We start from the raw sequence: 60,408 nt of genomic DNA, 5'->3' as shown, positions 1-60,408 counted from the left end.
CAAGATGGCCTGGGTGAATATATATATATATGAAGAGAGAGAGCGAGAGGACGCCAAGCAAAAAAAACCCTCCCTCCCTCCCCCTCTCTCCCTCCGCTGGAAAAAAAAAAAGGAAAAATAAAAGATCAGGAGGGAGGAGAACGAAGACCGGGAGAAGAAAAAGTTGCGTGATCATTCGGAGAGTGCCGATGAGTACAAAATAATAGAAGAGACGAATCTAAAAGATCTCTCGTCTTTTTTCTTTTCCTCAAATTTGGTTTTTTATATATAAAAAGCAATGATGATGATGAATCTCCGGTGAAAATCTTATGCGTTTTGGCGGTGAAAGGCCATCATTGGATCAAAAACCTTCGTGGCTTTTGCCGCGAAGATTGTAGCCTTTCCCTCCCCCACCCTTCTCATTTCTATTCTCATGCCTCTTTCTTCTGGCAACCTTCACTCGCGGTTAGTCTGCGTTAACGTCTGCCACTTACCCTCTTCCAAAGATTGTTGTCCGTAGATATAAGGCCATTGACATGGATTTCTGCTCCATTCTTAGCTGCATGTGCATGAGAGAGTGAGAGATTTGTTTCCTTTGATGAAGCGAATGAAGAGCAAGCACTTAGGACTTCGGAGCTTAGTTTGCCTTGAATTTGTACGTTGCATGTTAGCTCATGATCCTATACCATTTGGCTAAGAGAAATGTCTATTCATCCTCGATTATATCAATCATCACCTCATATCTCGGTTATATCGATCATGAAGTCTGTTAAGCCTTCTTTACAATTTCTTCCATTGAGTAAACAGATATTTGATATGAACTTTAATTTTAAATGCTTAGATTGTCAAATGGGCAATCAGTCAAATGGTGAGTTCACAATCTAACACTTTTCTTTTCTTTCATAATGAATCCATACGAAACAAATGCAATTCAATTTTACACACGAAAACAGGACCTGGTTCAGGACCATAAAAACAAGTGGAAAAAACCTGCTTTAGGTTATGCAAGGATGGAACAACCCATTCTTAGCGATATGGGACATCAACTCTACTCAACCCCGAAGTTGACCAAAGTTATCTAGTGCACTTCAACAAAAAATTTTTGGCTCGGCCACTTGTGGGTGCACATGAAGTTCGAACTAGTGACTGACTGTCTAATAGCCCTGGCTCTGCCCCACTGTGCCACAGCCACTCGAGACCTAAGCAGATACAGGTGATGCCCCCCAAGCTAACCTATCAACTAGAAACATCATGTTGTTTGGTGCAAGTGACCATCGGTTAAAATAAACCAGTTGGTACTGTGTGGACAACGTTTAGAAAGGGTTCCTTCTTCTCCGTAGGCTTTTTTTTGCACATGATTGATTCTGCTCGTTAGTTCATATTGAAAATGATAGAAAGCGATGGCGAATTTCAGAATCTCCTTTTCATCATGGAAAACATCGTAGGAAAATGTTCATATATAGAGAAAGAGATGTGTACCCAACAATACCATTCCCACTTCTTGGAAGCATGCGCCCTTCCTCTATGTGTGTGTGTGTGAACATGGAGAAACCCTAGGAACATGTAGGCTCCCTCTCTCACTCTCTCTCTCTCCCCTTCTGATCCAACGAAACTTTTCTGTTTGGTACATGAGAGAAAGAGATTTTCAACACCAATCAACATCTCTTTAAGTCAATACTCAATGGTCTCCGCGACCTGAATATGTGTGTGAATCCAACCAACCTTGGGTTCTCTTTACCGGACACACATGTAAGAGACAACTTTTCCCATCGAAAACCAATGTTGAGGCCTTTGACTGAGAAGATGCCGCTACATATATAACTTATAACTAGAGAATATGCTTCAGTTTTGGAAAATTATGTGGTAAGTAAAATCCAAACTATCACTATGGAGGCATTTGATAGCCTCCGATTTGAGATCGGAGGTGATTCGATATTATTGGGAATCATAAATACCTAGATTTTCGTTCAGACCCCCTCTCGTCTCATCTCAAATACGAGGTTTTGACCATAAATGAAGATCTCAAATCCCCTTTTTCACATAATCATAAAAATTCATTAATGTTTATTTACTCAGAAGGCCTCACATAAAATGTACCTTAGATTAGTGTGTGATTTGAGATCTGAAGCTATCAACACACCTTATACTTGGTGATATCTATATTCACTGTACCTTGTACCTCAAGCATGAAATAAGCTGAGTTCAATGCAACAGTTGGAGGAATGGTGACAGATGACTGCTTCAAAAGACAAATCTAAATCAGAAATTAAATGATAGCACTGGCACTGGAATACTTTGTTAGTATGAATCTGTTTTAATTTTTGAGGTATATTCATGAAACAAGCACCAAGTATCCCAACCACCAAACGACCCTTAGGTGCCAACAACAATGTAATTTGAATTAGTAATTTCATTGACGGCAGAAACTCGATGATGGTTGGTTAATGCATAGTTACTTCTCAATGGAAAGTTATGAGGAACTGAAAACTTGTACAAAATTAATTAAAGACGCCTAATTTTTGGTGGTATAACAAAAACATGCATGCTCAGGTTCAAATTGCTTTAAAACTTCTTAGTTATGTATAACAGAATGGAATTGAAGCATGTTTTTGGGAGTTCCTCAAAACTTGAGCATCTTTTTACAATTTTTTTACGGAAAAGAGTACATGAAGCTGTTATGAATTGAAGAAGGAAGAGATTTCAAAAATATTAAAACTGTATGGTCAATGAGATTTGGGCAGTGCTATCGACGCCAGCACGTACCGGTCTGTGTAGGCCAATTTGCTTCATACCGTTAAGTTGTACAGGAAGGGGCTAAAAATGGCCCTTCCAAATGTTAGCTCGTATCGGTCTCGTATTCACTAAATCCTTCTGTATTGCTCGTGCGGGTTTGTACTGATCGATATATTAATAAAGTAATACCTAAAAATAAATTTTATTAATTTGCTAGTTAATTTTATGGCTTGAGAGTTGATTTGGACTGGATATCCAACCTATCCATTCCGAAAAAGTCGGATATAAAAAAGCATATCAAGTGATATGCATAAATATCTAATCTGATTCAGATTATGATCAGATTTAGTTTTTAAATAAATATCTTATCTTATATCTGATACTCTTACACTTCAAAATTTGATCAAATTCGGTTCAACATCCGAATTTGAACTCAGATATGAATGTAAAAATCAGATTCATATTCGATTTGGATTGTAAAATCAGACTTCATATTCAAATTCAGATTTGACCAAATATGTAAATATCTGAAAAAACAGGTTATCCTATCCAAATCCATTCGGTTGACATCTCTAGATAGAAGGGGCCTATGTGCATGTCTTTTCCAAGACTGCAAGGGGGGAATAAAATGGTTTTCCTAAGTATAAACTATGTCTTCATAATTGCATGTCTAAGTGAAATTATGAATAAATTCATCATCTTAATTGATTATCAAGGTGTTTAATTCTGGAACCAACTAAAGTGTGAAAAAGAAAGAAGGATGAAGATGATGAACAAAGAAATTAACGTGGTTCGAAAGAAAAATTCCTATTCCATGACTCAGTCATCAATTTCATGATGATCTTACTCCCTTAACACAATATTTATACATTGCTATGTCTGATTCAAATTTGAATCAATTTATATGGGCATACAATCTGTTTCTTTGAATTTCTCATTTGGTTTTAAATAGGTGAAACCGACATTCTCCGAAAATCTTTCAGCATTGTGAAGAGGCATTTTTGTTGCTCGTCCAATTGGCTTTGTTTCTATATTTGTTGCTCTTAATTGGCTGGAATTCTAATTCATTGTTGGAGCCTTATCAAGATGTGTTTTAGTCTTTTGGCTCTCGTGGTTGAATTGATTTCCTGCCATATTAGTTACACCTGATTTTCTGGAGTTATGATCCACGCCTGATTTCCTGGAGTTATGGTCTGTTGAAGCTGCACCTGATTTTCTGGACTGAGCTGGTGCGTTATCATCCCCCCTCAACCGAAGGGAAGGTAGCATACGCAAGCCAAGATGCTGAATGAGAAAGGTGAGTCGTTGTTGAGACAATGGTTTGGTAAAAAGATATGCAAGCTGACCTTCAGTTGTGATGAATTGAGTATTCATATTTCCTAGTGTGACTTGTTCACGAACAAAGTGATAATCGAGTTCCAAATGTTTCATACATGAATGAAAGATTGGCTTGATAGAGCTATGTAGTACTGAAATGTTGTCATTCAATAGAATAGGAGCTTTGGAGAGGTAGATGCCGAGATCTTGTAAAATAAAGGTAAACCATTCAATTTCAGTAGCAGCTCCAGCGAGGGTTCTGTATTCAACTTCATAGGACGAGCGAGCAACAGTCAGTTGTTTCTTAGATTTCCATGATATACAATTTGGACCAAGAAATGTGCAGTATTCTGAAGTCGATCAACATGTATTTGGACAGCCCACCCAGTCTGCATCAGAGTACGCTCAGAGAGTCAAATCTTGGGCTTTATAGAACTGGATACCATATTGAGATGTGCCTCGAACATATCATATAATGCGTTTTAAGATTTGAAAATGCTTCATCGCTGAGGCATGCATGAATTGACATGTAAAATTTACTGCATATGAGAGATCTAGTCGCGTAAGGGTCAAGTATTGAAGTGCCCCTGCAAGACTTCGATATGGGGTAGCATTGGAATAAGGTGGATCAATTTCCTCAAGAGATTTGGAACCAGCAGTAATAGGTGTGCTCACGGTTTTACATTGCTGCATTTGTGGTCTAGAGATAGAATCTTAGCATATTTATACTGATCCATAAACAAGCCATTGGAAGTCCTTGCAACTTGAATTCTCAAGAAATAATTTAGATCACCTAGATCATTCATAGTAAATTGTTGTCTAACGGTGACGAGGAAGGACATTATAAATGAATGTGAATTTCCTGTAAAAATGATATCATCAACATACAGTAATAGAATAGCATAAGATTTTTCTTGTCTGCGAATAAAGAGAGATGGATCGGTGACACTGGAAACAAAGTCCATAGAGAATATGAATTGAGTAAATCTGTTATACCATGCTCGAGGTGCTTGTTTCAATCCATAAAGAGCTCGATTTAACCTACAAACATGATTAGGCTTGGACAGATCTTTAAATTCAGGAGGTTGCTCAATATAAACTAGCTCACGAAGATGCCAATTAAGAAATGCATTTTGACATAAAATTACTTTAGAGGCCAATTAAATGCGAGGGCAAGACTAAAAACAATTCTCATAGTAGCAAATTTTACCACGAGTGAGAAAGCTTCCAAGAAGTCCAGACCTTGAACTTGATTATATCCTTGTGCGCACTTTGAGCCTTTCAAGCTGCCCATATCCTTTGAGTTTAGTTTTGAAGACTCAATGGCTCCCGATCACATGCATGTTTGGTGTACGAGGCACGAGATCCCAAGTATGATTTTCCTGTATTTCTTCATTCATAGCTCTGATACCATGAAAAAAAAGAAGGATGAAGATGATGAACAAAGAAATTAACGTGGTTCGGAAGAAAAATTCCTACTTCACGACTCAGTCATCAATTTCATGATGATCTGGTTCCCTTAGCACAGTATTTATACATTTCTATGTTTGATTCAAATTTGAATCAGTTTCTATGGGTGTACAATCTGTTTTCTTGAATTTCTCCTTTGGTTTTGAATAGGAGAAACTGACATTCTCCTGAAATCTTTCACCATTGCTTAGAAGCGTTTTTGTTGCTCGTTGGATTGGCTTTGTTTTCATGTTTGTTGCTCTTAATTTACTGGCATTCTGTTGGAACCTTATCAAGATGAGTTTTAGTCTTTTGTCTTTGGTGGATGATTTGATTTCCTGCCACATTAGTTATGCCTGATTTCATGAAGTTATGATCCATGCCTGATTTTTTTGGAGTGAGCTGGTGCATTATCAAAATGATGGATCAATTATGGTAATGTATACATTCTCAAGATTGTCGGCGTTCCTTTGCCCGAGAAAAACTTGATTTTAACACGCTATTAATTTTTGTCATTTCTTCAAATGGTCGACTGATTTTGTACGTGCACTTTTTCTACTTTAGAGTTCCAAATTCATTTACTCATGCAGCTTCTAGATTTGATGAAAGCCAGTTTCTGTAATTAGTCTATGGAATTTGGTTCGTTTGTCGCCTCCAAATCTGCCAACCTTGCCGTATAGCCACATTGGTACACGAGAGAGAGAGAGAGAGAGAGAGAGATTCCGATCTTCAAAGACGGAAACCAGGAGAAAAAGATGGCTATTCAAAATTATGCAAGGGCCCAGAGGGGCCCCCTTTGTCCGCCTCCGAAATTGCCTTCCTGTGGACGGCCAGAATCTTGGTGCTTCGCCGGCAAATGTTGTTCACCGATCGCCTGCGTCATCCATACGCGAGAATGATGCCAACATGGTAATGAATATACAATGGGGAATAACTGCGTGGACTCAACCGCACTTACCTTCACCGTCTTTGGATCAGTCGTTGTTCGGGTCGCAGCGGCTCTTATCTTGATCTGCCCTAGCTAAGAGTCGGGGACCATTAATATTTCTTCTTTCTGGAACAAATGATTATAAAATGTGTCGATCCTTGAAGGTGATAATGGGTCTTCATATTCGTATTTGGGTCGTAGATTTTGATACTTTGCCATTGATCGATGACCTTGGCTTGGCGACTCTGGTTGCTGAGGAGAATATCACAAAGAGGAAATGTAGTACAAATTAATAGTGCATTCATAAGAACGCCAAAATGAGGGGTCGATAGGCGCCGTGAGATGGTCTGGATCTTGGGTGTGATACTGAAACACCATCTTGATCCATACATTGTTAGGGGCGTCCAGTCTGATTCATAAATCATGTCAAACGCTTCGGCCTCTTCGGAGTATCTTCCATTTACAAGGGACCTGCTGCCTGTAGCCATGCAGTGGCCCGAGCATCTGCGCCAAACCCCTCCGGGCTGAAAAACAGCTGGGTCATGGGCTGTTGTGCCTTGTTACTATCAGCCCTAGGCTATATTGTTTGTGAGACTTGTTCATATTGATTCTTTAACTACTTTGGTAACTTGGGCAGTAAATGTAGTACTCATTTAAGAATGATACATTATATCAGATCCATATATATCACGTCCCTTACCATAGGGTATATGAGTTTGGTGCCCACATAACAACCTCTACTTTTTCAATTTTAAATGAAGAATACTATTTATCACATTTAACTTGAAAGAGATGTAAAGAGAGAGAGAGAGAGAGAGAAAGGGAGTGGGCAATGGCATCATTTCTTTTTTGTCGCAATCTAAAAGGAGGGAGGGCACTGCCCCTCCCACAGTTAAATTCGTGCCACCATCTTTTGCTCGGCCCTACATTCACCATGCTTTTGAATATAAAAAGAAAGCTGTTGGTCGAGGCCTTCCCTTTCTCTCACTCAGATCGGGGTGGGAATTCTCCAGGTTTCATGTTAAAGTTGCATTCATACGGTCAACTCAAACTGTCAAGTTGGAGAAAAACTCAAACTGTCAAGTTGGAGAAAAAGAAAACCTCAACAAACAAGCTTTTAAAGTTTCAAAGGGCATAGCATAGCTGGACAAGAAATTACACCAAACTAAAAGTGCACTATTCGAAAGCATGACGGGACATTAAACCATGAAGGTAAGGAAAAAAGGAGTGCCCTTTATTACTAACAAAGCCTCTCTGCTCAATTGTAGTTTCTCTTATGATGCATAAAAAGTAAAGTTATTAGGCCTTTCAATAACGTTTTGACAGCTTTTCTTGTAAATAAGAAACTTATGGAAATGAGAATCCCCACGCAGAGATTATTCGGTTGACTTGCAATGGAGGGATATGCGGAGATACTCTGCGAAGTTCTCCTCATGGCGCAGTTATTCGTCCATCACTTTGTACATCGGGTTGCCTTTTTCCTGGGCGAGATTTTCATTAATTTATGGAGGCTTGCAGTTGTGGGGGCACATGGAGTCACAGAAGAAACAAGCAGAAGCAATTGAGAGGGAGGGGTAGCTTCTGCAGAAGCATTATCAGTCACCTCTATTATTCCCTTGGAATGATGACGATCCATCAGCACCTTTCCTCTCACCTTTTCATTGCCTAAGAATCTCTCAAGAATGTTTCCTCCATAGCCATGATATGACACCTCCCCCCCTCTCTCTCTTTCTTTTATATATACATATATATGAAAGCCGATGAAATCAGCCTTCTGCTTGTCCACAGGATTTATGAATGCATTAGTGTTTAATATAGAGTCTTTTATCAAGTATGCTGCTATAAAAGCAGTCAAATGCGATTCAAATGAGTTACTGACTGCCTACCAACTACTGCCCGAGTGGCGTGCAACCAACACCCCACCCCGAACTCTATCGTAAAGAGAGCAATAGTAGGATGTCTCCAATTCTACAGGTCTTATTTGGCCGCAAAAGTTGACTCAATACTCTAGCTTGAAGAACGTAATAGAAGTTCTTTACGTGTGAACTTTTTGATCCAGCGACAAAATGAATAATGAATCAGGATCAAGTTACACCCGTACAGACGTTACTTAGCAATTTAGGTCATTCACCAATATTAATAATGCCGTTGTACTCGTGATTGGTGAATGTATTGGCACCTCAGCCTATTGCTTGTGGAACCCAATTAATTGCTGGGTAACTCTCCAGTCCAAGAAAAAAAAAATGAAAGGAATCTGAATTATAATTTAGTGGATCTTGAGCTAATTGGATGCCAGGTGCTATTGTTATATAATTCAAACTGGCGTGCAGCATGCAACATAATATATCCAACCTGCCTGTTTGAGCTATGCCCGCGGAGCATGTCATTTATTATGTTTTAATTTGTCCCCTCAAGAAGAAAATTCTGGCTTTGCTCGTTGGAACATGTACATCAAAATGCCTAACTCTACGCATGTTTTGCTGCATGATTCAGTTGTGTGATGTGTCTATGTATGTAGGGGAAGGGTGAAGGTTTCAGCTCTCAACCGAAAGATAGAATGAAATACGCTTTCTACTCACTACCCAAATGACAGGGAGGGGCCTGCGGGGATGCAGGGGGCTCACGGACCGATAAGCTAAGCCCAGCCAATGGAAATGGACCGTGAACTATTAATTTATATCTTAGTAGTATCTCCCCTCACTTCAAGTATTGTCTTCGCCTTTTAACCAAAGCACTTCATCATCAATTGCAGTTCATGAACTACTTTTCAGACCAAGAGAACAACTTGAAAAGTTTTGACCAAATTTGCAGACTAAGCCCAAAGACGTTGCGTTTGGTTGGTCTTGCTAAAGCTTGAAGCCCGAGTTCAAGCAATGGCTTTCAGAACATTCCTTGCCAGACACTACAGGATCTGGCACTCGAACATAATGCTGCAGTGCCTTGTTTGTTCTACGTAAAATCTTGGTTGTCTTTACATTTTCCATGTTTAGGATGTGAGTGTTCTTCTCCGTCGAATATCTAACTGATCCAAACCCATACTTTGTTTTTTCTTTTCAAAATCTGAATTCAATTAAAACCAAGGTTGGATTTGATATTAGATAGCGAACATAATCACTATAAAAGGATCCAACCCGGTTCGTCTATAAAATGGATTTGGATAGCATTCGTTACTGGTTGGTTGTTTTAATATACTTTAATCGAACTGGGATCCAACCCTTTTACCTCCAATCCGGAGGTGGTAAATATGGTTTTAGATATGGATAGACGAAGTTCATTACTACATCTGACCAACCATATATGAGCTAATCGATTTCAGATTGATAAAGAAAAACAGCTACCAAACCCAAACTAATTACTTTATGGTTGGATTCGGATATCCATCAAAATTATCTATTCTTCGGATCCAGACGGAAAATCTAAAACTGAATATATCCGGCTAATCCGGTTGGCCTTCATCGTCCAGCTTGGACTAATCAAGCTGATCAAGAAATTGATCTTCAAGAGAATCACTATCAAGAACTCCACATCTCTACTCTCAATGATTCACATAGTTTCATGAAACAATTTGATTCTTTGGGTCTTGGGTACTAAATGTATATGCACAAGCCTGTCATTCGACTTATCAAATTTAGGATCTCTGATTTTACATGCGCCATAGATCATTTGTTCAAGTAAGCTAACTCCTTGGCACATTCAGGAAAACCTCATAAACGAATACTAAGGACAATATACTAGAATAATTGAATCCCATAAGTCAACAAATATCGTAACATTATTGGATCCGATACAAATAAGATGAACAGGTTAATCTAGATCTGAATCCAACTCAAATATGGATCTAAATAGTAGTCATATCCAAAAGTTAAATGGATAATGACACTCAAAATATGGATCCAAAATATAACTAACCATAAGAATTCAAAACGGCATCAATTTCCTTTTTGTTTTTTCCCCTTCTCTCTCTTTGTTGGATCTCTGGAAAATTTGTTGTGGGCTGATTTGACCCGAATGGAGCCAATGTTGAAAGACGAAAGGGTCTTTACAAAATGGTTTCGGGTGAAAGGATGGACCCGAATCCACTTCGACCTAAATATCTTAACCCATAAAACATCCCTCTCCCTCTCCCTCTCCCTCTCTGCTGTGACCCATCCACCTGAACGCATTTAAACTTCAGCTAAAAGGAGACTCGGAAAGAGGGGGAAGGGAGAGAGGTCCATCGTCTCTTCTGCCCTTAGGCTGCTCTCTTTCGCCTCCTGTTCTCGCATACAGCGTGAGTCGTTCTCTCCCTTCCAACAACCAACTCCTGAAAGTGATTTGTTTTTGTAAGCAACGACCTCAATTTCATGTTGGTCATGTCATACTTCCTTTCATGAAGTTCATGTCTTTCATTAGTGAACTACGGGGTACAACGAAGAGTGTGTGCAAATGTAGCTGAACTGCAAGTGAATTCACTATTCTGAATCAATTTAGATCTCTTAGGAGGCTGTTTTGGATGTACCCAGTTATCCAGAAAGTTGAGGCATGCGAAGATTTACATTTTTCTCCATATTGAAGTCCATAGCTTGCCCCATTTCCCTGTAAAGTGAAAGTTCTCGGCTTACCTCGTCTTCTTTTCCATCCGACGATGCATCCAAAAAGGCCTTCGGGACACTGAAACTTTTATCGTATTCCGCGCGGGAATTCTAGATTTCCTGCGTTTGTTATGCTGTCAAACCGCGACAAATGTTTGAATGCATGCGTTGTTTGAGAATATGTGTTGGAGCTATTCGACTGAAGCATGCACGCGAATGCCCATTGCTTAACCCCAGAAAACAATTGGTTTCAATTTTTTTTCCGAGATATTTGCCTAAAAGCATATGGGACTTTTTCGGTGTAATGAGGTGCTTATCATTTATACTTTTACATAATTTTCAACTGCTATTACCCTAGGACATTAGAGAAAAGGGGACTAGTCAAGAAGTCCTCGGTTGGTGTTTGCGGACAATGATTATGTTTGTTTCTACTGCTGATTACTGTACGCAGCATTATTGTTGTGTACGCTAATTTGAATAAAGAGGCAGAAAAGAGGGTTCCAAAGGTCCTAGAATGGTGCTTGTCTATGATAGACATATGCTTTTGTATTCTTGGATTTCTTATGGCGCATTGTCCAAATAGTAATTCTTTCTTACAGTTACTTGAATATATATAATTTTTTCAAACATCTTTCTTCTTGTTAATCCTGAACCTTTGATACCGTAGCAGCTTATTGCTTTGCAGGTGGCGCCATCTCATGGCTCGTCCAGTTCTGGCGGTGGAAAATAATAATTCACCAGGAGGTTCAGCAAGTGAGATTTAGCTGATAAGTTTTTCTGTTTCATTTGGTTTAGGTTGATATCATGGGTTGACTTCCTGGTTCACTTGGGTAAATATTTTTGTCACAAGTCATTTGTGTTTACCTTCCCAACTAATGAGGCCTCCAAAAGAATGCTATTTTGTAGCTAATGCACACAACATATGCCAGTATGAGGCTGTTGAAGATAATCATTCCTTTTGGCTCTAATGCTTGCTTCCAACCTGTGTCTTACCAAGGCACAGCCTAAGGGATGTTGGTAATCTTACGTCAGGGATATATGATTATGAACCATTTAGAGGTTGGAACTGATTATTAGACAAAGATTCATGGAAAAAATGGCAGATTTTCCTGTGTAAAAGGAAGTTTAACATGAAATATGTCAAAGATTCCATCATCATCGTTGCTGGTTCTTCTCCTCTATTTTTTTTACTTCTCTTCCAAAAACATACTGAACTTGCAACTTAGCGGCATGTACATTATTATTTTCTTTCATCTAGTTGAACTGTTGAACTTGCAATTGGTAGACACTCCATATGGATGCATGTATTTTCCTCTACTCTGTTTGGTTTTTGCTGGACTCCAGTCAACCACATCAACTTGTATTCTAAGCTGCAACATCAAAGAAAAAATGCTGATGCATATGGAGAATTGTGATACTTGGAACCTCTTCCATCTTCGTTATTAACATTCAATGGGAAATTCCTTTGGATGCTCATGAAGTCTGGTTGTCAAAGAGCTCAGTGCAGTTCACCTTATTCAAAATCTTTATCAGTAAACTGGGAAACCATGTAAATGTTCAGAAAAGAGGAGTTTTGAAGGACTTTTCTATAAGTTGGAATCATCCAAAGATGTCAAAAAAGGTTTTATGCTTTCTCAGTGTACAGTAGAACCCCTTTCCTGTCGTGACAAAAAAAGGTATATTTTACTGTGCAGATCTACTCCAAGGAAAAAAACTTGACTGTTGTTCTGAGCAAATGAATTCCAAGGCCTTAGTAACAGCAAAGCATGAGAGACCATTCGACTTCCTTCAGGCATTCTATGGTAAGCTCTATAATTGCAACAACTGCATATTACAACCTTCCTTTGAAACTGAAAGTTTTTGGTGGTGTTGGTAAATTTTTATGATGTTTGGCATTCATCTTTGTATGAATGGTTTCTGTTTCTTAGTGGAACTCATAAAAAATACATTTTTAAGAGTGGTGAATGTTTTTGTATACTTGCAGAGGGTGTCATAGCAGGGGGTACTGCTGGTGTGGTGGTTGAAGCTGCTCTTTACCCCATTGATACAATCAAGACTAGGCTGCAGGCAAGATCATATTGAAGAGGCTACATTTGATTTCATGTCTTGCAAATTGTTCCATTTCACAAGCAAACCTTTTGTCTATTAATATTCTTAAAGTAACAAAGTTTTATAATGCATGTGCCTGTGTAGATATAAAATGCCTTTATATAGCTGAAGTAGTAACTTCCTTGATTTCATTTTATTTTGTTTTTTTTGTTTTTTTTTTTGTTCTGGTGGGATCATTCCTAGGTCACAACATTGAACGGGCTCTTCTTATTCAACAGGCTGTTCGTGGTGGTGGCAAGATTATCTGGAAGGGCTTATATTCTGGATTAGCTGGCAATCTTGCTGGTGTATTGCCGTGAGTACCTCTTAGAAGCTGCAAGCAAGATTGTCATCAGCCAAGTGGATGACTGGATGCCTTAGACTTCTTATAAGCCTCCTAAAAAAATTAGAAATCAGTTCTTATCATATCCTTATCTGCAGTGTCTTGCATTTATAATGGACTTGTTAAAGAAAGTCACTGCTGCCATCCTGTTCACTAGAAAAGTTCTGCAAAATTAAGACTGTTGATCTACAGGTCTTCAATTTTTTGTTCACTTCGAAAGTTCAAGTGTAAATGTTCCTTTCATTTGGAATTCTGTATCTTTCTTGATCTTCTTTTATGTGCAGGGCTTCTGCTATTTTTGTAGGTATATATGAACCTGCAAAGCAAAAATTGTTGAAAATCCTTCCTGACAACCTTAGTGCATTTGCACATCTGGTAAGGCTTTATGTCCTGCACAATAATTAAGATTTGTGGTTTGAAAATGAGGGATCTGTGCATTCTGAGCTTAAACTGCTGGAACCTAAATTAATGAAATTATCATCATATCTACTTGATAGTGACCTTCATTCTTGGGTTTCTTTATTCAGTACCAATTTGCACTTATTCCCCTGTTCTCCAGTCATAGATCATAAGATTTCTGCTTTGTGTTTTTGCACATTTCCTTTTGCACCTGGAGTTTGTTGAATGTAATGTGCACAGTTAAATGGTGCTGAATCTGCTGTCTTCTTCAGTAACTCCATGCTGTCATGTTTTCTGGTCAGAAGACTTCTACTTTTCTTTTACCTCTCCTGTCTTTTCCATAAAAATTTTCTTGAATCTGATTTGCAGTTTTTACTTCCATTTAATAGTAATAATTTTCTAAATCAGTATTATTATATAGTGACTGGCAGTGATCTTTGACCATCAATCAGGGATTGTGCTTTTTCCTTTTTTGCCTTTTACTTTTACAGAATCTTCAGTTTGCCCAGCTTTATTCGCTGAATAGGCATTAGGCAAGCAAATTTTAACAAATTGATCCAAAAGTATCAAATTGCCATTGTTAAAAAAAATTAGATGCTACAAATGCACTTCAATCATATTTTATCACAATAACTTTTAGTTTCTACTGTTGTGTATCACTGTATTGTGTCACATGGATGTGGTTGCAGTTTAGATATGGGTGCAAAATAGTCATAAAGAACTTGGGAGTGGAGACTGCGTGTGTATGCATGCACTCATGCATGCGTGCATCTCTCAATATCAAAAGTGGAAAAAGTAGAAATTATACTTACCAAAGCAAGAAACGTAAATTGTTCATTACACTAAACTAATGTGTATTTGTAACTCATCAACACCAACTCCAGTCAAGAGCAAGTTTAACAAGCACAAATGTAGTTGACAGTTGGATTTGGTGAGCTGGATCAGCACAAGCATGCGGTGTGAGTACAGTATGGTCGTTGGCAACCCACAACCTCTTTAAATAGTCCCATCTTAGATAGACTGTCTTGGATCATGGTATTTATTCAAGAATGTGAGTCTTTTATTTCACCAACAATATGAGAACATGACGAGAAACTTTTTGAAAATGTAGTAATAGAGAGTGACTGTTATATGTATGAGGAGTCAAAAGTAGTTCTAGAATCACTTAGCACTACCAACCAGATCAGGTACTAGAAAGCGCTAATCTAGACTTATATGTGGTGGTGTTATTTCATTAAACCAAGAGAGAAACAATATGCAAGTGACACAGAGAAAACTCGTATTCCTTCTGCACTTAATGAGTGGGCTCTGCTGCAGTTTCTGTATGAACCACATCATGGCATTCTTCTTGTGTGTGGCCAATTTCCATCAAATGAAAACCTCATACTCGTCCAAAAGAAAAAACCTATGTCACATCCACTTAAGTGGATATCCTGGCCCCGTTATCTAGCAAGTGCAGCATGTTTTTAGTGTCAAAAACTCGAAATAAGCAGCAGGATTCAATTGTGCCATTAGTCACTATCTTGTACATGTTCAGAGACCTTGTCAGCGATACTATGCTATGTTGCTTCCCTTTCTGCTGTTGTAACAACAATAATATCACAGGTTTCTTCTTTTTCATTTACCTAGAATTTTGTTTGAATTTTGAACTAGACGGCTGGTGCACTTGGAGGTGCTGCTGCTTCTCTTGTTCGTGTCCCTACAGAGGTATAAAATTTACATTTTACTTATTGTTCTGAATGGAGCATCACTTATAAATATATTTACAGGTTGTTAAGCAGCGGATGCAAACTGGGCAATTTGCTTCTGCTCCTAATGCTGTTCGCCTTATCATTGCTAATGAGGGTGTTAGAGGACTTTATGCGGTTTGTCTTTGGGAACACCGTGTTTCAATTTGATTCTTGTCATGCTATATTCAAGTGCTTTGAGTTCATCAATTTCAAAATTCATTCTTTGTTTCTTCTAGAAATTGTAGGTCAATTAATTGAATCTTCTAGTTTTGTATCCTATTAACTAGAATAATCTCTTAATCATTTTTCTTTTGTAAAATTTTGTTTTAGATGTTCTTCTTTTTACTTGGCAGGGATACAGTTCCTTTCTCCTACGAGATTTGCCATTTGATGCTATCCAGTTCTGCATATATGAGCAACTCCGGATAGGTTACAAGCTAGCAGTAAGTGATGCGATTAACTCCTATCTTTTGTCTTGTAATAAACTATGTCACATGATGGTCGGTTTCCACCTTCTTTTGTAAAAAGAAAACACATGGTATGTCCTTATATGCATGTACTGACGCTTCATGGGCACAATCACATGGTCATCGGAATCTCCAACATCATGTTAATGTCTTCATTTATATTTCTTTGAAAACAATCTAGCCATCAACATATTTTCTTGGCCTGATAGTTTGTAACTTTGAAATAGAATTCCATGGTTTAGTTGTCTTTTAGTGGTAGCAGTTAGCAGCTCAGTTATGGAGAAGGTTCACTTCTTACCACTGTGCAGGCTCGGAGAGATTTAAGCGATCCAGAGAATGCTCTGATAGGTGCTTTTGCAGGTAGATTAGTATTGATTTTGGAAGGTCACAGCTTGGAGGACATTCTTAATCTTTCATCTCCTTAACTCGGTTATATGTTCGGTTTCTGCATTGACAGGTGCCTTCACTGGTGCAGTAACCACTCCCCTTGATGTTATAAAAACGAGACTGATGGTTCAGGTATATAACATCTGCCTCTCAGACTATATAAAATTGAATGGACTTGAATTGCTAAGGCTCTTGCTATGCGCAATTTCCAGGGTTCATCAAGCCAGTACAAAGGCATGATTGACTGCGTTCAGACTATAGTGAGGGAAGAAGGACCCTCTGCTCTCTTAAAGGTTTCTTAGTCTCTCTCTCTCTCTCTCTCTCTCTCTCTCTCTCTCTCTGTGAATCACTATGGCAATGTAACCATTTTCTGCTGATAGGGAATTGGGCCTAGAGTTCTATGGATTGGTATTGGCGGCTCAATATTCTTTGGCGTTTTGGAGAGGACAAAGATTCTTGTATCACATCAATCTGCCAAGAGTCAAAAAGAGAGAATCACAAAACATGAATAGTTGTTCAGAAATTCCATCTGATGTCACCTGTCATGCATTCTTTTCATTTTTCCACCTTATTCATCAGTGACCAGTTTTTCAGGAATTCCAACCCCCCCTCTTGTGCTGGTCCAACCAAAGGTTTCTGTTTTTAACGGTTTCTTTGGAGACGGCTCTTCTTATAGAAGCGAAACTGTTCGATTGGGGATGTCTAGTGTATTGATATAAACTGTTGAGTCGTCTTGATTGTGTCATTGCTAAAAGGCTTCCCCTCTACAATGATCTAGAGTTTTTCCTTTTGGTGCTACGTGATGTAATTGTCCCATGACATGCTAGAGATTCGACTTGATGCATAGTTGTCAAATTTAATAGAGGAATCCTTTAATTGGAGGTAACTGAGATCTGGCCCAGCATAATGGCACTGCTGTGCTTGCACTGAAATCTGGCTAAAAAATAATAGCACTGTGGGTTCTTGCACAGTAAAAATGTTCTTGGATACGGAAGAGTTCGTTGAACTACAAGAATGTGGTGGATACACATCTTTATGATGATCCTTTCTAAAGCTTATGACCAGGCAAATATTCAAAGGAGGAAGTGGGCTAGTCAGTTTTCCTGTTTTACATGGTACATGTTGCAATTTGTTAGTGTATGAACTGCCTGTTCAATTTACTATTAACTAATCTATTGAACTGCGCAATAGTTTAGGAGTTGCCAATTTGTTCAGAAACTTTTGCTGCCATTCTCTTGTTATGTTCAGATAAAACTTGCAGTTATGTAATAACAGGTAATGTCATAGTAAAATTCACATCAGAATTTGTGCACAACGAAAATATTGGTTTTGCTCTGACCCTCTTAGTTTGACGTGAACCGTCCCACGAAACACCGTTATCCAATCATGGCATCACCTAGTATAGCGTCATCCATTTTTGGGGCTAGTTGATTCTACAGATGAGTTGTTACATACTCCTTAGTGAATTGCAACTTCTATGATCATCTTCCTACTGTCTTAATCGGCCAACACCCTTTGTGGTATCTAGGCTAGCACGCGGTTAGGTACTGTACTGTAACCTTGCTTTCGGTTCGTCTGCATAGCCTGTTTTGCTTATCAAAATTGACCCACTTGGAGCTCTTGATTTTGGGATGTGCTCAACAAAGCAGCCATGCCATCCTACATGCATCCTATAGGGAATGTACGTCCTGAGAATAGCTATACATGCCTCTGAACTACAAGTCTTTTTTACTTTCTCCTAGGTTTTTAGTTTTTCCTAGTTCTTTTGCAGGATAACTCCAGCTGTCATTATCTGAAAGCGACTGATCATTTTCCTGTTCGCACAAAGTTGACTTGATCTAGGAACTGGTGCTTCACTACCGTGTGAGACGAGGACAGTCCCGTTTCTCAGTTGGAAATATATTCTCTGCCAGACAAAGCTGAGTTGGCAGAATAGAACTAACAAACATATCAAATTGAAAAGGCAGCTGCTCCACATTTAGCAGGCTTTAGACTATTAAGCATGTGAAATCAACAGAATCTGATCAAGAACAATAGCTTTTGTTGTCCACCAGACTTCAAAATCCAAACCATACTTCTCGACTCTACATTTATTTATCCCAAGGCCAACGTCAGAGAAACTGACGGAAAGCTGAATCCTACCACGAAGTAGCTCCCCTTGCAAGATGCATTGCTTGAATAATAGATGGCAATAAATAATATAAAGAAAGTGAAACCAGAACAATGTCCATAAGGAAAACATACCCTGCTGTCCCCTTGGTTCCAAAACATACAGCAATGCCGCCAGGACCCATATTAATCCGTCGATGTTTCACATTGGCAAACTAACCAACTAGTTCTGAGTCAGTAAAGTCGAGAAATTGTTGAAAACTATTCCTTTCCCCTTGGCCCTTACGGTGTTAGGCATCAATGCATATATCGGAATATATTGTAATGTCGAAAACATCGTTCCTTTTACTTTGAAATATTACTTCAAGTAAATTTCTCCTTTTCCTAATATTCTTTTAAAAATATTCCTTTAAATAACACAGGCTCCAAAAGATTTCACCCACCTCGACAAATACCCCAAAAAGGCCGAAACCTCTTCCGCTTTCCCTTCTGCACATGAGATATTTCCCTTCTGCCCATGAGATATTAGAACTTATGTCGAAAGTGAGACACCCAGCAATTAGTTTACCATTTAAGGTCTACGTAAATAATGCCTACAAGACTGACAATCAAACTTTCACTTGCCCACCAGTTTGACTGGGTATGTGACGCCATCAGAGCAAATAAGACGACCATTTGCACAATCGCCAAACTTTTTTGGCACCACAAGACTTGGAACCGTTAAAAAGGAAAAAGGCATGTCAGCAGGAGCTTCCGTATGAACGTGCGCTTGTGCTGTGCCACACACAAAAGAGAGAGAGATGAATGATATGAATTTAGAAAGAAATATTTACACAACATACAGGGACATTACAAGCGGCCATCCTTGGCAAGCCAAAAAGAAGGATAAGCGAAACTACTCAACCAAATGATTACTACATTCACATATACATAAAGTACAGGAAAAATTATGATTAGACACCACTTGGAGAGCTCAACAGAATAACGAGGGGAAATTCCTATGGAGATGAAAAGAATCCTAATCACACCTGCAAAAAAGATTTCATGGGTGAAGCAAAACACTCCACAAACTGTGAAAGATCCTCGCCTCTCAAAATTTGAACACAGACACGCTGCAAAAAGATTTTTCACCACTTATTGGCCGAGTGACCACTTGAAAAAAATCAGCCACTGAGAAAATCTGCTGCAAAAAATGGCACCACCTACGGCTATTCACAGAAACTATCCCACTCCTCGCCCCAGCAAAACCATCTTACTCAAAAGTTAGCATCTACATCAAAGGCACGTAGTTTCCACCATGCCCTCTCCTCAGAATGAGTGGACCGGTTGTATCAGGCACCCGATCCAACACCTTTGCACATGCGCTAATCACATCCCCGAATCCAGTCGCTATCGTTGCCATCTGAAGCCTCAACCTAAAATCCCACGCATGCTTGAGAAGGCATCTAAAAGAACGTCCAAGATGCCTCACACATTCGACCGGCATTCCTCCAGGTGACAACCACACAGAGAAATGAGACTGATCTCCCCTTGCCATCACTTCGGCTCGATAAAACCTGGCCAGTTCAACGAGCATAAAGGATGGTAGTGGCAGGGTAGACACAAATTCGGACATAAATTCCTCAATCAAATCTGGCTTAAGCATTTGGTCCCACAGAACCAGAACCCATTCACTTGGCTGATTAAGGCCATATGCCTCTGCAACAATGAGGGCCTCTTGGAAACGGGACTGCTCAACTAATGCACGCCTAGCATTAGTCTCTGACTGGCCAAGCAATGGAAAGTCAGACATGCGGATCTGAAGGGCGACAAGTGATGCCTGTGCACAAAAATATTGGGTCTTGTTGCCGGCATCAATAGTGGAAAAAACCTCAGCTGCTTCAATGAAATACCGCATGGTCTCTAGGAGCTCCTCATTCTGTTCCTTATTGTACTGGGTAGACCATTGGTGGAGGGACCGCATCGCACGTGATTCCAATAATTTAGCAGTCTCATGCTTCATGTCGAAGTGATTGTACACCTGAAAGGCATGACAACGACAACATGACATAAATTACTTGTATGGAAATTGGGAAGTAAATTTAGTCATTGAGATTCTATCGGATCATAGAATTGCACAAGGGATGCAAATAATTATAACTCAGTTCAGACCCAGGCTTTCTCATCTAACCAGATTCAGTTTCCCTTCCAGACTTGGACTTAAATTTTAAATGAACCTTGTTCTGACTAACTTGATAGCAAACATTTACATGTAACTAGTGGAGTTCCTATTGGACCTTAATCTAAACTACAGACCTAGATGTAAAACTACATACAACACTTGATTAATATCCAGCGTCTAGTTTTTTAATCAGAACAACTAAATAGATTGGACTCGAAAGGGTAATCAAGAAATCTCAGCCCACTGTCAACCCTAAATTACAGAAATCAAATTCAGCTATTTTATTTGGTCCACTGGGCCATCTCAATTTTTTTATCTGCCAGAGAAATTCTGCCGAGCTTGGTATGGGAGTGGGTTAGGTTGTTATTTATGAATTCTAACAATGACGAGAATGATGCAAATCTTGGAATTTATATTATCTTAACATGGTAAACTGCTTCATGTTGAGAACTGTTTTCCAACTTATGACACCTATATATTTGAAATAGAATAGGCATTAGCAGCACTAGTAATTTAAAGCTAAGTTGTCAAAATCAAAAGCCAGTCACAGACCACAAAAGACAAGTCAGGACTAGTTGGTCCAAGTCGCTGCAGATGGTTGACAACCTACTAGTCAGTTTTAACTGCCAAAGTTCAAACAAAATTCTGCTTCCCAAAAAAAGAAAATCTTAGTAGCATGATTTCTTCCGGAAGTGTCATATCACATGATACTTGCTCCACCCCATTATGTTCGTGATTAAATCTGGCAACTTTGACATTTATTATCATGCACATAAATAAAAGAGACTATGTTGACATACCATTGAAAATGCATCAAGGTCTTGAGAATTAAACCGCTTCAAGGATGAAAGAACGGCCATACGAAATCCTCTAACTGCCTCTGCAGCACCAGTTGTCTCTGCTGCAGAGAACTTCTGAAGCAAGAGTTCCAACTGGCCATTCTCTATGAGTATGTCAAGTATGAAATTCAAGGCATGAAAATTGCTTACTCCAGTAACCAGGCGAGCTAAGCATGCAAAGTCTCCTTCTGAAACGTAAGATTCAACCCTGGTTGCAGCAAGGGCTACAAGAACATCAACCCCATCAAGACAAGCAGAGGATTTGTAGAAGTGATGAGACAAAATTAGAAGCTCAACCTGAAAAAGAAAAAATTAAGCAAACAATCATTTGACTAAGAATATTTCAACTCAGCAAACTACCCTGATTCAGGATATAGACACTTGAGTTTTGAGGTAAGACAAGTAATAGCTCATGCATCAAAAATGGGAAAACCAATAAATGAGGAGTCTGACTCCTGTGAACAATCCAAAGAATGCCTGAGTGGAAACTATCCAGATACTAAAACTTATCTTATGTGTTCTAATGGGTAGCAGACTGACGTGTCTGGATAACCATCTTCAATTGGTTTACAAACACATCTCCTCATGAAATGCAATTGACGAGGCAAATGGATTCCAAGCCTGTTATAGCAAATCATTTTGATTCATGATAAAATTAAATCAAGCCATGAATACCTCGCATGCATGTGGTATTTCATGCCCTGTGATAACCAGACGCATCAAGGCATGCCCCACCTCAGGTTCTGCAGGACACAATTCCGCCCACTTGATGAAGTCAGAAAGCCTCCACAACAAAGGAGCAGGTCCTTCCTCTTTCTGACAATCCATATATCCTCCACGATGTGCAGCCAACAAACCCTGTTGCATGGCGGCAAAGACTTCTGAATAAGATGATATCATAGCATAAAGAAGTTACCATTTTTCACCCATGGATGGAACTTGCCTTCAGAAATGACTCAGCTAAGATACGTGCAATGCTAGCTGGTGGCATGAAATGAGTCTGAACAAGGAACTTGGCTTCCTCGAGAGAATCTTGTGCTTTGAGAGAAAGCAACTGAAGCAATTCAATTGGACGTTTCTGGAAAGCCTCTGAGAAAGAAATGCCCAACACATTGGCACATTTTACCACTGCAATTATTCTATTACATAATCCACGCCCGCGACCTTCAGTACAGTGTGATGTCAAGATCTCCAGGACCTGCAACCATTAGCAAATCTCATAAATAGAAAGAAGAGAAAAAAATAATATAAAGAGCATAAGAATTCGAGAAATTTGTAACAATTGAACAAATAAGTTTTCTTGTCCTTTTTAAGCAAGATGCTACGGGAACTCATCTCTTTTAAGCAAAAAGATATGCCAGAAAAAGACTACAATAAAGGTTAATTGCTTATACCTCTAGGGGATCAGCCACTACATCGCTGAGTATATTGCAAGACTGCATGACTGAAAAAACATCTTGATCGACAATAGATAAAGATGTTTGACAACAGCCAGGAGTTGCAGAAGCAGCAAGTTTTAAAGCAGCATCCACAAACATAAACTCCTGCGGTACATCTGTTGAAGATAACTTCTGATGAAGTTGTTTGGCAGCAGTTATTTGTCCAAACTCCAAAAGGGATAATACAGCTCTCTCCAATTCTGCAGGCCTAACTCTTTCCTCCCATCCTGATACAGATGCTTCTAGTTTCACATTTTCCTCCTGCAATTGGGAGCTTCTGAACAGCTCAAAGTTACCTCTGTAAATTGGATCAGGATTGTCTTCAGGCTCATTAATTTTGTCAGAAGCATCTGCCAAGGTACGTCTTGAAGTGAGGTAGTTTTTGCCTTTCCGCTTTGTCTTTGTAGGACTGCCTGATGAGACTTGATCTAAGGCAATACCATGCCGAAGATGCTGACTAGTTTCCCTGGTATCATTCCTTTCTGTGGATCTAAGCCTCATAGCATTTAAATGATCATCCATAATGGATATAATATTTGCAGTGTGTTCTATCATGTTGGTGCTGTTTCCATTAGACAATTCCTGGATGGGATCAAGCAAAGCCAAGCCTCCACCAGCCTTAACTTGAGCTTCTGATTCCACAGCCAATAGCCAAACCCTGGTCTCAATCTCCCTCAATAGATGAAGTGGATAGACACTGACAAAGAAGTGGATAACATGATTTAGCTTAAGAGAAATCCATGCCAAATCCTACAGTCAAGAATCATCACTTACGGTTGGGAACGGGTAATACTTCCACTCAACCACTGGAGTGAAAGCAGTAGCATTTGATGAACTTCTCTTGCTGAAACATCCTTTTCTACTGCCTCTGCATGCTTGAGGAAAAATAAGCCAGCCTGATAGTAATAACAAATTTAAAGGTCATAACTTGTTATCTTTTAGAAATAAACAGAGAATCAGTCAGAAGAAACACAAATTGATGACCAACACTATTATTACCTGCAGTGCTGGAAACGAGTGCCTAAGAAAAAGGGACTGGCAATGGCCCCACAGCGCAACCCGTTCCTCTGGGACATCCCATAAGAATTCCTTCCACTCCGCCACCATTGATTCAGCCTGAAACGGATTTAAAACACCTCAAACCAGTTAAATGGAAGAAACATCATGCTCACTAGAAGCTCCAATTCATATAATGGAAATTCACTTCCTGGAAACCACATCAGAAGTTGAAAGCCACACACCCTGAGAACTTGATGATCTAACTAGAGGAAACATGTTCCTGAGGACATTAAACCACCAACATGAAACCTGAAATTTAACTTAAATATTGTACACCTAAACAACTAATTATTTATAATTATATGTCTCCGGTCACAAGACCACAATACTTTATTGATTTTAAATTAGATTGGAGTACTTCTAAATGGCATAAATATAATACTATTTTCTAAGTGGAAAATATCTTGCAGTTCTAGCAGAAGTTTTTTAGCTTATTTCTGAATATGTTTTCTATCAATTTCTTCCCACTATTGAACCCTTTATTTGTTGCTTCCATTTCCTGCATCATTTCTTGAATCCACTTTTATATTTCCCAAACTTGGAGAACGCAACATGAACACACATAAACAAGCAAATAAATCAAGACTCTATACTTAAAGTTGCAAGAACAAATTGGTTCCCAAAGTGTTTATCAGGTTAGTTATCGTTCTAACCCCCTGTGGGGGAAGAAATGATGGGATAAAACTGGACCAGTAAAATAGCTCTTTGTTTGGCAAAAGCATGTCAATTTTGAATTTTGGGTTTATGCTCACGGGAAAAATGTGACCTTATTTGTGCATCCTGTCCAACAAAGCAGCTACTTTACATGATATGGAAGCCTATTATGAAAAAGGACTTTGGTCAGAAATTCTACTGCTGGATGGTGAATCTCTTATCCAAAGCCTCTCTTTCTGTTGGTACTAAATTGAAATTGGGGTGAAATTATCAGGCTCAGCAGGGTCTTCCCTAGAATGTTGCTTTACCACTCTGATGCTTGACATGGCAATTAAGGAATAGAAACAATACATCACCAGTTTGGAAAGCAATCTTCTTCCGGTCTATGAAACTGTTTTGACATGGCCTTAGAAATCAAATTGGTCGCTCCTTGAACTTAGGGTCCCTAGCAATGTTAACAGAATCGGCCTGAATTAGCCTATTCAATTCGGTGACTCATTCAAGAGTGCCATGTGCCATTTTTTAAATTATTTTAGGGTTTTTTTTTTAGTTTCCTTATTTGTTATTAAGTTGCACACATTTTCCATCTGTTCTTTCATAAAATGATTTTCAATAATTTTTTGCCGATTCACAGGTGAATCACTGAAACAGCCTATTCGCCGAAATGGCAGCTCCACCGATTCCATTTCAAAACCAACTTTACAAGATTGGTCTCAGTCTAGTGACCTTGGACCGCAGAATTAGCTGGAAAGGAAGCAATTTCCAACATTACAAGCTGGAAATATGTAACATGGATCAGGGTGAATACTAAGCCCACCGGAAGTATTGGCCAGGTTCTAACTTCTCAGCTTATCTGAAGTTCGGTTAGTCACCTACTTAAATTGAAGTTGCCTTGCTGCTCCTTCTCTAACCTAGTTATGACATAAGCATTGGCAGTTGGCACTCAGATTCGATCACCTGATTATTCAGTATTGCAACTTTCCTTTCAGTAGCCTCCACTCTCTTATGCTGTGTAGCATTTATGGATGTTTTATACTGCTGATTGTGACATCAGTTGCTAATTTTATTAGTTTTCTTACTTTTCCTTCAAATTAACTGCTTTAACCAATAATATCATAGTCAATGCATCTAGAATATGCATACCTGAGTTTCAGTAACATGATGAACAGCAGATTTCCATTGTGTACTGCTTGATTCCAACTGCTTGGCCCAACTACGTGCTTGATCCCAATATCCACGCCTTTCCAAGGCAGTTAAAAGTTTAGCATCATCTAGTGCTTCTTCTCCTATGTATAAGCCATCACCTTCAGACAAAAAGGGCTCGGCCAGACTAATTTTCCAATGCTCTCGTCGAAAACGTGAAGCAGCAGGTCCTCCATCTCCAAAATCAGCAGCGGCCAGTAGTTGCAATAAGCACCTTCTCTCATAGGCAGATGGACATGTTGAGAGCATCGCGTCAGCTGCTTTAATGGCAGTTGAGGCTATCCACATACCGGCCTTTTCATCTTTCATAGCATTCATATGATGGGATTCTTTGTTTCTGGTTGAGAAGGATGCTAAATGTGCTGAAGCTTCTGAGAGACGCATTTGAGAGAAAGCCTGCAAAATACAAGCATTAAGAAAAGAGAAACAGAGAGAGATGGAGGAAGTCCCAAGTCAAAATAATACTGCCAATATCTACACTTGGTCTGTGAACCTGGAGGGAACGAATAAAAGGTAAGAGAGGACATGAGGGGAGGAACATTTCAAATGCTCTGAGCAATGGAAAGAACAAGTGCTGTTCGCATAGCACAGAAACCAATTTTGATAGAGATACAAGCCCATCATCTGGACGACATTCATCTTGAGTGTCATCTTCTGACTGTCTATTTCTCTCTTCCGCTGGAACTTCTCGCTCTTGAGGAACAGAACTTTTCAGAGCATCGGAAGTATCAGAATGATAAAAAACACTAGCTGGAGAGATCTCGGAGGTAACTATTTCAATCAGGCGCCTTCTTTTAGGGTTTTTCCTGTTGTACCGGAAAGCAAGCGCCCTGCTACTGATTGGCAAAGAATTAGTTGCCTCCACAGCTGCACCAACATTTCTGGCAATTTGAGAAGAAATATCATCCACCTTTATAGACGAGGTTTCCCTGAAAGTCAAACTCCAGAAGTCACTTCCATGGAACTCTCATCAGACCATGAAATGTTGTGTTGACTGCCTAGCTAAAGAAAGTTCAAACTTCAATGATTATCATAACAGCAAAAACTCTAAAAGAGTTAAAAAAAAAGCTCTCTAGTGGCTAACAAAGACACTGATGATTCAGTGATAAAAACTTCGCAAACCAACAAAATTAACATCATTTAGGAGAATTGCCACCTTGCTGCAGTAATTTCAAGCCAAACTGTTAGGCAGGACAAGGAAGATACATCTGGAAAGCATGAAGCGACCATTGCCAAAAGTGACCATCGAGTATCTTTTGCCTTCTGTAGCAGAGCTTCCCCCGTATTTTTCTTACTCTCACATTCTGCAAGAATCTCAAAAAGTTCTGCAGGAATCATCACATTATTTTGTGGAGGCATACAAATATCACTGTTTTTTGCTGGCAATGTGGAACTAGCTCCAGAGGTGACTTTTGTTCTTGCAGGCTGCATGCTTCGCAGAACAGTCAATATATGAGATTTAAGCCGTGGATCAGAGAAATCCTTTGTTGCCTGCAGAAAATCTGAATAATGAGTGTCTTGAAGCAAAACAAATCTAATTATCTAGGTGCAGGTATTAGAAAGATCAAGTAAAAAAGCTGCTGGAAAAACTTACTACTTGGATGACCATGTCATATGGACATCCCTCTATCTGTGCTTCTGTGAGGAATCCAACCTAAGAAAAGGATGCATTTATCATGTCTGTCAAAAGAAATAAAAAGAAATATATAACAGAATAGAATGACTAGAGGTCTGGAATCATTGGAGGGAAAAGGTACCCAATCATTATCCTTTGCAAGCATGGAAAGATATCTTGTGCTTATAGGAAGGTGATGCATTTGGCAGAATCGTGTCACCAAACTCCAATGGTGGCTTGCAGCTTTTTGTCGAGCACGAAGATCAGCTCCATCACCCATCCCACTTAAAAGCCATGACCCACAAGTGGGTCCGTCAACCATCACTGGTAAACTAGCTTTTTCCAAGTGCTGGAGTACAGCCATTAGAGTATGTGAAGGATGATGATCAATGGGTGCCTTTTGCTTAAGACCATTGTAATGCAAGTATTCATCCGCTAAAGTTCGAGCAAGAGATACAGTACAATCACCGTTGGCAGGTGTAACAAGAAAAGTAGAGCCCTTTGTCGTAAATTGATGTTCATTGTAGTCCTTAGACTTGTAGAAAGATGATATGCGCTGTAGCACTGCAATATCTACACGTAGCATGGTAGGAGAAAATCCACACATCTCCAGCAGAAATATACAAGCAGCAACCAACACAGGGTCCTCAAAGTGCAGTATTGCAAGTGGAATTACCTAAAAAGGAGGATGAAATAATAAGGAATACTAGCGACAACCTAGAAGAAGTTTGCTGCTTGTAGTAAAGAAAGGACAAATCTCAAGTTTCCTATAGAAAGGGTTGTTATCCCACAAAACTCACTAATTTATCCCAATGGAGGGATTTGGGTTCTTTAGATTGATATATATTTGCAAAGATTTAGTGTGCTAATTCAGAAATCAGAACTCAGTTATTAAATCCCTACATTTTATGTTCATTTGTTTTAATACCACTAAATAGATGGAAAAGCGTATCTTCTAAAATAGATCTCTCTTCTTAAACATCTAATCAGGCATCCTGCTATTGTTTCATGAACAAATTGTCATCCAAATATGGTAAGCTCCTCCCACAGAAAAATCTTGAGAAGAAACTTAAATGATTTATACATAAAACATGTTCAATAAACAATAAGGGATGTAGTCTAACATACTGAAGCAAGCAGCGATTCTTCATCTGGTGTTAATGGAGAAAGAAGTGCTTGAGCATCAGACTGAATATTTGCTTGGCGACTATTAGTTGTTCTCATTTTGCGTGCCCGAACACCTAAAAGATAATTAAAAGCAGCCAGTGCTCGGCCACGATGCAAGTGGTGCTCAACTCCAAATTCATTTTCCTAACACCATGAAAAACCAAGAAAATTAAGAAATAACAAGTCAATTTAGAATGTCGTGCCAGTAATTAATATTTGAAACTTTGAAAGAAACTAAAATGGCATGGACAGCACACTACCAGAAGGCTGATTCAAACAGAGAACATCTCACAGGAATTCATAGCAGAAATAGCTAAAAGACAATGTTCCTTCGGGAACCAGGAAATACCCAGAGATGAAACAACCTTTATTTCATAGCAGCATGCTACAAAAAAGGTTGACACTAACAAGCAAGACATACAACCTAACAAGAGGAAAGAGAACTGGCTTCAGCTTACCGCTCATTAAACAGTTAAAGAAGCAATTTCGGTAAATATGAGCCAAACTTGTGCTGCTCAAGATCAGGTTGATGTCAGAACCCCTTCAACCAAGCCAGGATCAAACTCAAGACAAACATGAAAACTTGGGCTCAAGCTCACATGAGCCATCCAAACCAAGCTCAAGCATTTGCTTTTCTCAGTTGCACAATAAAGAAAGCTGAAAAGAGGCTTAAACCCAAGATTTCTCTTTTTAGCCAAAGTAGGAATTAGGAAACCCACTATGCGAACACCATAAACATGCAATAAGTAGCTTTACTTTGTGCATCTTACAAGCATGACCACCAATGCCCTATATCATTGGTCCACCATAAGTCATAACTCGTGTGCTGACAACCTTGAGTTGCATGAGCCTCTCTATCCAAAAAAAGAATAAAATAAAGTGACTGCATTGGTCCTGTATCACCATAACTTATGGTGGTACAACCTGAGTTTCACAAGTCTATGTATAAAAATGGGAACCAAATTCCAGGATCTTGGATTTTACACAATATGAATCTAGGATCTTTTTACTATTTTCAAGTGTTAAAATCTTGTCTAACAGGATTTCTTAGGTCAGCTTGAAACACCGTCATATTCATGAATTGTGATGTGTGAGTCAATTTTTCCCTTTTTTGTCATCAAAATCTGAATGACTGAATCCTATGAAATATGACGCGATCAGCACGACAATTTATTGACATGTTAAATGAATAGCGCTAAAGACATTTTTATGGTTGGGTTAACCATTTCATGCAAGTTGGATATAAGAAAAACACTTTATATGATAATGAAATAACATACTAGAGGATCTGTGTGTGTGAGTGTGTATCACATACATTTAATAAGCCATCTGGGGTTCTGGCTGTCCTGGACTCATGGGAGCTCATAACGTCTTGATTTATTACAGTATTTCAGCCTATTCGAGCTTAGCTGAGCTTTGAGTGATACTACTCAAGCTCAGCCCATTTAATAAATGATCTGGGGCTCTGGCTGTCTTGACAGAGCATAAGTTTGTGTTTGACTGGTCATAACAGGAAAAAGGTTAGATGCAAGGCTGAAGTAGGCAAGTATTACCTACCTACTCTATGTTACATGTATCATAAGAGGAAAAAGCATCTTCTTAGGGAATGAATGGATTTCAATAGCTTATCGAGATTGTGCAAACTTGTTTTGCTTGAATCATTGCTATATCGGTGTTTACAGTTACAGAGACAGAGACTACCAGTCATGGACTGATTTAAAGTGGTAATTCAAATTTTATAATGCCATGGCTTGTTAATGGAGTTAAAATGATGATTTTGTCTGCATTTACTTAGTCTAAGATATTCTAATCATCTTTTGAGAAATTGCTAATTACCTGTTCTCTGTCTATGACTACGTTTATCATTTTGGTTTTTAAATATCTTTCTCCGCCTCTTCTTTTCAAGCCCAACAACCAAAAAAAAGGTATCACAGATTAAATGAGGTTTTAATAAAAACTATGAGCCCTCACTGGAAACTTCATGGTAAATGTGTCATAAAAATAAATAGCCATCTGTCATCCCATCAGGAAAGCATGATAATACCAACATATGACATTGCTTAATATCATGAACAAAGAAATACACAAGTACCTGAAATGAAGAAGTATACAGCTCCTCTTCAATGCTTTTCTGGATGGCAGCTTCCCAAGAGACAGCATCAACTGCAGCATTTTCCTTTATGTCGAAGTGCAAAGTGCTCCTATGTACTATAGACTCTCCCTTGGGCAAAGCATCAGATGGTGACTGCCAACCGAGAGGACCCTGCTTGAACAAAAATAAGCATTGAACTCAATAGAACAAAACACAGTTGCCAGTTGCTGTTAAGAAGTGCCAAAAAATTTATGAGTCAACCATGAGAAGCAAGCTAAACTTTAAAAAAAGTACCTTATGGCATGCTAAATGAAAATAGATTGATGGACAGGAGCACTTATGAATGTCCATGTAAAGCTCTTATGGAAAAGGTAGCTCAGAAAAGTCATCCTGTTTATCTGACACGCAATTAGATTAGATGACTTTTAAAGTTGCCAAAAACATACTCAGCTTCTTTATGGGTTGATCAAACTACCATTTATGGTAACCTCCACTGTGAGCACTGGAGATATCAATTCATAATCACCCGTTTCAAATGCTCAACACAAAAAATTGCTCCACAAAAATTAAAGTTTATTTTTCTTCTTGTTGAGGTGTATATGATTTAACTAAAATATGCTCGTCATTTATATTAAAATAAAGCCAACTTGTAACCAAAGCAATTTTTATTCTGACCTACATGTACATGGAATCATCCACTGACATGGGACAGGCAATTCTTTGATAGGATCCTGAAGGGACATGCAAACCCATTAAGGGCTGCCTAAGATGATGGCATCACCATCTACTGGTTGTGTCTTGAAATCTCAAGTGCAAGGAATCAACAAATTAAGGTGCTAAATGAAGCATCAAAACCACCATAACCCCAAAAAAGTCACAATTTTTCAACATGTCCACAATGCCAGTTGCCTTTCTGGGTTTTGTTGATAAACATGGCAATTAAATGCTAATACATAATAGGTACATATTTAAGCATGTGATTGCATGTGTACAAAGCTCATAAACCCAGTGAAATCAGAAGGTTGACAAGCCTAGGTTTCGAGCTCCAAGAAAAGTGCTGACTCATGATACCAAGAAAACAGTAGTACAGATGGTCCCCATAGTAAAAGGTATTGATGTTTATGTGCACCAAACTTGGAGACATTTGGTTGAACCAACAAAGTCCATCTCACGAATTCCTCTCCATCTACCCCACTGCAGGCATTCCTCTTAGAGGCAAATAACTGCAAGACTTCACTAGCCTCCTATGCTTTCTGACAATTAAAGGCATCAATGTGAAGCAGCAAGAGAAATTTTTTTTGACATTCTCTGCTTCATTCCATGACCACTAAAAAAACAGAGATGAGAAAACATAGAGAATATTGCAACCAATAGAAATGTAAACCCACCTGAACTAAAAGCTGAACTAGTTTTCTCATGGACTTAGAGAACCAACATGGAAGTATTTGCAATAAAGATGTATCACCTCCAGCTGAAAAGAAAATATTCTCTCTCCACTTCAGATAATCTGACAAAGAGGACCTGCCAAACACTTCATAAGAGAAAAAAAGAATTCTTTAGGAGAACAGAAATGCCAGTAATATTGCGAGATGAATGAAAATAATTGAAGAAAAATACCATTTCTTGCTTTAGGGCTTGAAGCAAAGCCATCAAAACCCTGTCCAAAGCAAGACGTTACCAGGGTCTGCCACAACGTAGGGAAGTGCAAAAGCCCAGGCCTGAGGTTTTCCAAAGTGCACTGGGCAGATGACCTAGAATGCCTACTTATGCTTCCACTGCAGAGGCACTTCTGAATAGGTGACTGTGCATGCATAAGAGTTGCTAAAGCAGCTATTTCTCCACCCCCTTCAGCCATATCATCAACAGTAATTATTATGCCATCAAGCTCTAAATCAGAAATGTTGCTACCCAATGCAAAGCTTTGGGATATGATTGACCGAGCATTGGCAAAGGATGCATCATACTCGCAACCCCTTAACCTTCTGAACAGCAACCATCTTGCCCAATGACATTCCCCCTGGACAGAGGGTAAAAAAATGACTTTATGTTTTTGTAATAATGGACAATTGCACACCAAACCACAAAGGACACATAAACCATGATTTTCTGGTTTCTTAATTACAGATAAGTGCAGACTGAACTACAAAAAACAAATAATAGAGAAACTTTAGCCTAGCATGTGAGACAACCAAACCAATCACCCAACTGGAAAGGAGACCGAAAAATCAACAACAATGATACTAGTGACAGCATAAATTAATAAGCTAGGAAATCATTTCCAGCTAAGGAACCACACAACACACAATAGCAGCTTCGCTGCTGGTCAAGATTGATCTTTTGTTGATACGTCATGAGTCATGACACAAGGCTCAGCAGCAAACCACATAATCTTGCCAGAATCATAAATGACAGCTATGACTAATGACTTTGGATAATATTGTAATATTTCAGTAAGACAGAAAACAAATGAATAACTGATATGATACAGTTGGAACAGAGAAAAATGAACTCTTTGGTGTCCAGCCTCCAAAATCTTGAATAGACTCGGATTCAAAATAGACATACATGAAAAATGGAAACCAACTTTTAAGGGTGAAGAAGAGCTAGCAGATAAATAGCCATTTCGAGGGCATCAATACAGGGGAAAGAACAGAAATGAAAATACATCAGTGAGGTCATTAGCCAATAGGAACTCATTATACAAACAGACTAGATATGGTATTAGAAATACTCACTGCAGCATCAAGCATTAAGCTTAGGGAAGTTTCATCTAAAGCCAAATCGTGATGATCCAAATAAACGTCCAAAAGGCTTGGCAAGTTATAATGAACACAATGACGAACAACAAGTTTATGTATAGCCAGCTTGGCCTCATCACCCAAGATGTTAACACTATGCCAAGATCCAATTTCAGGTTCATCACCATCATGCTCCAACCCAGTGAAAGATCTTGAATTTTGAGAAATAAAACCACTGCATGCAAGCAACATAATAATCTCAGATGTGCCTTCCCAATATCCCCTTGTGAATATAAAGGTTTTTGCAAGCTTAATCTCCACCAGCATCTTCAGCCATAAGGAGCACGTAATCCCTGCCAAACTTTTGAAGATTCTGACTTTTGGGATGGTCATGGACATTTCATCCAATTCTTCATCAGATGGCCCATCAACATCTGAAAGACTTCTACCATGCTCAACTGATGAAGAAAAATAGGGGGCATTCAATTGGACGTGGAGATCTTGAACTAGCAGAGAAGCTGCTGGAATTGTGTCAAGCAGTCTCGAAACCTCCCCCCAATCGTTGTGGCAGATATAATATTCTAACTGTGACTCCCATAGAACGTGAACTCCCATTAGAAATGGCTGATCCAAAATAATCTGATATAAAAATAATACATGTTAGCACAAAAACATCAAAACCATTATACACACATGAACGGAGGAAATAGATAACAGATTGATAATTGCATGCCAATACTCTAATAATAACAACCACAATTAATAGGACTTATATCCATCCCCATGTTCCTTTTTCTTTTCTTTTTCTTTTCTTTTTTCTTTTTTTTTTTTGAGGGGAATGGGGGAGGGAGGGAATAACAATGTACTAGGTTACTAACAATATAAGTACAGAACTTACTCTATCAACTGTTTTTTGATCCCAAGCATCAGACCAGATAACAGCACCTGCCCAGTAAAATGCATGGTGATTGTCTTCTTCAACAGGATGACAAGAACTTTCATTAGCATCAGGCCATGAACCAAGTACAACCCCATCAATTTCTCCACATTCAATACTTTGTCCATTACAAGCATGAGAAAGGGTCAACTGCAATCGAACCCCTTGCGGTAAAGTTGCATGTATGAGAGCATTACCAACTTCCTTCTGTCTAATAGCATAAGCAGCCCCAAAATTACTGCTTGGATATAGCCTCTTTAATACAAAGGTGAAAGAAGTTAGATTAAGAATTTTGTTCACAAAAGAAGTTCATACAAAGTCATGCTTGGTGCACTTTGAATGTCTCATTGCTACAACTCTTAACAAATTAACCTATAACCCAAAAAAAAGAAAAAGAAGGGATATTGAAAAACCTCAATAAGTGAAATCTGCTCCAAAGCATTCAATTCATAAGGCCCAAGACAAGTACGTTTTTTTGTCATGTCCACAATTTGTGCCCTTAGGGATTTCCTTACTGTGCCAAATAATAACTGTTTGAGGCTGACTTCAATGTCCTCACCAAGTCTTTCAAGTGCTTCTACTGCTAGTTCAACTTCACCCTATTGGTCACAATATATTAGTGCACAAAGAAAACTACCTTATAGATATAAGAACTTGATTTCTTTATAAGAACTTTAAGAGAGAAGGCAGTACCTTGCAAAACAGATCATAAGCAATAGCTCTTCCGACCTCCCGAACCTTGTCAAAAGTATCACGGGACTCTTGGTCCTGAATCATATGTTTAGAGTGTTGAAGATGCAACTGAAGAACAGCTAAAGGAAGACGGCCCGAGTGTAAGGCATCTTTTACGATATTCTTCATATCCAAGTTGTTGATCTCCCAACGTGCAATTGTATCCTTAGGGGGTTCCAATGGAAGCATTTGCCTCCTTAGATTTCCATCAACTTGTGAGTGGAGAAAAGCTTCACGAAAATTTCTGGAGTCAAACATATCTGAGGATGAAACCACGGATTCCAAAGGTGATACAGCAAGATTGTCCACGTTAGGTAAAGCTGTATTAACTTGACCAGATTGAGGGCATAGTTCTTTTTTATTCTGAACATCTGTCATGTCAAACAAAACATCACTGTGACCATCCAGAGAAATGCCATCAGCTATAGAGTTTGGCTGATTAGAACCTGAGATATCCTCACCATTTACCTAAGAGTTATCAGATCAAAGAAATCATCAACAATTAGCAGTTTAATTTTAAAATAAGCTGATGCAACGACTGCAGAAGAAAAAGTGAAATATACCATTTTTTGACCTGGCCTTCTGAATTTCCTACTCAGTCGACCCTGTAAATCTCTAATGATCTCCAAAAGGTGAGCCATCTCATGAAGCTTCTTCAGGGTTACAGTTTCATTTAGTTCTGGAGTTAATGGAGAAAAATTGACCATTCTGAAATTTAAAGGCAGACTGGTCACTATATCGCCCCTTTCATGTGCTGTTAATCCATAATGATGAACCATTTTAGTTGCAAAGCGTGCTGCTACATTCAGAAGTCTGTTCATATTGCCAGTAAAACGTAAGTGAAAAAGTTTATCCATCAGTAAAAACAGTTCAGTGTTCTACAGCATATGAAGTTCATTTGCATCTTCCAAAGCACCCTAAAGAAAGTAGAGATAGGTTGCAAACCAAACTAGCTGTAATATGGATGAAGCACAAGTCTCCAGTACTTTTTCTCTCTTCACATTTACACCAAAAGATACTCCTTGTCCAGCAAACATTAAAAAGCAGAGTGAAAAGACTCACTGAACAGCATCTACCAGAAAGACATTAGAACCTTATGCACCAAATTTCCATGAATAATGAATTCCTCCATTTTGCTAAAAATGCAATGACAGTGTCTTGTTATGTGAACATAGTCCTGTAAGACTGCCAAACCCTAAGAAACTTCTGCAGAGGCAGTCCATTTCAGGCACAGATAGGATACATCAAAAAGTAACAGAATGTTGGAACTCTACTTCTAAGAAAACATGGGAACTGGATCACATAAAAAATGTAGTGGCGTCTAAGCAACCAGTATTTACAGAAAGCAATATGATTAAGCCAATGGATGAGGTCATTAAATTAGACACACTTGAGAACTTTCAGTTATCATATGGTTGGTGAGCATATGAAAGGTAAACATGCTCAAAGCATCTCTACATGGAGAAGCATATATCCAAAGAAATTACAAGAAGAAGTGCAACAAGGAGCAAGCATGTTAAGCATGTACTCATCACCCAGTTAAATTAGCACTTGAAGATCTAAATCATGATCAACACTAGAAACTAGTGCACATGGTGGCAAGCTATTAACAATGGCTTGAGGATGGTTGTAATGCCACACAACATTAATCACCAAAAAGAAAGTTTAAATGTAAAGTGGAACCAAAAAACCACATTATACAGTTTAGATATATTTTACCTCAACACAACAGCCAGTTCATTATCCCTGCCAAATTTAGCAAAAGACTGCTGTACAGCTGTAAAGAGCAACCTCAAAATCCCTTCCTCGGCTACATTAACAGCCACAAGCGCATCAAGTGATCTGCCATAGTTGTTTCATATACTCAAATTAGTTTAACTTGCCGCAATCTTAGTACTAGGAAGCTAGGTGTACTGAGAAGCACTAAATCAAATAACTTATTGTTGATAACCAAATTTTGGTATAATCTTTCAAAAATAAGATAGCATGACCTCAGGCGAAGCTACTGATTCCAAAAAGTTCACTGGCCTATTTAGATCAAGAGTAGGTGTCACCAATTCCAATTCATCAGTGATCTAAAAACACTGGATAACATAGGCAGTTTCTAGTTATCGATGTGATTGAATAAATAAACAAAATCAGATAAACCTTTTCAATCTAATATTGCTCAACAAACTTATAAATTCCCATAGATCTGGTAGTCAATATATATATATATATATATTTATATATATAGTAAATAGTAAATATTAAATAGGTTCAACTGGTCCCATTTGGAACTGCCAAACTGGCTTTTTCAATCCCTCTTTTCTCTTGTACTCTATCACCCGATTCACCTCCTTTTTCTCTCTCCTCCCTTCTTCTTTTTTCCCTTTTTCCTTTTCACAACTATCCTCCCTAGGATCGGTGGATTCTAGGGAGGGAAAGGACTGGTTTTACTTTAACGTTCAATGTGTCCCATTTGGGGCTGATTTTCTCAACCATTCTTTCCCCTCTTACTCTCTCACCTACTTTTTCTTTCTCCCCTTTCCTTCCTTTTCTTTTTTAACAACTATGCTTCCCATGATCCCATCCTAGGATCTGTGGATCCTAGGGAAGGGAAGGAACTTGAAAAACCAATCTCAATAAGGGAGTACTCTTTAAATAAATACATAAATACATAGATGCATGCATACACCCACACATACATATAAATACAGTCAAAATAAAAATTTGCACGTAAAAGCTAGTGAGGAACATTCTTTTCTTCTTAATATCACTTTTTAGCACAACACTGTCTACTTGAAAGCTTACCTGCATATGCCTAGGCTAGGTAACATAGTACAGGTGCAGGAAGGTACAAGGACAGTTCCATAAAATGAGGGGTACATGGGTATGGCTAAACAAATATACATATATAACACATATATACACACATAAAATCATGATCTACAAATATTCATGCAAAATAAAATCAGAGTGCACTCCTATTCCATCATGATGATGAGATGATCTACAATTCCAGTAAAAATAGTTTACAAATACATACACAAGCAATCACAATTAATGGTAAAAAAAAAGTTCACGATCCATAATAAGCAATAAAGTTAGGGTTTGGGTCAGATCTGGCTCTGATCCAGAAATGAATCATGAAATACCTAACCCTAGAAGTAATGCCCAGAATTGCCATACCAACACAGGTATGTCTTTCAAAATGCAGTACCCATGTGACTTAGCATTTAGGCTCCCTAGGCTAGCTAGGCGAACTTGGCCACCTAGGCTTAGTGGACCTAGGTGACCCGAACAATTGGCTCCCCTAGGCCCTTACTTAGTGCACCCAAACACACCTCAGCCACTATGTGGCTAATGCCTATTTGTGCAGACAGAAATGCAATTCTTAGTAAAACAATGAAAAGGAGGATAAAGTCCCTTCACATCTGTTTTTTTCTTCATTGCTTTCCTTCTTTTGGCCTAGCATATGCCCTCATCACACTTTCCATTTTTCTTTCCCTTTTCTTCTTCTTGTTTGTGAACCCTCACCCTTTTCTTTTTCTTTACAACCCTTATTCTCCTTTGTTCGACCTATTCCTCTTTCCTTCCCCTCTTCCTTTCCATTTCTTCTTTTACCTTTCCACTGTAATCCCTCTTGGTGCCATCTTTTCAATTAGATGTTTCAGTTCTTCTGGCAAATTAGGCAAGTTTGGGTATTTGCTAAAGTTAGGTGATTATATCCATCTGTTAATATGGTACATTGGTCAGATTTTTCGTGTTAGTTGATTTGTAGTCTGTAAAGTTCTTAGTGTCAATTCATTAGATATTTAGTTTGTAATGTTGTTAAATCATTATGCCTATACTTCTTCAATTTTGTCTTGTGTTATTAATGCATGTTATAAAATTGTGAATTATGTTCTGATATACGTGTTCCAAACATACATATCATAATTGTTGCTTTTCATTTTCTTTTCTTTTTGGTTTTATATTTTACACACCACCTAGAACTGCCTAGGCCCAATCAGTCCCACCTTGTCTCTAGGCCACCACATGACCCTGATGACTATATAGTTCAGTCTCACTAAGAAATATGCGCATGGAAGAAGAAATTCAAAATTCAAAATTTTCCTAACCACAAAATAGGAGAAAAGATGATTAAGATGTAGATAAGTTGGACTCGTAACACAAAGGTTGTTAAAAGGTTAAAAACTACACAGCATATGGTTACTGGGAAACACAAAAACCTTACTTTTCAATCTCATCCGATTTCAAATAATCTAGGGCCAATTCCAACCGACGCATTCGAGCAACTTTTACAGTCCAACCTGCGTAATGTAATAGACCAACATATAAGCCACCTAATACAAATTGGAACCAGTTGAACCATTTCAGCATACTAAGCCCACTTGGAGAAAGGAACAGTAAATTTTTGAAGTGCTCAGTAGCAGATGAATCCAAGTACATGATTGGATAAAAGAAGCTATATGGAGGCTGGAGCAGTAAATTGGAGTTAGGACAATACCAGTTTGTACAATGCTTTTGAAGCATGAGAAAGAGAAACATGATTCTAAAGCTTTTCTTATACACCAAAAAACATCATTTTCATTGAATTTAGTAAAATAATATCAACAGTTTTGCACTTTTGCTCTTCTTACCCAAAAAAAGTTATATCTGTAATCTATTTATTTGCATTGATGAAAATGCCTCTAAAAAGAAATCTAAAGATAAGAGTCATGTGGTTCCTAACTTGTACTATTTAAAAGGCCCAACGAAAATAGATTCTCCTAATAACGGCATGATCCAATACATGTATTATGGTCACATAAAAATGTGTTTCACATCATCTATGAAGCAATAGAATCAAGCTTCTACTCAAAAAGTACAAGTTTCTTGAACATTTGGCACTAGAAATTTTTGGCTCCTAAATCAGCGCTCTGCTTTTTGTTTGGTTTTAGCTACTAGGAATATCATAAGTAAAATAATATAATTACTCATTTCAGTTTGTTTCATATCCTTAAATAGTCTAACCCTCTAGCCTTCAGTTTCTCAGTGTTCTTTATCTATGCCTTCATTTTGTAACTTATAACGTGTTTCCATATGTACAGTTGCATCCCCTTCTTTTGTCCCTTAAGAGGTAAACCCGAATGCACATGGTTAAATATGACATGTGATTCCCCATGTAACATGTCTACTCTTGTACAATTTTGCTCTTGAAAAAATCAATCTATTCTGATAAATTCAATTACATTCTGGAGCCACATACAACTTGACACAGATCTTTATAAAAATTACTTTTTAACTCAAATAAAAATAGCACGGGCTTTCCTGTTGGTAAGGTAAAACCGCAAAATGGCCCTTGCACTTAGGAATAACCCAGTGCTTCCAAAAGAGAGAAGCATATATTATGTATTGCAAACTTTTGAACTAGTGGTGAAACAATGAAGAACGAATTTTATAAGTGAATACTTTGTCTACTACTCGATTTGAAAACCAGAAGTTACAATTAATTGTACAATGAAGTGATACCACATGAATTATTGATAGACTACAAAAAACTCTCAAGTGAGAAAGATTTCATAAATTGCTGCAAACTATCACTTGTTACTACATCAGACAGATAATTAATTATGCAGCAGCCTAGCCACAAGCAACAACTATATATGCCAAGAAACTAGACTCACCATTTTCAATGCATACACGATCTGCTTCCACAGGTCCTTCATACACTAGTGTTCTATCTACGACCTCCATCTGCCAAGGCCGAAAATGGTTTCTGCAACTTCCAATAAACAGCAGATCTTTTGTCGGGTGTCTACAGCTAGAATCTACTGTAGGATGCCAATATCTGATCAATTCCAGAGTGAGATCTAATGGAAAGGAAACTGAAGGAAGAACAACTGAGAGACCTCCTTCTGCTACCAAATATAAGCATCCCAGAAAACAGCAACCGATAACTTGACCATTGAATGACAGATCTTTCTCCAGGTTGACTGAGGCTGCTGAGCAGAAATTCATCCCACAGAGAAAGTCATCACACATGGTTGAAGCAACTTGTAGGCTTGCATGTGTTACACTGTAAGACTTCTCAGAATTTTTTATAAGTCGAGTAATTCCAAAAGGAGTTAGAGAAATAACATCACTCACATCAGCCCGATATGCAGGAAGATGTACTCTACGAGTACATGATTGCTCACAGGAGGAATACTGGTCTTTATACTGCAAATTCGTCAAATTGTCATCAAAATATGAACCAAATTTGTTGCTCATTACTTGAGTTTGTCTTTTTTGTCTCTTACTTGGCCTTGCATCTTCTTGAAAATATGTAAATGATGAACCTTCGATTAGAAAGGATGAATCATTTGATCTGCCGCCCCCCCAAAGATCAAAGAAGTGCCTTTGACGAACTATATCTGAACCAGCAATTTTCCAATTTGCAAATAAACCAGCATTATAGTCATTAAACTGAGGCACAAGTTCATTGTACTTCTGCAAAATGCACTCCTTAGTTGAAATAACATACACAAATCCACAAATATCTACAGCAGCAAGCAGCATAGAGTTTGAAGCCACTAACAACTTTCTGAATTCTCGTTTTGTATCATTCACATTTTTGTTGAAGGATGCCCCCTCTTCAATGTCCCCACATGGTTGACTTTTTACTTCATTCCTTACTGAAGAAAATTTGTCAAAATGATTTGACACCTCTTTCTCGTGCAACCATGCCATTGGCCTGAGATTTATTCCACACCTCCACAATATATCAACTTGGGTAACAAGTTTTCCTGATGTTGCCTCCCAAAGAAAGATGAGACCTTTCATATTCAAGCAAAGGAGAAGATTCCCTGAAAATTGAAAATCCACCCATTCACGCTCTGGCCTCAGATTATGACAATAAAGTGGAAGCACCACCGAGCAAACACACTTTATTCCCCATGGATACAAGGCAGCAATGACCACTGAAATCTGGCTCTCACACTTCATATCACTTCCATTCATGTCCATAAGAAGAGGCTCTATTGTTGTCAAAACCAACCCAATTAAGTGATTAGAAGCACTTGAAAATATTCTGCAATAATTACATTGCAAGCTCTGAAACAGGGAATTGCCCTGAATAGATGAATCAAATTCAGAAGATTCACTCAAATTTCTAGGAGAAGCTACACCATCACTAACTGGATCTTTGATCACCTCCTCTATCGTCTTTGCTTCTCTGTTTAATGCACCAGTGGATTTGCGAAGGAATCTCAAAAGTGTTGAAGCATTTTTAAACAAACTGAATGACACCACCTCCACAGAGCACGGAAATGTTGATTTCTCAGGATACTTGATGATAAGATTTCCTTCTGTTTGAATCGTTTCAACATCCATAAAGAATGTTTTTAACCAACTTTTGCTTTTTGAATCTGGATATTCAGTATTAGAATCTCCATTTCCTTCATCTGTTTCATTATTTTGATTATTGTTGCACCACTCAACCCACTTCCCATTTGAAGAGCCACTATCAGAAGTTGACACTGTGGATTCATTTCTTTGGTCCAAGCAGCAAAAAGCATGGACAGTGACACCATGGCTACCAGACACAAAAAGGATGTCCTTGAAAGCTGAACTGCTGTTGCTACTGTATATATCACCAGAACAGCCCCAGGCATGTGATTTGACATCAGAAATTACAGGGTATAGATTAGAACCGTCTTCACCTGGAAACAGAATATTGCATGATTAATGCAAGTTTGGTACCTGAATATTATAAATCAAACTAAACTTTCTGCAGTCTGAAGAGGTAAATTAGTTGAGCATAGAGGAGGGTAAATCTTACTGGAATGCAAAACTGACTCAGGATGCAAAGAAAAAACTGATCCTGCTGATATGGAAAGTTGTGGAGACCTCTTTGATGACTTAATTGAAGTCAAAGGAAAAAATAATGCCTCACATTGATGAGACAGCAACAATAGAAGCTCACGTGTTGGAGAAATAGAAGCTTCATTGAATTGTGATAAATCTAGGTGTCCTACATTCCACCTTTGCAACTGTAGGACAGCTGGACCCTCCTCACGTTTCAAAGGCATAACCATTCCAACAACGCCTGCAACAGAAGCAACATTAGCAGAACCACAAACACATCAAGTTGATTGGACTTTTTAAATTTACAGGGGAATACGAGGCTTCAGATGAAGAAATCCCAAGCTAATCAAAAAAAGGTTAGCCTACTTTCCATGTCCTAACAGTCTGAGAGAATCTAGAAGAAACAGACAACAAGCTTATATTTGCCACTTAGCAAGTGGAATTTATAACAATTAAGAAAATCTAGAACAAGATTGTGTGATCAAAGACTTCCATGATCATAAGCAGTTCACTGGAGTAGCATACAACACAAGTAGTCTTTTGATTAACAAGATTGGAGACAAACAACAATGACGATGGTTGTCATTGTATTAGAGCAATTTAGTGGCATTTTGCACAAAAGCATCTTGGAGATAGAAACTTGAACAAGAAAAACAAGGAGAATTAATGGACGGATGTTTATTCCTCAGAAGTTGAAAATTTTAGAGGCCAAAAGCAATTTGACATATTAACATAACGCATATGCCTCCGGATGCCTGTGCAGATAGGAATGTTATGATGAAGTGTCTCTATCTTCTCTGAGGAAGAGGTAACTCACTGACTATCATAGCTAATGGCTACTCACAAATAATCCCAATAATTCAAGTAACCAAGAAGCTCCTTCATAGCCTTTCTCACCCAAGTTTGGTTTGAAAATTCCTTTTCATGGGTGAAGAAAAATTTCATGAGTTTTTTTGTCCTTCATATTTATCCCTTGTTGAATCGTTGAAAGAGTTGCAACTTATGCGCTTCGGTTATTAAATTATCAATTCTGCCGCAGTTAGCAACAACCTAACAAACCAAAAGGCGTGCATTTCATATTCCATAATTCTATCAAGAACCAACACCAACCCCCCAAAAAAAATAATTAATTAATTAATTAATTCATAAGTCGACCACCCTCCCCATTGAAACTGATCGAACGATTCAATACCAGCATCAGATAGCTCGATTCCAAACAATCTTGCACCATGTGATCATCCACCAATTCAGCCTCAGTCAAACCAAAAAAACATAGTTACATAATTACAGGCAAAAACCGATTATCCTAAAGCCACCACAATCTCAAACCAAAGAGTAACTACGTACGAAGCCAACAACATATCGATCTTCCCCCTCCCGTATCTACGAAGCCGATGAAACGGTTCAACGCCAAACTCCAAGGATATGGTTATTTGCGCACTTGCGCGCCAGGCAAAACCACGCACTTGCGCACCATAGGACCGCTAAATGATCGCAACCCGAAAAAACCAAACAAACAAACGGAACGACGAAACTAACAAGCAAATTCTCCAAACGACCGAGAACCAAGATCGAGGAAACTTCTCAATCTCGCGCATCGAACCTTTCATTTAAAGCACAGTAGGTTAGCGGAAGAGTCCCACTGAATCCACAGTAAGGAACTGCCATGCACCAAGTCCATCCCCTAAACAGATAAAAATAAGCCCTAATTTGGGAACTAGCGGGAAGAAGCAACATACCTGAAAGACAACCGCAGAACAGAGAAAGCAAAGCGCTCGACAGTGATATCGAAAGAATGGGAGCGAGAGGAAATGTCACGCGTCGCTGTGTGGAGGAAGGAGAGGGGAAGAATGAGAAGGCGCCTCATGGGTATAACAGGTATTTCACGTAGCAGGTCGTCCGACTTCGGTTTCTTCTCTTCCGTAGCAGCGTTCCTTGGGGCCACATAATTTGACAGAGATCGACCTCAAATTTTGGTCAACCATAAAAGGGCATAATCTTTACGGTCAGTGACGGTTATAACCTTCTTCGCAGGGGCTAGACGGGGCCTTCTAGTTCTCGCGCGTCCTCTTCGCATTTCTTTACCGGGCTTGCCTTTTTTCTTTACCGACCTTTACTTGATATTTTTTTCCATTTACAACCCTTCTTTATCAATTGTGGTTGTAAATTACCTCTACTCTAAATGTACAACTTTTCGTGAACGCGGTTCCTTTCCATGATCTAGTCCAAAGAGGTTGCAGTTTTTGATAAATTTTATGAAAAATTATAATCAATTTACTCTTCAGCAACCATGGTAAAAAATTGATTCATATATTTCAGTTTACCTTATCCTATGCTGTTTTAAAAACTTTTGATCGATACAAGCAATTCAATTGTACAAGTCGATCTAAAATGCTAAAATTCATTAGATTAAAAAAATATATATGTAAATCAGATATGTATACTGTATTTTGAATGTTTTCAAAAAAATAAGAGTCTTAAGGGCGTTTGATTACTTTCGATCTAGTGTGATATAATCTTGGACATCTAGGAGATTATAGACTTTAGATACTATTTCTCAAAAATCATGTTATTGCAATAAGTAAAACGAGGATCTCAACCACGATACTTATTCTAACCTTAAATTTTTAGTTTCAGAACCTTGAGCTTTAACTTTTGCCTCGTCAATAAACGTGTGCCAATCATGATTTAAAATTAGAAGCCATCAAACGCCTCCTTGGTTTTATCTACCAATAGGTTGTGTTTGTTCCACCGTCAATCTGAAATCCAAAGTGATATGAGGTCTTAAGATTTCAAATTCATAGATTAGATTTAAGATCAGATCACTCCCTCATCTGACCTTAAATATATGGTTTTTAATATGCAGCATGGGTTTTAATATGTGGAATAGTAAAGTAGGGGTATACAATTAGTTATGTACATAAACATTGTTTAGTATTTATTGGGATAACTTTCACAGGTTGCTTTAGTTTAAATTGGAACAGGAATGTTCTATATTTGCGGATCTTCATCGCTCATGTTTTGAAATCTATGGACTATTCATCAGTTGTCTGATTCCGATCTGCAATCACAATACGGAGATTCGGAATCGCACCAATTAGAATTGACGAAGTAAATGTTAGCTTGACGGCCAGTAGGATGCAAACACGACATATAGCAACAGATAAAGTGCACCGAAGGATGGGACAGAATCAAACCCGATTGGTGTGACGATCAATCCCACTCATAAGTAATGCAAACACGACATACATCAACGGATAAAGTGCATTGAAGGATGGGACGCAATCAAACTTGATTGGTGTGACGATGAATCCGACTTGTGAATCAGAAAAGGTAAAGGGACGTCTTCATTTGCAGAAAGTAGATGACACTTTTCTATCCGTGCTTTTCTCTTTTTATGTATTTTCTTTAAGTTATGAGCATAGTCACAACAAATAACAAAAAGTTAAAATGATGAAAACAAAAAAACTCGTTTTTTCTCATTTTTTATAAAAAAGCTAAAAATGCATTTTTCTCATTTTGTTCGCATTTTTATAATGTTTCTTTCTCATTACTTTTATGTTCTTTTTACTTCAAATTTTAAAATTTAAATTAAATTTGTTCTCTTCGTTTATATCATTACTAAAATATCATTTTCTCAAATTATTTTTTACATTCGTTGTCAGTTTTTCATTTATTCTACTTTTTCATAATTTAGGGTAAAAATTTTCTTTCATAAAAAAATATTGATTTTTTCGTTGAGATTTTCAACAGAAAAATTTCGCCGTTTAAAACCTGACTATGGTTTTGAAGGGATATTTTGATGAGATAAAATAATTTTTTACGGGGGCCGTATAAATCTTTTACAATGTTTGAGGACTTAGCATCGGGATGAAAATTTTCACAAACATTACCAAAACAAATTCCAACTCTATCAAACACCCTTTGATTCAAATGAGAATGATTTATGTGTTATTTGGTAACACATAAAACCATGTTATCATAGTCTAACTCAAAGGGTATTTCAGTCATTTTACATTAAAAAAAAAAACTCAAGTCTTGGCCATAATATATAATCTGCTGCGGATTCAAAGTGTTTTCATATAGGGTTCTTGCCAATTTTAGATCTTCCCTATTCTACCCCATTCAAGGTTTGGCTATTTATTAGATTAGATTCATGGGGCGATAGATTTCCCCTGGGACTTGATGATTGCGAATGACATACTACTCTGTAAGGCTACATGACTTACCATTAAGTGATCTTTCTGCAACATTAAGTTGTTCTTAAGTCGCTCTATTGTGTCATTTGCTGCAGATGTAAAGCAATACCTGAATTCTGTAAAGACGGCTAACTTTTCTTCTTAAATCATGCAAACCAAAGGATGACAAAGCTTTAGGTAGTACTCAATTGCAACTTAGAATATATGAAGGTTGAATAAAGTTTATGAATCAAATGTGTTGCATGTAGCAGGTACAGAAGTCCAACTACTAAAGACATCATTCTTGATGAGTTGGAAACGCAGGAGCCCATTAAGGTCTTACACTGCATGGTTGCATCCAATTGAGTCCCTAACAAAGTTTTTGTATTGTATTCAAATTAAGATGACATAAATATAGTTCGGCAATTCAGTTAATATTAGGAAGACCCACTGTCCCATTCTAATGGAGTTGAGAATCTTGAATTTTATAGTTCTCATTCAATTCTAATGGAGTTGAGAATCTTGAATTTTATAGTTCTCATTCAATTCACTCTGGTTAAAATGCCTTGAACTCACTGCATTAAGCCAGCAACATTGGCTATGAGAAGTTACTGCTTTTGACAATTCTGTTACTATATTCGTGTTGGCTTATCCTGGCAAAATCTTGGTGCTTGTCTAAAATGTTCGTTCGGTTAAATGTAAAGCTGCCAATTTAGAATATGAATATCGTGCTATGCTTTAAAATTTAACAAGTAGCCTAACTTAGAATCTGATCAAACAAAGTATTAAATATACTCGTCAACACAAGATTGTTGTTTAGGAATTTGGAATTTGTCAACCTTCCATAAGCATCATATTCAGTATAATGTCAAAGATGTTGTTGGCACACATGCTCAATGCAAAGCCTAGTGACATAGCCTCATCAACAAGCTGATCAATTCTTATTCTATTACAGTGATACAACTTCATGGGAGAAAAGAAAATGCAAGCAGACTGCTTCTTATTTGTCCACGATACCCATTAAGCTGGTTTGCTGCAGAACCATAAGAACTACGAAAGACCTGTAAAGCTCAAACATGCACTGAAGATTTTTCAGAATTTTCAACTTATGAGCTTTCTAGTGCTCAAAGTTCAAAAAGATGCAGATTCACAAGCAAATATAGGAAAAAATGACAAGTTGATCGAATCTAACTAGCTGAAAAGCAGGCAGGCCACAAATGCAAGTTGATTCCCTTATCCATTTTTCTTTTTTCTGCTTGAATTGTTAAGAAAAAGTGTAACTCTTAGTACTTTCGCTTTCTTATCTTCAAACTAGAAGAAGTGATGACATTATCATCTGCCTTCAGTCTGGCCTCAAGTGCATCTATTATCTATGGACTCCGGTTTGGTAAAGAAAGTGAAGATTCCGTCCAAATATGTGTTAATATGTGTTCGTCTGTCCTGCTTTGTTCTTCTTCTTTATGTTGTAAGAATGACTTCCTACATGTCAACCCCAGCAACCAGTAACTGCACAGAGAAACCATACAGTTTTGGTCATCCGAACAAAAACCAGGTTTTCTAAAGTGTTTCAACCTGGTTTTTGTCATGTTACCCAAACATTAAAACCAGGTTTTCAAAACTAAAAAAAAAAGGTTTTACAAACCAGGCTTTGACAAAAACCATTTTTTGAAAGGGTGTATCCAAACAAAGCCTTAAACTGATTCACACAATGTTATACACAGTTTTTTTTTTTTTTGTGATATGAGATGCAAATATACCACATACATTAATTTTTACATATCTGAAAGATGTGTCTTTCAATAGGAAATTTATAAATTTAAAATTACAAAAGCCCTCTGGGTAGCCGACGTATGCTTTATTATTATCAGAAGCAAGTTGAGGTGTGTTTTGTAATCTTTTTTTATTTTCATGAACAAAAGGAATCTCATATTTCAATGTGATATGAATATTGGAATTTATCTCCAATTTTCGTATTTGCAGTTAACAAGAGAGAGAGAGCCGCCGACAAAATTGAAAATTCGATAGTTAAAATTGTGACAAGAAGTCACAAGAAACTATAAGCAATGAAAATCAAAATGAAAACAAAATGCAATACAAACGGGTAAAAAGAGAGAGAGGGAGAGAGAGAGAGAGAGAGAGAGAGAACCATTCAAAGCTCTGCCTCCCCTGGCGCCTGTTTTCCGGGGAGAAGAGCGCGCCTGTTCGCTTCCTCCATCAACAGCCAACCTCCTTCGCCAACACCCACAACTCTCTTCGATCCCCACTCCTCCGCCTCTTCCCCGCCAAACCCGATCACTGCTCAAATGCCTCCTCCATCTACCTCTTCCCCTCCCGTTTTTCAATTCCTCTCCTTCTGTCTTCCCTCCCATATCTCTCCGGCGCCGACCTCATGGCCCGCGCCGGCCACGTCCGCCTCCTCTTATCGATGCTCGCCCTTGCAGTGGCCGCCGGCCCTGCTGATGCTTCCGCGGTTGTCGGCGTCAACTGGGGCACCATGGCCTCGCATCCGCTGAACCCCGACATCGTCGTCCGGATGCTCAAGGATAACGGAATCACCAAGGTGAAGCTCTTCGACGCTGACGACTGGACGGTCAGCTCGCTAGCTGGGACAGGCATCGAGGCGATGTTGGGCATCCCCAACAACCAGCTGGAGAGGATCGCCAAGAGCTATGGCGAGGCTAAGGACTGGGTGAATGCCAATGTCACCAGATTCCTCCACAGTGGGGGCGTCAACATCAAGTCAGTTCCTCTTCTCTCTCTCTTTCGGTGGATTGAATGATTTATAGACAACAGGAAATAGATTTCGTTTAGGTAATTTCCCTAATTATACTTATAATAGACATGCATGTGTGGTGAGATTGTCTCTTCAATAAGGTGATTCAAACACACTATGCAAATTTTGTGTTTTCTGCAGTTATTTTCCAGTTTCCTTTCTTTTCATCCTACCAACGATTGTTGTTTTCTGCGAATCTAAATTGAGGGTTGAATTTGTCATGGTTAATGGCAGGAGGCAATTAAGAAAATGACATCAGAAAATGGCTAGCCAAGCAATTGATTAAGCTCTTTTTGTTTAGGTTCTTCTGTAAAAAATTATAGCTGTTAGAGTTTTAAATGTTCTCTTTAATTGCATTTTATTTCAAAGTAATTCTAATGTTCTATTTTTTGTTTTTTCCCTTGACGCGCTCTTCGAGTCTCACTAGTCTCCGTCTTGGCTTTCCTTTTTCCTCTTAGCCGTCAGGAACCTAGTACTGCTTTCTTTCGATGGTACATGCCTGAATTTGAGAATTTCCATTCTTAAACTCACCGAAGAACGACTTTTGTAAAAGAAATGAAACTAGGATTAAGAATGGTTTCTTTTGACTACTAGACTATTAAGTGCTTATACGTTTTATAATAAATTTAGTAATAGTTTGGCACCTAGAATTGAAAACGGGGAAGAGCTGGAAGGCGGCAGATTTTGTAGGGGAAATTTGGGCACGGATTGTTCGAAAGCAATCTAGCATGGAATTAACCACGCGAATTGCCTATTTGTCATACTCAGAATACCTTTTGTAGCAATACGTTATTTTTGTTTGATATAATCAAGTTCCATTTTCCGTACCTTTTGTGTATAAAGAACATTCTTATGGAGGGAAGTTTACTTGTGAAATACAAAAGGTGCGAACGGCTGAATGCACAAACACCATGGAAAATGTCGATCTATATGTTAACTCTGTGGACCATCTCAAGGAGAGCTCGGTGTTGGTGCACCTTAGCTAGCTGGTTGTAATTATCTGGTCCTTGTTGAAGAGGCTAAGGACTTCGTAGTCGAGATGCATTTTTAGAGAACAGGAGAACTTGTGGAGAAGCAAACATTGCTAAAGTATGCCAAGTAATAATAAGAGCATGCAAGTTTTTGCTACGGCCACTTTAAAGTGTAAAGTGGAGAGAGATAGGTAAGTGGTACTCCATGTACCTAAAGGGAGTTTTGAAGAGGGGAAAAAAAAGGTAGGATAGATGAATTTCACTCTGTTTGCGAGGATTGATATCCCCATAATTCCCTAGGTAAGGGTTGAGTTTTACTTTTGATGATGAGGGTGAACCCCTGACTGCCAAATCTTACCTGAACAATGTAATGGAAAAGCTCAGACCATAAAATGGCAAGGTTAGGACTTGATCCAAGTTCTTCAACCTGACACCTTTCCTAGAATGGGTAAAACTTTCATCTTAGAAATGATCTCTCCCTATCCAAAGTTACCTTAAAATTAAGAGAAGAACTGCCTCCTTAAAGTGAGGGAATTACTTTCATCGTCAAAATAAACCCAAAAAGGAAAAGAAAAACCCAGTTATCATGATTCTTTTAGTTCGAGGAGGGACAGAAGGAATAGGGCAAAGGTTCAAATCATGAAATTTTAATACCTTAATGGTTAATAGGGTTAGAAAACCCTACAATTAGGGGGATGAGAAACTTAACAAGGTTGGGGTTAGAGTAAGCTGGTATTCTGCAGATCCATATCCCAATCACAATGTATTATGCAGAAAAAAATGCCATACATTTGGTACAAAAGAATGGAAAGTGCAACGTTGGTCTAGTTTGAAGTAGGAGGTTTAGATCTAAATGGTTTTATTTCTTGTTATACCAACATTGTTTAAATTTTACTAAGCAAGCATTTAGCCACTTTTTGTTATGCATTAATAGTTATAAATGCAGAAAATTTTTGCACTTTTCTTCTGCTACAGAATATCTAATAAGCTAGGCGCCCATTAAACCAATTTTTATTACACATTATTTAGTTGTAAATGCAGTAAATCGTTTGCACCATTGTTTGCCGTAGAACTTTCCACATGTTTATTCTTTTGAGTCTCCTCTATGCAGGTATGTGGCAGTTGGAAATGAGCCCTTCCTAGAGAGTTACAACGGGACCTTCATCAACATTACTCTTCCTGCACTCCAAAATATTCAGAAGGCCTTGGACGAAGCTGGTCATGGGGACAAGATAAAAGCAACGGTGCCCTTAAATGCTGATGTTTATGATTCTGGTAGTAACGCCCCTTCTGCTGGCAATTTCAGGGCAAACATTCACACCCTCATGGTTCAGCTTGTCAAATTCCTTCATTCAAATCAATCCCCCTTTGTAGTTAACATCTATCCTTTCCTGAGTCTTTACCAGAACAAAGATTTTCCTTTTGACTTTGCCTTCTTTGATGGGCAATCGAGCCCTATAAATGACAAAGGTGTTAGTTATACCAATGTATTTGATGCCAACTTTGACACGCTTGTTTGGTCTTTAAGGAAGGCAGGAGTTCCTGATCTGAAAATAATTGTTGGTGAAGTTGGGTGGCCAACTGATGGAGACAAGAATGCTAACACTGCTAATGCTCAGAGATTCTATAGGGGTATTTTGAAAAAGCTGTCCAGTAATAAGGGGACCCCTCTACATCCCGGCCATATTGAAGCTTATATCTTTGGACTCATAGATGAGGATGTCAAGAGTGTAGCTCCTGGGAATTTTGAGCGCCACTGGGGAATTTTCAGATATGATGGCCAACCAAAATTTCCTATAGATTTCTCTGGCCAGGGAAATGACAGGTTTCCCATAGCAGCAAAAAATGTGACATACTTGCCTGCACAATGGTGTGTCCTAGACACCAGCGTGAATAACCTGGCAACGCTTCCAGGTAACATGGACTATGCTTGTCAATATGGAGATTGCACTGCCCTCGCTGATGGTTCATCATGCAGCAACCTCGATTCAAAGGGGAGGTGTTCCTATGCGTTCAATATGTATTTTCAGATACAAGATCAGGATGTGGAGGCATGTGTTTTTGGGGGATTGGCAAAAATCACGACAAAGAACATGTCACATGATGGCTGCCTTTTCCCAGTCCAGATTGTTAGTCCAGCCAACAAATGCTACGCAATGTCACTGATGGGAGTAGTAACCGTAGCATTGACAGCAGCTGTTTCCATGGTGTTACTCTAATAAGGTGGTGGATAATTGGTAAAAAAGTAACTGTTTTAGTATCCCTCGCCCTGGTGTTGTGGTTCATTGTTACAGTTATCAGTTATTACACATCGCCCTTAAAGTGCAGGGGTGCATAAGCCCAAAAATCAAGTCCTCACCACCTCATTCTGCAGCCATTTGCAGAAATCCAAGAGTTTAATTCAACTTGTTGGAAACGTTGAACTGAGTTGCTTAAGGCCTTTGATAATGGCCTACATGGCAGTGGAAATATGAACCACCATATGAAGGTCTTGTTCTGTTGTATGAGATAAGCTTTTTCTAATTCATGTATTAGTCAAAGGCCAACTACTATGAGATGAGCATTATGGATTTGTTTTTATTCTCAATTGTACATTTTCAAAAGCCAGTTATTACTTAATGATAGTAGCAATAATTTTACTATCGTTACTGTTACTGTTATCTGTTTGGTTGGGAGGTAGGGACATCTAAAGAGGTCCAAACTTGAATTTTTTATTGCTTATTTTTGATCCAAGGCTCTTAGGAGCCCTGAGTTGGAGGTATCTCATAGTTTTCTCAACACTGTTTGCTGTTGGGAAGGATTTTATTGCAGTTTCTCTGGGAATTGTCTAAGCATTGCAACAAGGATTGCGTTGAGAACCACATTACGATGGCTAGCCACCAGGGGATGTTCTTGGCAACCAGATATGTTCACGCTCTAGATCACGTTATAGCAAGTGCTTTACAATATCTAACCTGGCCAAACCAAGGAAATTCATTCTGTTTGACGTCAACGACTTCCAAAAATAGCTTCAAAGTACAAAGTTATCTGTTGGGCTCCTCTTCAAAGCTTAATTTGTCGAAAAAAATGGTTTTGCCAACGTGCGACTTTTGGATGTGAATTGCTAAAATACAAGCCTCCATAATTATGGATAGGAGAAAAGTTGCGTGGCCTAAACACTGTTTGCACAATAAAAAGTGGTGCTCACACAGTAAGGATTGAAAGTATGAATTAGCAAATGTGTTCTTAAAAAGGGTTGGCGAAATGGGTGGTGTAAGGCCGTAAGGGCAGCTAATATCCATTTAGAGTCCGTGAAGTTCAATTTGTTGTTGGAGACTATACCTTTTGACAAATATAATAAATTCAGCATTAACGGCACCAGTGGTCTAGTGGTAGAATAGTACCCTGCCACGGTACAGACCCGGGTTCGATTCCCGGCTGGTGCAATTTTTTTTCTCCGTTCTGGATTCACGATTTTTTGAAATTCCTGTCCTGCTTCTTACTTTATGTGAGCTAAAGGCATGTGCCGCACCAGTGGTCTAGTGGTAGAATAGTACCCTGCCACGGTATAGACCCGGGTTCGATTCCCGGCTGGTGCAGCCTTTTCTCTCCCCTTTTCCCTTCTCGATTCACCATTTTTTTTTTTTTTGAAATTCCTGTCGTGGTTCTTGGTTTATGGTAGCTAAAAGTTGAGCCGCATGCCCTGCCGCAGTACAGACCTGGGTTCGATTCCCGGCTGGTGCAGCCCTTTTGTCGACCCTTTCCCGTCCCCACTTTCTGAAACTTCCTTCTTGCTTCTTGATCCATGTGGACACTCTTTTAAGACGGCCATGAACGTGGGTCCAGCAGCACATATTGTATGATGTTCTTTGTTTTTTGGTGTTTTGTTGGCGTTTCATTGTACCAACATCAATTCGGAAGTGTATAGTTTTGAGAAGTGTTTCACATTCACAAGGTCATCCTCTGCGTTAGCTGATCAGCATTCATCTGCTTTGAATCAGCTCATCTGTTTACTCACCTGCATGATCTCTAATTATATACCCTGTTCCCCCATTCACTCAAACATTTAGTTTGCTGCCTACATTAATCTCCCATTGTTCTTTCGGAGGAGCGAATCAAGATTGAAACTCAAGGTGCTTCCTACCTTAAGGAGAGAACCCGATTTCTTTGCCAAAAAGAAGAAAGATTTGCAAGAAAAAAAGAATTTGTTGATCGAGAAAACTCACTTGTCTGTAATTAAAGCCATTTAAAAACTTGCCAACTTGAGAGTTGCACTTGCACCTGCATTACATCTTTTTTGTGATATTTGATTACCATTCTTTTACTTCCTAACAAAGTATTTCCAATTCTCTTACTAATTAATAATAGTACTATACTAACTACTCTCAAGGAATAGCATAGTTGGCAGTTGGGGTTAGGTTTGAGTGGCATATTTAGATGTACATAAAGGCAATGGTGGAGCCAAGGTAGGGCTTGCATGGCCCTGGTTATTTTTTAAAATTTACATGTAACTTTGAAAAAAATTCACTTGTTTTATACAAAAAATTTGAAAAATGATATTTCGATCCTAGTCAAAATTTAAAAACTTTAATTCGGCCCGCCTCATGAAAAATTTCTGGTTCGGCTGACAAACCCAACTCAATGACGCACTCTACTTGTCCTCCTCCCCTTGGCCAACATAGGTTGCATCTATAATGACTAATCAGTCACTAGTATGGTACCCAAATGAAATCTAGTAATACTTAGAGACTCAATAAAAGTGGACCCAGAACCACACTAGAAAATGACAAAACCTTCAAACCAGATCCTGAGTAGTACTCTCTTTTAAACCTAATCAAAATGGCAAAAGAGTCTAAAGGCATCAGTTCATGACAGCCATCGGCAAGAACTTGGTCAGCCTTTTGTATAAACAAGATGACAGTGCATGTGATATTCAGGCATTGTAGTCAAAGTGGCATTAAAATGTGCATGAACCATGCACAACTTTGTGTCCTTTAAAAAGAGTTGGTTGCTCGAATGTTTATATCAGTAGTTATAGCGGAAATACATGGGAGCTGGTGTGGGCCACTGGTGAGGCCAGCCCACTAAAATTTTCATTGAAAGACTCAAAGTCACAGCGTGATAACCCAAAAATTTATATTGAGTGCCTGTCCTCGACCGCGGCCCGTGATTCAAGTGTCCCTTAGCCAAAAAAATGTTAGCTCCCCCACTGGTGCAAATCATACAATTAATGAACACATCCATCAGCCATACGATTCATGAACGAATCAAACATAACCATAACTATTGTTTCCCCTATTCGTAACATGCCCTTCGATTCATATCGTGCAAAATAGTTCTCACCATCATAGTTTTTTCTTTTTGTTTTCAGTTTCGCGCTGATCAACTCTACAAAAAAGAAAAACTCTGCGAGCGAGCTGACGACGAGACATGTCTGATGATTTTCTCTGGCAGGACAGAGCGCGTGATGTTTGCTAAAAGAGACGCAGATAAGAGCTAAACGATGACGCTGACCAACATCAAGCTGCAGAATTAATGTCACTTAGAATCGTCTACCTTTTAACTTCAAATTTATTAAAGGGTTTTCTTTTTGGGTTTGAAGGGGCCTACCTTTTGCCTATAATTTCAATGAAGTAATTTTATCCGATGTCTCTGGAAAGACTACCATTTTTGTTCATATATATATATATATATGCCTCTTAAAGAGAACTTGGCAGCAATTTTCCTTTCCCTTTTCACCATTTTTCATAAATGAGGACGCCTGCATTGAAACTACAGCCCCACAGTGGCGTCGCCGAGCACAAGCAGAGCTCTTCTTTCGCCACCAAATTAACAAGATGGAGATATGAGAGCACCAACGTCAGTGGCAGTGCTGTGAAGGCTGGCCTACTGATCTACCATGGCTGTTGAGATTCGTGACTGCTTCATATGAATGCAAAGAAGCAGATTCAAGAGATTATGGATGTAACTACAGCTTGGCCTTTGGAGAAGGCATGTGGCTATCTTAATAGGTGGCCGGCATTTCTGCTCCTGTGTTAAAGAGAAACTAGACTATTTTGTTTTTCACTCTTCAATGCATGTCTTTTCACTCTGTGTCTTGTCCTGAAGCTTGGAAGAGGTTGCCTGTTGGATGTCCAGAGAAGGTGACGGAGAAATTAATAGGGGATCAGCGTACGTGGTTGCTGCAGAAAGCAAGCAGATATTTTGTTTCTCCGAATTCAGATAGCTCGTCGAATATCATATGAAAATTTCACATTCATTCTCTCGGAAGAGATCTAGAACCCCATAATATGAGTGTTTCTTTTTTGGTTTATCCCTTCTCTCTCTCTCTTCTCCCCTCTAGATATATATTCTGGATCCTACACAGTTGACATTCGCAAGGAAGCAGACACTCAGGTCAGGAATAAAAAAATAGACACATTGATTTTTGTTAAAAAACTATTTTTAAATAGAATATAAACATCTTAATATGCTTATAAAGACTATTTTGATATAAAACATGCTTTCATTCAAGTTGTTTTAAAGAAAAATATTGTTTTTTTTATTATCAGGGGCTGTGAACTTTCACCATTAAAGTCTTAACAAATAATCAACTTAGTATAGGTTGCATCAACCCATTCTTACTATCATATCAATAAGGTTAGATTGCAAAAAAAAAAAAAAACCAGCTTGGCTTTCTGCAACATTGTCTACCACGATCTGAACCTTTAATTGAGAAAGCCAAGCAGTTAAGCCACAAGTTTTTGAAACTGATGGCAGCCGTTGGAACTCGAAAGTCATTGACTGCCCGACACCAATATAAGAAATCTTAGGTTTTAGAGGCACCAATATGCAATTAACTAAATTATGTGGAGGGACCTACATATATAATAAAATAAAGAAAAAATCAAATTTCCGTGTCATGTGAACAAGAAAAATAAAAAGCCAAATCAAATTGTATATGTTCACAGTGAACGCACTTTTGAAACAATTACGGTTTGGGACAACATGGTACATTCATGTGCGACTGTCTAACACCGATAATTTCCCTCCTGCAAACATGGGCTCCACCCATCCTTCAACCACTAGACAGCTGATCAGAGATAACAAATCCCTGACTTTAAAACCTAGCCATGCACTACAGTTGGTGCCTCTCATTGTAAAGACAGAGACGGGTGTACTTTCTAAAGATGTTGGGCATCTTTTATAAAGTATATAATAATATTTGACCAAGCTCAGCCCAGTGCTGTTCCACCAAAAGTAGTTCACCATTAATTAGCAAAATGTGGGGTGATGAAGCGCATTGACTTGGTCGCCATAAGCAAAATGTGGGGTGAAGAAGCCATTATTCTTTCTGATGCATGAACCAAGCAGCTCATGTCTCGGTCGATGGAAAAAGCTGGGAAATGGTTGGTGGTAGGTCGTAGTTGGAGCGTTCAAAATGATCCCACCGAAGGGAGAGTTTATGTGATTGGAGAAGCTTTCATACCTTTTTGTTTGATTGATTGCATCGCCCAGGCTCAGTTATTGATAAGATGGAGTTTATGGTTGGCCGTAGGAGAGGAGCCAGGATTTTTTTAGAGGCAGGTCGAACAATTCAACCTCTGGATCTGGATAGGACCAAATTGAATTTGAATCTAAACAATACACGATGCAACTAAAATTTTTTAATTTTTTCAATATAATTTTTTTTTAATTGGCTAGGGTGACGCCATGGCCTAGGTAGCCCTCCCCCTCCCTCCGCCCCTATGACGTTGGGGTTAGCTCTAAGCTGTGCTGCTTATGACTCGGTATGGCTTGAGTGGTTATGCTAAGATCACATGCAATTTCGGATTTGTTGAAGAAACTAACCAAGTCAGGCATATATGTGTAAAGAAAATACATGCCAGCACATTTTGGATATCAAGTGGATCGTTTAGACCATTTATTTCAAGGGGATCACATGGAGAACATTAAGTTGAAAATATAGAAGCCAAGTTGTTCTTTCAAGAATATAAAATATCATCAAAAGAAACAAACCTTTTGGTTTAGGGAAACTCATTTGTTTCTCTCACTTTTTTTTTCTTTTTCTGGAAGGCGTTTCAGAATCTTGAAGAATGGTTTGGGTTATATATTTGCAGTTTAATCACTGTCGTCTAATTTTCTTGGAATAGATGATCCGGATAATTCCCAACAAAGTATAGGGTGTAAGAGTTTGGTGGTCACCTGTTTTTCTATACATACACACACACATTGTTATATAGTGGCCGGGCCACATGACAGCACACCAGCCTCATAAAGTTCATTTATTTTTTCATTAACAATTTAATATATTTGATTGTTTATATATACAGGTGCCCCTAAAAAACATTAAAGCTATTGAATCAGTGTCCCCTCCATTCAAAATTTTCTGGTTCTACTAGTGTGTGCATATGTATATATATACAAGACCTTTAGTTTGTGTTTGGGAAGCAAAACCAGTCCTTTTTTTTCAAGTCATCATATATATATATATATATATATATATATATATATAAACCAAACCACTTGGGTAAGAGACAAAAACTAGGCCCATTAAAATTAATTATTAAGTTTTGTTTTTGCAAACTTACCTACAGACATGATCATAAAAGTGGTTTGGTGAGAAACATATTGATTAAGCTTGGTTGTTTGTTAAATAATATTTTTTAATAATAAAAAATTTAATGGCTCTTGTAATATCAAAACTTTGGTAGTAGAAAGATCAATTTTGTAACTGAAACATGATTTATATTAAATTAGTATTTATAAACACATTAGAATGTTCTTATTTAACAAACTTTTAAAACAAATTTAAGGGGTCTGGTTTTTAATCCGTAAGTGGTCTAGTATCTACCAATCTCTCTTTCTCTCTCTCTCTCTCTCTCTCTCTCTCTCTCTATATATATATATATATATATATATATATATATATATATATATATATATGTGTGTGTACACACCATCAAAAGAAATTGGATTCGAACCATATTTTGACAATTTTCTTTGGCATTAATTTTCATGACTAGATCCCAACTGCATTCGAAGGTAGCTGTATCCATTGTCCCAGTACGTCGGCAGGAAGCCCAACGAACGTGGACATATAGAAACCCGACGAACGTGGACATGTAGAAACCCAACTCCCCCGTCCAACTTAGTGGCTGTGCTGAGTTGAAGAAACCCATGTGCATCTGCTTTTGTTTCTTGTCATAAACGGGGTCAAGTTTGCCGTTGTGGGCAATAATCATACATGAGCTTGAGTTGCATGTGCCAGTGCACGCACAAAGAAAAAAATGGGGCATTTTTTATTAGAAAAAAAGTGTCCTCTTGAGTCATTTTACCGTTATATATATATTTTTTCATACAAAAACTTTTTTTTTCTATTCAAATGGGGGCATTTTTGTCATTAACTATATTGGTGCACTATATTTTCATGCACCAGTACGGCGTATATAACCAGGTTTGATCTTATACGTATAACTAAAAGATGCTTAGAAAGTGGGTAGGTTCCTAATTAAAGAGTCTGATTATGCTCTGCTGCTCAAAAAGGGGAGTGAACGGGGACACTTTCTTCCTCTCGACG

At 38.4% G+C, this 60,408-nt stretch overlaps 3 protein-coding genes and 2 non-coding genes across 7 annotated transcripts; 4 read left to right on the top strand and 1 right to left on the bottom strand.

Annotated features, from left to right (window-relative positions):
* Positions 1-10,518: 10,518 nt before the first annotated feature.
* On the top strand, positions 10,519-17,277 carry LOC116256786 (S-adenosylmethionine carrier 1, chloroplastic/mitochondrial). Of its 3 annotated transcripts, none has more exons than XM_031633268.2 (13): positions 10,519-10,676; positions 11,663-11,730; positions 12,672-12,779; positions 12,962-13,044; positions 13,305-13,381; positions 13,693-13,783; positions 15,461-15,514; positions 15,577-15,672; positions 15,891-15,980; positions 16,313-16,364; positions 16,462-16,523; positions 16,604-16,684; positions 16,772-17,277. In XM_031633268.2, exons 2-13 carry the CDS (start codon positions 11,676-11,678, stop codon positions 16,901-16,903), a joined length of 981 nt encoding a protein of 326 aa, XP_031489128.1. In that variant the 5' UTR covers positions 10,519-10,676; positions 11,663-11,675; the 3' UTR covers positions 16,904-17,277. The 3 variants fall into 3 exon arrangements, with proteins under 3 accessions (XP_031489128.1, XP_031489129.1, XP_031489130.1); XM_031633269.2 differs by having other exon boundaries at positions 10,530-10,676; positions 11,648-11,730; XM_031633270.2 differs by having other exon boundaries at positions 10,586-10,728; positions 11,648-11,730.
* Positions 17,278-19,293: 2,016 nt separating this feature from the next.
* On the bottom strand, positions 19,294-44,843 carry LOC116256184 (uncharacterized). Its single transcript, XM_031632451.2, has 26 exons — positions 44,688-44,843; positions 42,923-43,189; positions 40,788-42,803; positions 39,356-39,431; positions 36,856-36,978; positions 35,700-35,949; positions 35,098-35,604; positions 34,818-35,003; positions 34,366-34,659; positions 33,465-34,106; positions 32,347-32,746; positions 32,118-32,260; positions 30,730-30,900; positions 28,599-28,781; positions 27,613-28,146; positions 27,450-27,509; positions 27,012-27,346; positions 26,349-26,784; positions 25,796-26,251; positions 23,939-24,055; positions 23,714-23,835; positions 22,895-23,636; positions 22,444-22,698; positions 22,176-22,358; positions 21,462-21,797; positions 19,294-20,520 (listed from the first exon to the last, which is right to left on the bottom strand). The coding sequence occupies exons 2-26, from the start codon at positions 43,176-43,178 to the stop codon at positions 19,771-19,773; spliced, it is 9,573 nt and encodes a 3,190-aa protein (XP_031488311.1). The 5' UTR covers positions 43,179-43,189; positions 44,688-44,843; the 3' UTR covers positions 19,294-19,770.
* A 4,368-nt stretch (positions 44,844-49,211) lies between these two features.
* LOC116256923 (glucan endo-1,3-beta-glucosidase 8-like) lies at positions 49,212-53,496 on the top strand. Its single transcript, XM_031633496.2, has 2 exons — positions 49,212-49,865; positions 51,982-53,496. The coding sequence occupies exons 1-2, from the start codon at positions 49,213-49,215 to the stop codon at positions 53,087-53,089; spliced, it is 1,761 nt and encodes a 586-aa protein (XP_031489356.2). The 5' UTR covers position 49,212; the 3' UTR covers positions 53,090-53,496.
* A 728-nt stretch (positions 53,497-54,224) lies between these two features.
* Positions 54,225-54,295, top strand: TRNAG-GCC (transfer RNA glycine (anticodon GCC)). The gene has a single exon. It is a non-coding gene; the product is annotated as a tRNA-Gly (tRNA).
* Positions 54,296-54,377: 82 nt separating this feature from the next.
* Positions 54,378-54,448, top strand: TRNAG-GCC (transfer RNA glycine (anticodon GCC)). The gene has a single exon. It is a non-coding gene; the product is annotated as a tRNA-Gly (tRNA).
* Positions 54,449-60,408: the final 5,960 nt, after the last annotated feature.

The sequence above is a fragment of the Nymphaea colorata genome, chromosome 6 (assembly GCF_008831285.2).
Source record: "Nymphaea colorata isolate Beijing-Zhang1983 chromosome 6, ASM883128v2, whole genome shotgun sequence".
Classification (NCBI taxonomy): domain Eukaryota; kingdom Viridiplantae; phylum Streptophyta; class Magnoliopsida; order Nymphaeales; family Nymphaeaceae; genus Nymphaea; species Nymphaea colorata.
This window is presented reverse-complemented; position numbering and strand designations above follow the sequence as displayed.

Excerpts from the sequence above, each read along its gene's own strand:
- LOC116256786 (XM_031633268.2), top strand. The coding sequence starts at position 11,676 with ATGGCTCGTCCAGTTCTGGCGGTGGAAAATAATAATTCACCAGGAGGT. Across the intron at positions 15,981-16,312 it reads GGATAGGTTACAAGCTAGCA|GCTCGGAGAGATTTAAGCGA; the intron begins GTAAGTGATGCG and ends ACCACTGTGCAG. Across the intron at positions 16,685-16,771 it reads GACCCTCTGCTCTCTTAAAG|GGAATTGGGCCTAGAGTTCT; the intron begins GTTTCTTAGTCT and ends TTCTGCTGATAG.
- LOC116256184 (XM_031632451.2), bottom strand. The coding sequence starts at position 43,178 with ATGGTTATGCCTTTGAAACGTGAGGAGGGTCCAGCTGTCCTACAGTTG. Across the intron at positions 39,432-40,787 it reads TCGTGTATGCATTGAAAATG|GTTGGACTGTAAAAGTTGCT; the intron begins GTGAGTCTAGTT and ends TACATTACGCAG. Across the intron at positions 21,798-22,175 it reads AAATACCACATGCATGCGAG|GTTGAGCTTCTAATTTTGTC; the intron begins GTATTCATGGCT and ends TTTCTTTTTCAG.
- LOC116256923 (XM_031633496.2), top strand. The coding sequence starts at position 49,213 with ATGCAATACAAACGGGTAAAAAGAGAGAGAGGGAGAGAGAGAGAGAGA. Across the intron at positions 49,866-51,981 it reads AGTGGGGGCGTCAACATCAA|GTATGTGGCAGTTGGAAATG; the intron begins GTCAGTTCCTCT and ends TCCTCTATGCAG.